A 60,948-nucleotide genomic window follows, 5' to 3' on the forward strand; every position below is an offset into this window, starting at 1 on the left:
TGACCTTGGATGAGATGACTCGTGTTCCATCCCGATGAACAGAGCATGACATCACTTCCTGTGCTCCACGTTATGAAGCCACGGCGATGGCTACGGCGAGCGCGATGGGCTCTTTTATTGGAGAGACTAAACGCCGAAGTAAATGTAATGTAAACGGAGCGGAGGATTAGACTCCTCCTAAATCAAACAGAGTGTCTCTGCAGCAGATATTTCCGTCCTCGGTTGGCTTCGCACAGCGGACGCAAATAGACGCAGCGCAGCGGGCGGCGCGGCGGGATACCTTCAACCCGGCCGCAGCACCACACACACTCACCTCCCCCAGCGGCTACCAGCGAGGGGGGGCGCGACATCGGTGTCACCTCGGAAGAGTTGACTGTGGCTGGGGGGGATTACCATAATCACGCTGGCAGCCTCTGCAACACACCAAGGTCACCCTGCCTCCTCCTCAGTGCTCCAGGGGAGTAAATCAGAGCCACCGGACCAGGCTCTGTACGCAGCATCGGGGTCGGCTAGAGGGACAGAAGTCTGAGTCTCCTGAGGATGCTGCTCCTCACAGCAACAACACACGCCCCCACGGCCTTCAGAGAGCCAACGAGTGATAACTGGTATTCAGGCAGCAACAGCAACACAATGACAAATACACAGCTCCAACGTCCAGAAACAAAAGAAAGGCCTCCCGCTGTCCACAAACCGCCACAGGTTCACCTCGAGTCAGAGCCGGTCGATATCTGGACAGCAGCGTCGGGGAGGGAGCGGCTGATGTGTGTGACGATGCTTCCTCTCTCCATTCCGCCCTCACTGAGCAGCGTCGACGTATCCGACAGAACTTTGCTGCAACGTAAACTCCCATTCCCAAAAAAATCCAAACGTCTGCTCAGAGAGAGAAACTTCAAAAAGGATTCTGTACACTCATGGTGTATTTATTTATAATCTTCCTTCTTCATCACAAAAGCAAATGAGAAGAGGACAAATAATCCAGAAGCAACAGTGAATCAAACATATGAAGCCAATCTGTCACCATGTAGTCAAGCTATATTGTTTCCATGACTTCATTTCATTTATTGATTTTAATCTTGTGGAAATCTGTATTTTTTAGGCTTTTGGGTTTTCCGTAAAATAGACATACTTGCAGCTTGTGTGCTTCGACCAAACATCCAACATCAAACATCCAACATCAGCAACGATGGAGGATGGAGCGCGTGTCTTGTTCACGGGCATGTCATTACATTTACCTGCATAAATATGTGCAGTGCGTCTTTAAGAAAAGAAGAAGCCCCAGTCAGTTGTATAGCAGGAACGTGGAGATGGTCGTGTACCAGGCAACAAATAATCCGTCCAGTCATTCAGAGACAGAATGAGCTTTCATTAGCTTGAGCGGACATAGAATCCCCCATGTGGCCACCAGGACCCACGGGGACGCCTCATGGCCGCCGCCGTCCTCCCTGAGAACAACGCAGGAGGAGTGAACATGTAACTTGGGATGGCGCCTTTAAGTAATGACAACATCCCTTCGCTTGCAACAATGAGGCTGTACTGACATGCAGCCATTAATCACATTTCCATTACAATTCCCCAACAGGCCACAAACAACATCGGGCATATGCCTCTTCCCTCTCTGGGCTGAGGACCGCCATGAGGAGAGCTCGGGCTCGTCAGCTGATGACGGTAACCGGTGCATTCAGGCTCCTGCACACGAGGGGGAGAACACACTCCTGCATAATTCAGACCATAGACTCGGCTCTATAGGTCAGCCAGGCGACAGGTTCTCCAGGTTCTCGGTGAAACCGTGTGATGTTTTATTTACCCAGGGATAGTGGTGGAGGGAGTATTATAATAACTTAAGTAGTAAAGTAGATCATCACCTATATGCTTATAATCAATTCATCATTTCAGACATTTTAGAAGCAAACATTGTGAAAAAACCCTGTCTCTGCTTCTAGCTTTTTAAGTGAGAGGATGTGCAGCGTGTCATCAGAGATCATGTTAAGCTGAAGATCTTTGGCTTTTGGACTTTGTGTTGGTCGAAATAATAAGACCCGCTCCTTGGGCTATGAGTAGGTGTGATCATTTAAAAAAGATTTCCCAGACAAAAAACAATTCCTCCATAATGAAACTGATCCTCAGTTGCAGCCGTAACTAGGAAGTGTCTCAAGCATCAAAAGGAAACAATGATTATTTTCCACCTCTGTCCAGATAAGAATCTGAGAGTTTTCTTATTTGTAGTCGAGCTGCTTCCTCAGATACTTTCACTCTCCTCCTGGAATCCACCCAGAACAACCACGCTCCCACGGGCTTCATCATTTGGATGATTTAAAATCTGAATTGAAATAATCTCCAATATTATATATTAATTATAGATACAATAATCAGGTATATAGTGCGGGGACAGGGGATTTTTAAAATCTTCTTCCTTATTTTTTATTTGATGTCTGCATATATATATTATAGCAGTTTTATTGCACTTTTTATTCTACTATGTATGCATTTGTTTTTCTAAAAAACATCTGGGGACCAACATTGCACATTGAATGCTATGATTTTTGGCATTGTTTATTGTTCGCACACACACCGACACACCAGCACACACGCAGACGCCGTAATGAGATGCTGCTGGAGGATGTGGATCGGTCCACACGGTGTCAGAGCCGTACGCAGCCGGGGCTCACATGGCCACGAGAGCACCCGTGTGTTTGAGATCCTGAAGCACACGAGGAGGCTGGAGGAGCGTGAGGCTCGAAGGAAGGAGAGCAGAGGAGAGAACAGAGATAGGAGCTGCTGGTCTCTGCTGACCGGTTGAATACGACTCAACGCTTTACATTCCTCTCGTCTGGATTTGTGACTAAACACGACGTCCGAGCGGAGAGGACCCGGTCTGAAAGGAGTAACGACAGAATGTTCCTCCGTCAGCACCCAGAGACAACATGGAGTCACACTTTGTTTTCAGTACTACGTCACATGACCTGTGCAAAATCCAAGGTGTACAAACGCGTACATGTAAACACCGTCTGACAAACACGAATGAAAACCTTCCCTCAAGAGACTGATTTAGTCTGATCGTCTTCAGCATAAAGACCTCAGTGAGATGATCAAACCTTCACCACATTGCTCCAATGTCCACTCAATCCACCAACTATTATGATTATTATGATGCTGCTTCAGGTCGCTCATCGTTTCGGAGGAATTCAGTCATCATGTTGTGTTCCTAAATTCACCTCAGTGAAAATGAACCGATAAAACTGGAGATGAATTATTGTTATTGCTCTCCACAGTAATCAGATAATGGTTCGCGAGAGCTTAAAGACATGCCTGGTTTCCAGTGAGGATGAAAGGGGAACAGGTTTTTGAGCAGTGTTGATGTGACTTCTATCGCATGAGCAGCTTTAACAGCAGTGACTCAACACATCAGCTGGATGTAAATCCTCCACCGGCTTGAAGGAGGATGAAGGTTCATGAGGTGAGTGCTGCCGGCCTCTGGGCACCAGGCATCACTCCGCTCAGTTAGTCTGGAGACCGGTTGGTTCAGAGGTCTGGACCACCAGCTGGGCCTTATCAGAACCATGGAACAGGCCCCTCGGCTCGAGGACAAGATGCAAACAACGTCAGGCTCACTGGAGGAGAGGAAAGTAATTACTTGCTCAAAGTAATTTTTGTTTTTTGCACAGCAAATATGAGGTCCAATACAAGCTCTTAAAAAGGTAACTTCAGTATTTTACTCCCTTTCTGTCTAAATGACTAATGGGTACAACAGTGTTTTAAAGGAACTCCTCACCGGCCAATCAGAGGGCTGGTTTTCTTGCCACGAGGCTCAACAGAGAAGAAACACTGATTTTAAAAAGACACTCACCGGCCAGCACTCCTGCCATGTAGAGCAGACTTATGCGTAAGATGCCGTGGACCATCTCCAAAGGAACACCGATCATCAGCTGCAGCAACGCGTTGAAGCCCAGCTGCTCCAACCTGAGGACGGAGCGCAGGAGGAGAACGTTCACACCACAGCGTCTCATCACGTGTCCTCCGGCAGCGCGTCGGCCTCAGGCGTGCACGTACCCGACGTGCATGAACATGTAGCTGAAGAAGCGCCACACTTGCGCCCGGTGGCCCGGGTGGTAGACCAGGGGGCTCTTCATGAAGTCGGGCTGGTAGGTCTGCAGCACCCACTTGTTGAGCATGATGCCGTAGCACATGAACACGATGATCTGCAATACAGACGGCGCCACACGGTCAGTCTGGGACTGCAGTGCGAGAGGAAAGGCCATTGTGCTTTGGAAAGACGCATGACGGGCTCTTCTCTTTCTGGATCCCTCGGCTGAATCTTATGAGACTCGTGGAGACGATGAAGAAAAGAAAGAAAAGCTCATCGGGTTCAATTCCATTCATTTCCTTTCATGGAATAATGACTCGTCGTCTCTGTGAATTCAAACTAATGTGAACGTTAGAATCACGACCTCGTTGTCATCACTGGAGGCCAGAAGAGCACGTGGCTTTCTTTCCCGTGGATTACGATGATTTCAGGGGAAATTAGGAAGTTTTGTGAAGAAATTGTATGTTATTTGTCGTTTAATCCTTAAACATTTAACAGTTGTCTGTGAGGACTTCTATGTCAGGTTTTTTTTTTTTTTAACAAATGAACATAAGTGAACATCCAATGTCACTGTGATGGCCCCGGTTCTTAAGAACCTGGTTTCCAAGTCCCAACATCAGTGTTCAAAAGAAAGACAAAGAAAGACCCTTGCCTGTGCCAGAGGGCTTAAATGCACCACCCGGCCCGCAGCTCACAGTGAAGGCCTGAGATCAGAGGCAGAACTCTGAGGGCTGTGGGTCAGCAGCACAGGGACATGTTGCAGCACTTGTTGGGGGAGTCGTCTGTGTTCCCTGGCCGACATGTGGAGGACCTCACCTGGACGATGGTGACCACGGCGATGAAGACAGGTGGGGGACACAGGCGGTTCTGGTGGAAGTACCAGCGCCGGTCCGTCTCGCAGGGCAGGATCTCGTAAGCCACGTAGCGGACAAAGCGTTTGTACAGACCCAGGCCCGTCTCGTCCAGCAGGATCTCCCTCTGCAGCGTGCGGCGGCCATTTGCAATGGCCCGTCGGAAGCTGCTGGAGCGCTTACTGCTCATCTGAGGAAACATCTGTCGTTTAGAGATATATATATATATATATTAGGATATGTTCTCAGGAGCTCGTGGAGTTTCCTGTGGGCGACGGTTTCCATTCAAAGGAAACTTGATAGAAATGCTTTTACAAATAAAACGGATGGACATCTGTCTACTTACTTCTACCAAGACATATTTTCATTTTATTCATGACATTATGATTTCAATATAAAACAAATTATTTAAAAGGAAAACATTTTGCAAAAATGTGCCTATTTCCTTTCTCGCTGAGGGTTTGATGAGAAGGTCAATACCACTGTGTCTACCACCAGCCATCTATTCATTTATTTATTTGTTATGCTTTGACTTTTGTTCAGATAACATGTGACATTTAGTGAGCGTCAGAGGTGGAGTATGACCTTCAGACAGCCGTAGCCCGATGCTTCACAGACAGATATGTCTCAATCTTCTAACCCGGAGTAAGAAAGCAAATAAGCGTATTTCTAGATCTTTAAAAAAGTAGAACAGTGGACATTTTATTCAACCGACCTTTTTCCCATATACTGCATCTTAGCAGCAAAGCTGAGACGTCATAACAAAAGAGACGTCGGGGGGATTTTGCCTTTGAAAAGCACATTTTTGTCAAGAGGGACTATTCCATGGAAAGTGTGTGTGTGTTTGTGTGTGTGTGTGTGTGTGTGTGTGTGTGTCATGTTGTCACGGACTCCAGGTGTTCTTGGTGAGCAGGAGCTCTGCAGCAGCTGTAACAACTCTTGATCAGTTCGTATAGAGTACGAGGATGAAGCTGTCCTCATGTTGACAGCTGATCTGTCTAACTCACAGCTCAGAGGGTCTTTTCCACCAGAGTTGCCACTGAAACACTGAACCAGCAGGACCTCCAGCGGGGATCGCTCACTGTGCTTCAAGTTCACTTCAAGGCTGATCCTCGGTGGCAGACGCCTGAAGTCTCCTGTGTGGCTACAGCAAAAGCTCCTTCGAGGACAACTGGCTTAATCATCCTTCAACTAAAATATGTCCGACAATGTGATGCCACACTTTAAGATTTTTTTTCTGTTCGGGAAATACACTGGAGCAGAAAAAAGGGCGTATGTGGGCAGCGGTGTATGGCGCATGGTGACAGAATAATCCACGAGAGCTCGTGTATAGGTTTGTAATAATAGTAACCGTAGACAACACGGTCGCCTCATATGACGTGTTGCCCTCCAGAGGGGGCCTGCAGGATTCTGGAGGACAAAGGCAGTATAAATAAACAAAGAAGTGATGAACAGACTGCTCCACAAACAGAGCGGCCTATGTCTTGTGGTAACAGCGGGTCATCATGACGAGTGGAGAGAGGGAGCAGGACCTGCTGGACGATGAGAACCAGAGCCATGTGGAGCAGGACCTGCTGGACGATGAGAACCAGAGCCATGTGGAGCAGGACCTGCTGGACGATGAGAACCAGAGCCATGTGGAGCAGGACCTGCTGGACGATGAGAACCAGAGCCATGTGGAGCAGGACCTGCTGGACGATGAGAACCAGAGCCATGTGGAGCAGGACCTGCTGGACGATGAGAACCAGAGCCATGTGGAGCAGGACCTGCTGGACGATGAGAACCAGAGCCATGTGGAGCAGGACCTGCTGGACGATGAGAACCAGAGCCATGTGGAGCAGGACCTGCTGGACGATGAGAACCAGAGCCATGTGGAGCAGGACCTGCTGGACGATGAGAACCAGAGCCATGTGGAGCAGGGCTGCTGGACGATGAGAACCAGAGCCATGTGGAGCAGGACCTGCTGGACGATGAGAACCAGAGCCATGTGGAGCAGGGCTGCTGGACGATGAGAACCAGAGCCATGTGGAGCAGGACCTGCTGGACGATGAGAACCAGAGCCATGTGGAGCAGGACCTGCTGGACGATGAGAACCAGAGCCATGTGGAGCAGGGCTGCTGGCGCTCCCGCGGATGGAGGGATGCTGATTTACTAGGAAGGCCTGGAAAATGATATTGTACGATACTTGAGGCAGGGAGTGAAAAAGAAGAGAAGAAGAGGGACGTGAGAATTGAAGACGGGAAGATGAGACGCCTGCCTGCGGGAGCTGGATCCTCAGATCCGTGTGCCACTAACGGACATTGAGATGAGACTTCTCCTTCCTCATTTGAAATATCCTCACAATAGAAAAAGGAGGTGGAATAGAGAGAGGGTAAAGGACGTAAATATAATGTGTTGTTTTCCTCAGTTGGCTTTCTTCTTGGAATCCCGTCTCTTTTCTCTGAGTTTATTTAACTGCGTTTGGCTCGGTGACAGCACCTGGCGCCGCCTCTCCACCTGGATTTTGACCTCTGACCTGTGCATCGGGAATGGATGTTTCCCTGACGAGGCAACGTCTGCCAGGGAATAACTGATGCTGAAAGCACAAAGATAACGATAGTATTCCCCTTCAGGGACCGCTGAACGGGCCAGACTGACAGAGAGAGTGCGTGTGTGTGTGCGTATGTGTGTGTGTGTGTGTATGTGTGTGTGCGTGTGTGTATGTGTGTGTGTGCGTATGCATGTGTGTGTGCGTGTGTGCATATGTGTGTGTGTGTGCGTATGCGTGTGTGTGTGTATGTGTGTGTGTGTGCGTATGTGCGTGTGTGTGTGTGTGCGTATGTGTGTGTGTGTGTGCATGTGTGTGTGCGTGTGTGCGTGTGTGCGTATGTCAGCACGAATCCCTCTCAGTGGCTGCATGCTGCCTCCTGTACCTGCTGCTCTCAGCTGTAGTCACATGGTCCTTGATGGATTCATGAGGTCAATGCAGCAGCTCAATACTAATTAGTAATAACAATTTAAAAAAAACATGCTTTAAAGGCCATTCGGGCATCTGCACTACAGTTATTTATTTTTAAAGAATCAGATAAATATATATTCATTTTGCTCAGTCTATGTTTGTGGCCATCTTTCACTCACGTTGGTTGACACACGTGATTAATCATTTATTGTTAAGATTAGAAAGTCTCTCTCTGTGTCTCTCTCTCTGTCTCTGTGTGTGTGTGTGTGTGTGTGTGTGTGTGTGTGTGTGTGTGTGTGTGTGTGTGTGTGGAATCTAAGTCATGTGGATCTCAGCCTCTCTGATTCTACCCTGACCCACATACTCAGCTTCTTTCTTGCCCAACCCCTTTTGAGGTGAGGCTCCGCCTCTTCCCCCTCTGCAGCCTCGGCCTCATTTAGGTGCTGAAACTCAAACAAACCGTCACTCCGGACTGAAGCAGAGCGCATCACTTTCAGTCAGCAATCCATCTAAAACAGAAAGGAAGCCTTCGCTGGAGTTTGGTGTGATGTTGCTGTAGCATCCCTGGAGACAGATGCATTGTGGGAATTTCATGACACTTCAAATGACCTAACACTTTTTTAAAACTGTATATAAACTACAGAGTGTCTCTCACATGCGGCTGGAACTGAAGTTAAGGGATTTCTATCTTACAATACTACTTCAAATGTGACAAAAGACTCATCCAGCCAAACTCAATGAAGCATGAATCTAACCCGATGTCTTTGGAGGAGCGGAAACGTTTTAACAGATTTAAAATCAAAGATAATCCTAATCTCTACAATACACCCTCGAGCCATCAAATTAAAACATGGCAGCCATTTTGGATCTTCGTGGAACATTAGCTAAATTACACGTGACACTTCTTCATGAACACAGCTGCTGCGTGACAGCATCGGGTCAGCTTACAGAAACCAATCCGTGTTTCACCCAGAGGAATGCACAGCGCTTCAGGTTCAGTCCATCCACAGAGTCGTCACCTTAAAGCCCCAACATGAGGGCCCCCTTTCGTGTTTAATCTTTCACCTCAACATATGCTATGTAGATTGAAAGAGAAGGAAATGAGATCTGGGGGTTTAGAGGAGGCAGTAAAAAAGAAAAAGGGGTTAAGATGAGATGCACTGAAAGAATGGGGAGGAAGATATGTGCACATCCCAGAGAGGGGGCGGCGTAAAGAGGCTGCACCTCAACACACGCTTCAAATGTGATCTTTGTGTGGCCCTCATTACAAACCAGAGGTGGCACAACACAAGAGAGAGGGAGATCAAAAAGAAAGAGACAAATAAGCAGAGAGAGAAAGCAATAGAGGAGAAGTGAGCGAGAGGGAGTGAAGATATGCCAGGAACTGCATTTAATGAATCCCGCTGCTGCGAGCAGAAGGTGGTCGCTGACGTGTTCGGGGAGAGTCAGTCTGTCACTACAGACGTATAAGAGTTCTCATAAACCATTTTAAACACACATAGGTGAAGAAGAGGGGATGAAGATCAAGAAGAGGTACATCATAAAGGACCGAGTCAAAGCAGAGGCAAAAGACGTTGCCTCTGAACGAGGCATCCCAAGAGGATATGAGGGTCACAGACGGTTCACACGTCAGGACATAGAACATAAAACAGATGTCTTCAGGCATTTTGCCGTTTCACTGTTTAATATATGACTTGTGTTTGGATTTATGAGTCATGATTTTTGATTCTGTGGACCCGAGGTTCAGTGTCTGGACCACAGACCACGAACAGCAGGTTGATCCTCTCTGCAGGACGGCGACCCGAACGCTGGCTCGATGTCCGGCACCGCGGAGCGATACGGCTCCGTGGATCCACCGTGAAACCGTCCTGAACCGGGGCGCATGTCGGAGTGTGCGTCTGTACTGCAGGCCCTTAAATCCCTCTGTGTCCGTACTATGTGTGTCTGTACTATGTGTGTCTGTACTATGTGTGTCTGTGTCCGTACTGTGTGTGTCTGTACTATGTGTGTCTGTACTATGTGTGTCTGTGTCTGTACTATGTGTGTCTGTAGTGTGTGTCTGTGTCTGCGTGGCGGTCTCCTCTCACCAGCTCGAGGAGCTCCTGGTAGCACACCTGTCCGTCCTCGTTGCTGTGGACCAGCGCCAGCAGCATGTCCAGCTTGGACGGGTCCAGCTGCAGCTCATGGTGCTGCACCAGGCGGCTGAAGTTCTCCACTGCGATGAAGCCGGTGTTGTCTGGGTCCAGCTGGAAGAACAACAGAACCACCATCACACCTTTGGAGAACATCGATGCATCAGCTAGAGACATAATAAACAAGACTCAGGAAGAACAATGGAGCTACAGACTGAAGGAACGACTCAGACTCCAGAGTTCATGGAGCTGCTGCCTCCAGGAGAGGGATGTGACCTCAGGGAGAGAGATGTGACCTCAGGGAGAGAGATGTGACCTCAAGGAGAGAGATGTGACCTCAGGGAGAGAGATGTGACCTCAGGGAGAGAGATGTGACCTCAAGGAGAGAGATGTGACCTCAAGGAGAGAGATGTGACCTCAGGGAGAGAGATGTGACCTCAGGGAGAGAGATGTGACCTCAAGGAGAGAGATGTGACCTCAAGGAGAGATGTGACCTCAGGGAGAGAGATGTGACCTCAGGGAGAGAGATGTGACCTCAAGGAGAGAGATGTGACCTCAAGGAGAGAGATGTGACCTCAAGGAGAGAGATGTGACCTCAGGGAGAGAGATGTGACCTCAAGGAGAGAGATGTGACCTCAGGGAGAGAGATGTGACCTCAAGGAGAGAGATGTGACCTCAGGGAGAGAGATGTGACCTCAAGGAGAGAGATGTGACCTCAGGGAGAGAGATGTGACCTCAAGGAGAGAGATGTGACCTCAGGGAGAGAGATGTGACCCCTCATCACAGAGCAGTCAGAGCACAGAGGGGTGGCTGATGATGGGGTTTATGGTGTTGTTGTTGATGTTGTTGATGTTGTTGTTGATGGTGGGAGCAACGAGGGAGATACACTCGTATCTCGTATGGTGGGCGTGGCTTGGAGGTTGCGACCTGCAGTTTCTTCAAAAACTAAAATCCCTCAGAGTTAAATGGACTTGTAGACGTCTGGTTCTGATGCTGCATGTGTGTGTGTGTCTGTGAGTGTGTGTCTGTGTGTGTCTGTCTGTGAGTGTGTGAGTGTCTGTGTGTGTGTCTGTGTGTGTGTGTGTGTTGAACAAGAGCAACTTTAAATCCGAATGAATGTGATTCCTCGTGTTCCCCTGAGGAGGAGCCGGTGGTTTCTGACTCTTGCCTCGTGAAGCGTTCATATTCCACATTCCTGACACCAACATGACTCGACAGCAGAACCTGTAAAAACCAAGATTCTCTCCACACATCCATTGTTTCCCCTGAGACCGATGACACCATCCGTCCTCTGGGTCCGTGCCCCTCACACATCTGAGTATAATCTCAACCCTCCTGAGTCGAGCGGTGTTCAACGAGCACAAATTCACCCGGTTGAAAAAGAAAACAGGCCCAGCTCTATTTTGAGATAATCCCTTAACGTGTGTTCCATGGCGGTGTGTTCACACACAGGCGGTGACGTGAGAGGAGATCGATGGATGAAATAAAATAAATGTACAATGAATATAGGTTGAGGGAACAGGAGGAGGAGGAGGAGGAGGAGGAGGAAGAGAGAGACGAGAAGAACTGAGACACGACCTCCCACTGCCTGTTACTGCGTCTGCCCTCAGCAGCCGGCTCGTCTGTCCTGGAAGGTGACACTCCACGGCACGTCTGAGATGAGGTTCACTCAGAGGAGACGAGGTTCACTGAGAGGAGACGAGGTTCACTGAGAGGAGACGAGGTTCACTGAGAGGAGACGAGGTTCACTCAGAGGAGACGAGGTTCACTGAGAGGAGACGAGGTTCACTGAGAGGAGACGAGGTTCACTCAGAGGAGACGAGGTTCACTGAGAGGAGACGAGGTTCACTCAGAGGAGACGAGGTTCACTGAGAGGAGACGAGGTTCACTCAGAGGAGACGAGGTTCACTCAGAGGAGACGAGGTTCACTCAGAGGAGACGAGGTTCACTCAGAGGAGTGAGTGTTGGGCGCTGAGAGGAAAGCGGTTATTGAAGCGATCCAACACTGTGAGGGTGATACTTTGACAAACTGCATACGTTGCCATGGTTACCAGTCGCCCGTGTTTCCTCCCTTTCTTGCATTCCCCCCCATTTCCCTCCTTCCCTTGACATATTTGCCGTTCTAGAGGCAGACGAAAGACACAAATGGGGGAGAGAAAGAGATGACAAAGGAAAAGGATAAAGAGCGGAAGGAAAACTAGAAAACAGATGGATGGGAGGAGACCAATGAGATGAGAATCAGGCGGTAATAAAACAAAAGCAGGGTTGAGTGAGGCAGGGCGAGAGATTATGGATGGAAGGTGGAGGTGTTGGTCAGAGAGAGACATGAGGAAGAGGAGTAGAATGCTGACTGCAGGTGAAGGATCTCACCGTTGACCCCGGGCCTCTGTTACCTCAGACTGAGCCCAGCCCGTCAGTCTGTTCCTCAGGGCTCAACATGGACGTCCAGCCGGGTGGCGACCCAGAGCCGCCATGGAGGACCTCTGGTCATCGGGCTGAAGCTCATGTTAGGGAGACGTGACTCACAGGACGAGGCCCTCGGCTGGAGGGCTGTCATCATGAGGCAGAGGAGATGCTCGGATCCCCGTGGTTACGCTCGGCATGCTTCCCCCTATCAGCGAGCGCACGATGTCGCCGCGGCCCGAGTCTCTTCCTGCTTTCCTTCTGGGAGGAGGTCATCTTACGGGAGCTACATTGTAGTTGCACAAAATTAATTGGCAACATTTTTTATATCTGATTGTTTATATAAATATTGCAAATTTAATTTCTTGTATCGGACTCTATAAAAAACAATTATTTGAGATTTATAAATGAAAGTATTTTGCTATGTGTGATTTTCAACCTTGTTTTTAAGATTTTTTAACTCCATTAATTATTTGATTTCAAAATGCTTGAAAGGTTGATGAATGAGCAACATCAACTGATCCCTTCCACCAGGTGGTCCTCACTACCTGACCCTGCGGCCCGGAGCACGACGCTGGATCAGGCTGTGCTTTGCAGAGGGAGCCGCCTGGTGAACCTGGTGATGGTCTCTGACTGGTGTTCACCAACTGGGCCACCCACTCTGTAACGATCACAATGTACGTCCGCCCTCCTGAACCGTCACCACGCTCACATGTGACCCCTGTGGCTGTGCAATGGGAGGCCATGAGATCCACTGCCCCTCCAGTGGACGACTGTAAAGAGACATCTAGAGGATTTCCCTTGATGCAAACAACCATCCAACGACATGTCCTGACATCCAGACACACACAGAGGCGTCTGCAAACACAGCGACTGTCAATCAGAGGAGGAGGAAAGGGGATGTAGCCTTATTCTCTACTTGGCATAAATATGTCTAAATATGTAGAGCCCAAAGTCCTTTTGGGAGATGTATAAATACGCCAAATAAAAACTGAATGACGCATGGAGAGACATTTACCAATCGTGGTGTCCTTAGTGCTGCAACAGAACGAGTATCAGAGGAACTGCGTGCTGATGATGAGCATATGTGAGCCTGCATGGGCCACGAATAGCCTGAGCTCAACCTCCTGCAGACAAAGATTAATAACAAGAAACTCACTGGTGTTGCTCCTGTTCTCCTTCTGTCCCCCTGCAGCATGTGTGTGTGTGTGTGTGTGTGTGTGTATTAGACCAGCCTGTAAACCCCCTCTGCTTTATACCTGCAGTGCACGGATACATTAAGCACGCCCCATTTTCTTTTGGAGCAAAACATCCTAAAAACTGAAGTTTGTGTAAATGTCGAGCAGCGGGAGCTTAAATCTCAATGTCTATAAAGAAAATGTGATGCTGCAGGTTTAACACCCTAGATAACTGAAATACTAAGCAGTGACTGAATAATGTTTTGCTTTTGGATGAATCTAAGAGGCCCTCAAGCAGAGCACTTGACCTCCAGGTGCTCTTAGGGTTTGCTTCGAGGCCGGACTCTGTGGTCTCCAATGGGACGATTTAAATCTGGTGGACAGAACTCCCCAAAAATAAAAAAAGTGGCATACTCAGCTAAATCTTTTTTTTCCGGATAAAGATGAGCACAAATTGCCCAAAGTTCAGACCGGCAGCACACGTTGTAGTTTAATTAAAGTTTCCAAATCGAAGGCCTGCGCATGGATTCCTCAAGGTGGGAAAGGATGTTCGTCATCCAGTGAGGGGTCTGGTCTCGACCTGATCGTCAAAGGAACCACAGTGACTCTCTGACCACACTGCTGCAGGCAGAGAGCCCCACAACCAATACAACCAGCAGGCGTTGACAGCGTGGAGGGACTGGTCTCGTGTTCCGCTGAGGTCTGAAGAGTTGTGATCGCTGGAGTGTTTACACAGAACATGACCCACAGGGTGGCCACCGCATCACTCGCCACCACGGGCTCCCTCCACTTATTACACACACACACACACACACACACACACACACACACACACACACACACACACACACACACACACACACACACACACACACACACACACACACACACACACACACACCTCCCTAAATGCTGCCGAGCGTGTGGATCAATGTGCTGCTGATGGGCCACTCGTGAAGCCTCACCCAGCAGCAGGTAATTGATTCCTCCCGGGCGGACACACCGATTGGCCGACCTCTCTGTCAATCAGCCCCCATTGATCAAAGACACCAGACAGAGTGCAAGATTGCATTAAACGCAAGACTGAAAATGAGCTGGCCACACTTTAGATATTGCTTTCCTCCATACCGGCCTGTTCATTCTGGAGACGGACTAAACCTGAACTCAATCCCCTGACTGGACAGTCAAAGCAGCTGTTTGGGTTTAGAGGACTCCAGATGTCAAGCAAAATGTTTTCAATGGCCTGAATATGAGCAGAAGCACCGTGTCTCAACAGCAGGGCTGAAAGGAATGTGTAACAACAAATAACAGATTATCGTCTAGAAGAAAGCACGACCTGGTCCTCAGGACCGCCTCGTTGCTCGACCCCTTGGAATGAAGACAATGGAGGAAAAAATCGTGCAATTTTTGGTTCTGGTGACCCGGAGATGATACGAGATGATACGATGGTGATGTGGTCGACAGAAAGAAACATGAAAATACACAAGGAAACACACGCACACACACACACACACATGCCAATGCAGCAGTTGTAATGGACCACTAATGATTTGTGTCATCCCTCAAATGGAGAATGCTCCAATGAATCCATCCATCCATCATACCCATGCCCCCCCCCCATGATCTGACCTCACATCCTCGGGGCCCACATGGCTCCATGATGCTTGCGTCCGTCTTGTTGCCTCAAGCTCTCATTCTGCCCGCGCTATCAATCTCAACATCAGCTCTCATCGCGGCCTCCACGTCTCAATCCCTGGAGAGACGACGAGGTGGCCGGCAGCCCGTAACCATAGAAACCTCCGCCGCTGCCTGCTCACTCGCTTACCTGCTCTTGTATGAGCTGAACCAGGGAGCTTCTCTCCATACACTGGCCAGGGAGGTGAGAGGAGCCGCCGAGGACAAGGGCATAGGGAGGAGCGCGGCGCTAAGGAAGGTGGTGGAGGGAGCAGCTGATGCCCAGATCCTACCGCCAGGCCCCTTCGTAGCTGCTGCCCCCCCCTTGGTGATGGAGGCAGCCCGGTGAGCCCTGTCCTTGGCGTGTCTCCGTGCTGCTGAGTCAGAGCCGTGCAGTGCGGCTCCGTGTTGCTGTCGGAGCTGCAGATGGGCCGTGACTCTGTGGCGGCGCGGCGGGAAGAACCAGACAACCAGGAAACCCAGAACCCAGAACGACAGGCAGATCCAGCAGCTCTCGTTCGCTCTCCTCTATCCCATCACACTGACTGCTACCTCGCTCTCTCTCTCCTCTCACACACACACACACACACACACACACACACACACACACTGCGCTGCTGCATACCAATGAGGCAGGGGAGGGAGGTGGCCTCTCTCTTCCAATTGGAAAAGAGGAGGGAGTGGCCATGGGCTGCGGCTCCTCTCTTCACTCCAAGCCAGGCGTCTCAGGGGATGGGCTCCACTGCGGCTTTGTGCTTACGACAGGCACAGACCCCCCCCCCCCCCCCCCCTCTCCACACACACACACAGACCCACACACTGTAAACAAGACAACAGCTCGATGAGACACAGGCATCTGGTGAAATCCAGACCATGTGTTACTTTAAAGGAGATGAACGGCACAGAGCCAATATGAACCGTGAAGTCAACGACACTGCTGGTCCCCAAAGACAACGACCGGCTGCTTTACATCTCGGTGCTAATTATAACCGGCCCGATAGCGCTGCACCATCAAGCTAACGGCCCAACACACAAACACAACGTAGACGCTCCAACGAGCTCAAATGAAGACCTCTAAACAATAACACAAGGCCACGGTCCTCAACCCAATACTTCACAACAAGTCAAGAGAGAAAGGGCTGTGATGTTGATCTGATGCACGATGAAGAGGGAGCCGAGCAAGAGGCTGAGGATGTAGGAACGGCTATAGGGACCTTGCTCCTGCTCATGTGGGCTGCAGGCAAGTGTTGTGTCGGATTTCACTGGAATCCCCTCCAGAAGGTGTTTTCCTTCTGCACAAATCCGTCTCACGTCTGTGGAAGGAGTCCTTCCGACTCGTCTTGTGCTTCATGAGCTCGTGTTGAGGCTGAGCCACGGGTGACTGCTACAGTGGCTTGAATAAGATCAATCTAATTATAAGAATTTGCAAACTGCCATAAGTGAGACGACTGAAAGAGCAGCGAAAAGGAAGTGAAACTGGATGCAACAGTTGCCTTGGTAACCTCACGACTCCCCTCACAAAACGATAGACTAAAGCATGAACTAAAGAAAAGAATCCAGTGCAGTGAGAAAATAAAGCAGAACACCTCTAAAGAAGCAACACCCAGGCACCAAGAGGGACGCTCAGGTAGCACCAGCACGACACCGCCGGGCTGCGTGAGAAAGAAATATGAATACAGCCCTATTCAACCACACAATAGTGGAATTACTCACAAATGAAAATGCACACATGTCCAGTTTCATGCATCAGAAGCCAATCGGCTCGCGGCCCCATGGCGGCTCACACCAGCACCCAGCGTCCTTGTCTCCATTAAACTGATACCAGATGCCATCATGCACACGACAGCAGGAGCGAGATACGCCTCTGGTGACAAGCGGCCCACTGAAGAGCCTTCATGTTGCCTTCAGCCTGCTGGGTGCAGACGGACTCGGCAGCTCGCTCCTCTTTCACGAGGCCGGAGACCAGCAGACAGAACACGGCCCACAGCTTCTGAGAGGGGAACGCGGTCCGTCATGGGGCAGGAAAGTCATTCATTAGACCCCCGATCTGCACTCTTCCAGCTTAATGAGCTCCAGCTCCATAAGGCAGGCGTTCATCTCGAAGTGTATGTGTGCGGTTAGTTGTGTTTCAGTAAGTGAAGCGGCGCTATACGTGCCCTTTAAAGTGAGTTCAGTCTTCATTATACACCGGCTTGACCAGGTGTTTAGCACGAGGGCTCATCGATACAGGAGTCGCCTCATGTGATTAAAACATCCTGCATGGATGCAAACTGTAGGGATGTGTTTATGTGCACAACAAGCTCCTCTTTATAGTCTAGACTCTAGAGGATGGGTTGCACACTAAACTTTCCACCAGGATTTAATGGCTGTTGCTCGTACATTCTGATGGCTCGGAGGTGTTTTAAGAGTCGCTGTCACATTTGCTTTACTGTAAATTCTTTTTTTTAAACTGGTAACTATCGTACTTAATCAAAGTTAAAAACTAGACGGTCTAAGTCTAGATTTGTTAACCTCCCAACAGATACTGTGCTATTAAATCCATATCTTGTAAGAGGCAACATTTTATAATGACAGATAATAATTTGTATGCAACTTTAATAATATCTCAACTTTAATAATATCTCCCAGCAGGTATACTTTAAACACTCTGCTTGTTAATTAAGAGCTGACACCTTATCCCTGTGATGGAGCTGGTGCTGAGGAGGAATTACCTGTGTTCCATTGCCAGGTATATCCACCTAACAAGTCTGCTGGTTGAGAAAAACAAGTTATATAAGCATGATTTATTTGGGTTGTCTCAAGTTTTCTTTTCAGGGAATATATTTAGTTTTTAAAGAAAATGCACAGGAGCTAAGATATGAGAATAAGTAAAGGAGGATAAGAGATGTTTTACTTTTGAATGTGTGGAATGCTCTGTCACGAGATCATCTTGGGTGTTTTTGTTGTTCGGAGACTTATACTATTAAGAACACAATATCTCACACATTTAGTCACAGACTGGCCTTTTGCTTCAATAAAATATGTGATTGTATACTTTACTGAAGCGTAAACTCAGCCAAAGGAATACACAGGGAACGGAAAGTATTCAGACCCTTACATATTCAGTTTCATTGCAGCCATTTGCTCAAATAAAAAAAAGTTCATTTTATTTCTCACTAATGTTCACTCAGCACCCCATCTTGACAGAAAAAAACAGAAATGTAGAATGTTTTACAAATTTATTAAAAAAGAAAAACTGAAATATTCAGAAAAAACAGAAATGAATATTTCAGTTTATCTTTTTTAATAAATTAGCAAAAATGTCTACATTTCAGTTTTTATCTGTCAAGATGGGGTGCTGAGTGAACATTAATGAGAAATAAAATGAGCTTTTTCTATTTTAGCAAATGGCTGCAATGAAACAGAGTGAACATTTGAAAGCGGTCGGGATACGTTCCCGCTGCATGTTGTGCTAGAGAAATCAATATCAATAAATGACCTCATGAGCGCTCCTTTAACGGGTTGTTGGACCGACGGGAAACAGCCGCACGTGTTTATCAGGATGTTTCCGAGTTGACGTCCAAGGAAGGAGGAAAGCTGTCCAGGGTAAGATGATAAATCTTCCCGCCATCCTCCAGCCTGAAGAACACAGGGATGGGAAGCAATGCATAAATAATAACTGCAGAAGAGAAGAGTGAAGAGTTGCAGTCTGAGATAGAACTCCCACAAGAAGGTGAGTTAAGAGATGTTAACACTCATAAAGACGAGTCTTACAAATGCAATCAGCACTCAGAGTGCAGCCACTGTGCAACCGGCGCGCCACAGGTGTGCTCTACTACTCTGCTACCTGACCGTAACTTTATAGATTAAGAAGACACGTGTCTGGAACCCGGTAACATCAAATTGAAATAGATGGTGCATCACACTGGAGTCGCCAGGCAGTCGTGATTATGCAACCGAGGGAATCACACGCACGATGAGGAACGGCAGAACAATGAAAGATCAGGTGAGTGATGAACAGTTTTAGTCCAAAAGGCTCCACTCAGAAGATCTCCATGGGGACGGAACGGAAGCAGCGAGTTAGAGGAAGGAGGTTGAACAGGTGAAATATTTAAGAGTGGAAAGGGAACGCCAAGGCAGAAGTGTAAATAATGAAGGGTGCGTTAACATGACTGTAAAACGGTGATGATTTCTATTCAAGGGAAGCCAACATCTCGTACGGGAGTCTGCTTCCAAAACATCAACTCATCCATAATACCTGTCTGACTGCGTTGCCCCAGGGCCTGGAGAGAGGAGTGGAGGCTGACCTCTGGTGTCTGACGGTGAGATGCATCCCACAGGGAGGCCCTGCTGGCCCACTGCAGCAACAACAAGCCGCCGGGCCAAAGAAGTGCCGACCCGCTGGGAGGTCCCACCAGAGCTCACCTGAAATAATCACAACTCATCACTTCAATAAAGAGCATATTCAATAAAGACCCGCAGACCAGAGACACCAACAGACTCACTGGGGAGGGAGGCTCCATCATCGGCTGTGAACAGGACCAGAACAGGACCAGAACAGGACTAGAACAGGACTAGAACAGGACTAGAACTAGACCAGAACCAGAACAGGAGGTGGAGAGGCGGACACCGAAGAAAGGATGGTCCATAGAGGAGAACCCGGACCACCCTCGTATTGGAGAACCCGGACCACCCTCGTATTGGAGAACCCGGACCACCCTCGTATTGGAGAACACGGACCACCCTCGTATTGGAGAACCCGGACCACCCTCGTATTGGAGAACCCGGACCACCCTCGTATTGGAGAACACGGACCACCCTCGTATAGGAGAACCCGGACCACCCTCGTATTGGAGAACCCGGACCACCCTCGTATTGGAGAACCCGGACCACCCTCGTATTGGTGAACCGAGACCACCCTCGTATAGGAGAACCCGGACCACCCTCGTATAGGAGAACCCGGACCACCCTCGTATTGGAGAACCCGGACCACCCTCGTATAGGAGAACCCGGACCACCCTCGTATTGGAGAACCCGGACCACCCTCGTATAGGAGAACCCGGACCACCCTCGTATTGGAGAACCCAGACCACCCTCGTATAGGAGAACCCGGACCACCCTCGTATTGGAGAACCCGGACCACCCTCGTATTGGAGAACCCGGACCACCCTCTCCACTGCAGGTTCTCCGACAGGCTGCTTCAGATCCAGGAGAACATTCATGCCAACGGGGTTTATACTTTATAATGAATCAGCTCTGTTCAGATCCATCGGCTAACATCTGTAACCCTTGCATCACTTCCACTGGACATAGCTTATAGAGATTACACACCTTACATTTTCATTTTCTTTTATTAAATTAATGTTATTGTATTTATTGTGCTTTTTGTTCATATTTAATATGAATATGTTAACTCTGTAACCTTGTTGGTTGCTGCTACTGGGGATGAATAGAGTATATATATATATCTATATCTATAACTCAGTGGTCTTCACTGTATGTTAGTGAATAACATAATTAATTAGAAGTCATTCTTTGTATTAAAGCTGCTCCGCTTTCTGTTGGTAAACGCGGCTGATCAGAAGTACCCAACATGCAGTAGGAGGGGCAACATATTCCTCACTGCTCCATACATTTGGGAAATGGTGTACATTAAAGTATAAAGAGAGCATTAGAACCATCAAAAAACTATATAAATCATTGTTTACTACTTTTTGTGCACAGCTTTCACGCAAAAACACAAAGTTAAGAAAGAAATTAGAAGCTCATGAAATCCGAATTTCTCATTGTGTCCATAAAAGTTGTTTAAATATGTCTAAAAAAATAAATGTCACACTTCTCCACAGAATGCATGTGGTTGAGTGGCAGCTGTTGCGTCAGCATGCGTCACTCCTCCATCACCAAGTATTAAAGAGGCAGGGCGAAGGTCAGGGCGAAGTGAAGCATCCTGGTTTGAGTCTCATCACTCGTATCAACGTCATAACTTCATCATCTTCAGGAGAAACGCTGAGTCATCGCCGCTGACTGACGGACCACAGGTGCTCTCAGACCGCCTGTCCTCTGAGGGGGTCTGACAGCTGACGTGATGGAACAAGTTACCTGTTGTACATAATGAGATGGGTGGGGGGGGCGTTAGAGCCAAGACATCCACAAAGAGATTCGGGAGGGCCACACTGACGGCCTTCATCAGGCTGAGCAGCCGTTGGCCTCTGACACCTGTTCACACACACACACACACACACACACACACACACACACACACACACACACACACACACACACACACACACACACACACACACACACACACACACACACACACACACACACACACACACACACACACACACACACACACACACGTAGATGACATCTACCTATTCGAAACTATGATTACAGGATTTCTGCTGTTTGGATTTGGCGTTGCCCTGGTTTATCGGAAATTAAGGAAACGGTGACAGCCGTTAAAAGCCCCCTAAGGCTGCCCGACGAAATTGGATCGATTTGAAAAATGGGAGGAAAGTGGTGGAATAGTAGGTGCGCAAATTGGATGTAGCTGCTGGAAGACCAAACAATCCCAATCTTATCTGCTTTCGGCTCCCTCAACCAGAACGGGCCTTGGCCAAGGCCGTTACTGGAACAACAACTCCCCTGAAGATCGCTGAAGTGAGAACCTCTCTCATTCCCTTCCCCCTATCCACAGACACCTGTGGTTGTTTTCTCCAGGACCTTTCAAGGCTATCTCCATGGCAACGACCATCTTGCGGACTGTGAACTCTGTCTGTTGTGGCCTGGGGGAGGACGACATACCAGACCACGCACACACAAACTTTCAATATACTGATTTGCATTCACTACCCCCCTCCCCCCATCCCACGCCTTCGCCTGCTTCTTACCCCCAGTGTGACCGGACGGGGCTGTGGCTGGCGCTGCTGTGATGGCGCCGGACCGGCTGGCTGCTTGTCGGTGCTGGTTACCTTCTGCCCCCAATGGATGGGCTTAGATCACCCAGTTGTTGGATTACCTCCCCCCTTCCTACTCGTTGCAAGTCATGTCTAAAATGTATGTGCTTATGTGCTAAGGTGTTTTTTTCATGCTCCCACACTGTACCCCTCTCGGGGCATAGTCGGGGGGTTGGTGTTTTTTTCTCGCCTTCTTCCCTCATGTTATGCTGTAATCTTTCATCCACCCTTTCTTGCAATTTCGATGCTTTTGTACCTGTACTCTGGCAAACGACAAATAAATATATCTATCTATCTATCTACACACACACACACCTTAAGCTGTTGGTTCAGAGCGAGTTGACTGCAGCGGCGGCAGCTGAACTCAACGATGTCCGGCTGGCAGCTGCTGACAGACGACATGCAGGACAGACGGTCACTTCATGAGAGGAAAACACACGGCTCCTGTTCACTTGTGCTGATAAACGACATTAAGCATGTTGTTATGTTTTTGTTGGAGTTTTGACTGAAAGCCCTTTGCTCGAGGGGAACAGTTCCACGTCACGAGCACGGCGGCAGAAACCAGGAGGTGAAAACACATTTAGTTTCCATGTTAGAAAAGTTATGCAACAACATGAAATATAGCAATACACCAAATGAGAGTGACAGATCTACATTCTACTTCTCATAATCCCAAATGATGATATGAAGGATGTTCTATGGAGTGATTGATGGAGTGAGACTTGAATTTGGAAGCATATTCAGTTCATTAGAAAGCTATAAACTCTAAACCATATGTGTAGAAATAAAATACATATAGAGAATAAGTTAGTAAATGAGTTTGTGAGATGAAATTCTAAAGGTGTAAAGAAACCCTGAAACAGGAGAAAGATAAACGATCTCATCTCCAGACCATCTTCCCACATTTAATTTGAGCGTCTCTGATTTTCAAAAGGACCAAACAGGCCTCAGATTAAACTCAGGAAGAATGCTTCTCCACAATGTGCTCCTGTTGGCCCGTTGGGACCGACCCACGGCCGACATGGAGCACAACGAGGCCCTCGGTCGGGGAATTGTGGGTGATGTTACCCAGAATGCTTTGCGCCACACTGGATTTGAAAAGGTTTTCAGCTGAAGTTACGAACTGGCATCGGATAAATTTTGAGATGCAGCTAACACACTCCGGCGATGTCGCCGTCTTCTGCAAACACACACATACCTCCAGGGATGGATTAACCAACGGGCCTACCGAGCCTCCGCGCGTGACGTCGCTGTTATTAACATTGTATTGATATGAATATGATGATATGATACGATGCGCCGTAACCGGTATATGCTGGGCTTAAGTCATTCATGTCAGTAACAGGGCCCCAATAGTCCTACTGAGGGATAGATTACCGAACGAGCCTACCGGCACCAGGGGCCCCTGAGCTCAGGGGGCCCCTAAGCCAGAGCCTCTGCGTGAAGTCGCTGTTATTAACTTTGTATTGATATGATGATATGACACGATGCGCCATAGCCGGTATATGCTAGGCTTAAGTCATTCATGTCATGGTCATATAATTCTGCTCAGCTCCGGTATCGTTGTTCCATACGGACTGTTTTGTTAGCAATGTTTAATTTTTTTTGATTTATTTTAAATTTAATTTTTTTACATTTGTTGGTATTTTTTTAACGTTTTTTTGCGGGGGGGGCGGGGTTTCTTAATCCGTCCATGCATACCTCCCACTCGACTCCCTCCAACTTGTGATGAGTAAAGCAGCACTGGGTTCAGCATCGTGGAAGTTAAACGATATTACAAGCCGACTTCGGCTGCAACGCCAAATATTCAAACGTTCAGCTCGACGTCGTGCTGGCAGCAGTGGTGAAGGACTGAATGCACAAACACATGAAATACAGGGATTTATGTCAATTAACTAATGCATTCATGAACTAATCTTATAAACTCTCCCACTCCAGAGAAACGATAACACAGCAGCAGGTTTAGGCCTCTAATGACGTCAGGGACATCCAACCAATCACTGAACAACGAGCCATCATGTCTGGTTATTAGTCTCCTGTGAAACATGCAACAATGCACCGGCCATGAAGCGACGTGTTATTACTGTGATGATGACTTCCCAAAGGGCAGGCCGGCTGTCCCATAAGGGGCGTGGCCTAACCGGGCTGTTTAAGCCACGCTTCCGAAACGGGGAAGAGGCCGGAGAGCAGAACGCATCGCTGCGGACAACCGGGACAAACACAACGGGCTGCTGTCCTCAGAGCCAACACACACACGGACCCCGCGAGACACGCAGCAGACATGCGGCCCCCCGTGGAGCGACCTGCGGGGTGCAGCTCCGCGCCGCGCGCTCTCGTGGCGCTCCTCGTCACGCGCGTTCACTCCATCCACGACGCGCTGGGCTCACGTCGTCATCCCTCCGCCCTCCTCTACGGACCCCTCCCACTTTAATGCACTTGTGCACAACTCACCCTGTCATCTACTCCTCCCCTGAGCCTCGAGGAGGAGGAGGGGGGGGGGGCACTAATTCACTCACTCCTTCCTCGCTCCCTCGCTCCTCGTTGTTCACTCCCTGCTCGCCCACTAACCCACTCACCCTCAGGGCTCTCAAGTGTCACGCATTGAGCGTGAGACTCACGCATTTCGGTCTTAAGTCACGCACTCCCGCCACACATCGTATTTCTCACGCTGAAAAAAACTCTCGGCTATTTAATGTTTTAATGTGCCGCAGCGCGTCAACATGAGCCGGGCTGCTCTCACCGTGGAGGAATCAAGCGCTCCCCTGGAGTTCTGCTGTGAGGAGCCACTTATCAGCCAATCACAATAGCCAATCAGAAAAAAAACCGTATCTATTGAATCTGGGTAAGATTTAATCCAGCAACCAATGAAAATAAAGCATCCTGGAATTGCGCGCGACTGACTGATATAACACACTGAGGATGATGAGCACGAGGAGAGAATTGTGTTTAAAATAAAAAACAAAAGATAATAGTCAATAAGTCAGATAACCATGCCACAACAATCATCGGCTGTGACTTTAGGAATCAAAATGACGTTGCAGGAGGGACATCCAGACCTCATCATAAGAGATACCACAGGAGGACAGTTCTATCAAAGTGTTTCATGTGGGAGCCTGTCGGTTGTTTCGGGTTCGGGCTCCACAGAACCTCGTGACCCCGACCAGAGTCCCACAGCTGGTCCCACAGCTGGTCCCACAGCTGGTCCCACAGCTGGTCCCACAGCTGGTCCCACACCTGGTCCCACACCTGGTCCCACACCTGGTCCCACACCTGGTCCCACACCTGGTCCCACACCTGGTCCCACACCTGGTCCCACAGCAGCCACTTAGACCACTATCCGAAATATGGTGATCCATGTGTGGCTCCGGTATCAGTTCCTGATCGTTGGAGGTGTTGGCAGCTCTCCTGCCCGGTGGCGCTGCCGCCATCGTGACAGTGAGAAGCTTCTGTCGGAATAAACCGTCAGACACATAAAGTCCCGCCGCGTGTTCCCGCGCTCTGGACCCACGCCCTGGTCCCGAGAGTCACCTGCAGCTGCGACACCGTGACATCTCATTTATAGGAGGTTTAACGGCAAATAATCTCGACCGCGTCATTCAAAGTCAATGGCCGGACTGTGTTAGTTGGGGAAACGTTTCGATGAATAAAAAGCAAAAACGAAACGGGAATCCGACCGACGCGCGTGCGTCCGCTTCAGCAGAGACGTCGTTTGGTTCTGCATGCTGTGGTTTGGCGCCAGGTTCCGTCGGTTCGGGTCAATTTAACGCGAATTGTGCAAATGTGTGCACAGGGCGCATTACTTCCAGCGGGTTTTCCCGGAATAAAAGTTGTTCTTCGGCGCGGGCACGAGACACAAAGCGTGTCCACGTGAAGCTCAACGTCCCTGCTACCGGCCGATGCCGTTCTGTGGATCAGAACCGAGCCGTAGCTTTTCTATTTGTCCGGAGTTGGAGGACGAAGAAACACAAACGGGCCGGCGCCAGTTCCACGGAGTCCGCTAGATCAGCTGCTGGCAGTTGGTGTTCTCAATCACGTCCGCAGATCGGCTTCATAGGCTCGCCGAGGCGCCTGTGGAATAAGACTCTTACGGTATCCGGTGCACCGACGCGTCACCTCGCGAGGATCATCGTGTTTTATTGTTACGGTGGCATTGTTTGCCAACCCGGACTTTCAGGGGAAAACGTTATTCTGTTTATTTCCGTTTCTGACGCCGAGGAGAGGGAATTACATCGGACTTGTTTTTGGTGGTTTTTTTGTTTGTCAACTAACTCCAGAAAAAGGAAAGTCGCCATGGCAGAGACGTCGGCAGCTCCGGCCAAAGCCAAGAAGGCGGCCATGCCCAAGAAACCCGCTTCTCACCCCAAATACTCTGAGATGATCCGAGCGGCCATCGCGCACGACGCCAGCCGGAGCGGCGCGTCGCGCCAGTCCATCCAGAAGTTCGTGAGGAAGAGCTACAAGGTGGGCGAGAACGCCGACGTGCAGATTAAATTGGCCCTGAAGAGGATGGTGGCGGACGGGAGCCTGCGCCACACCAGAGGCAACGGCGCCTCCGGATCCTTCAGGTGGGCCAAACCGGACGACTCCAAGAAGTCCGCCAAGCCACCGCCACCGCCACCGGCACCGGCCAAGCCGAAGAAGGCGGCGAAGCCCTCCAAACCCAAGAAGGTGGTGAAGCCCAAGAAAGTTGCCAAGACGCCGGAAAAACCCAAGAAGGCAGCTGCGAAGAAAGTGAAGAAGGTCGTGAAGAAGGCGTCCCCGGTGAAAGCCAAGAAGTCCCCCGCGAAAAAAGCAGCCAAGGTGGCGAAGCCCAAAGCCGCGCGGAGGGTCCCCAAGCCCAAAGGGAAGACCCCCAAGAAGGCAGCCAAGCCAGCCAAGAAGAAGTAGAAGGACATGAAGACAGTCACTGTACATACTTAAGGAAATGTTTTCGTATATGTATTATTTTTGTACGCTCTCATGCAAACTTATGCTATTTTGACCAGTAGTTTCTCTCTATTGAACTATAGCTTCTAGATGCTGTAGCAATATTTGTGAGCGTTTTTTTATTTGGCGTTGATAATATTAATTTATATCCGATCCTTGGACATATACTGGCTAGACTAGTCTTAATAAGGAAAACACATGTACATACAGTTGGACTTGGGACGAGTCATCGTTGATGCAGGGGGTCAAACCGAAGATATCGTGAGACAATGGAGAGCATTGCTCTTTACAATGCGCCACAGGTAGCTGCTGCTCTCTGGATCCAGGCTCCATTCCGTGGATGTCCAGACGACTCGTCTCCAGATGTCACGTGGTGTTCAGTCACCTTTAAAGACTGTTTACTGCAACCCAATAAACCTGTCATCTTCTACTAAATGTGTCGGGTCAACTTATTGCGCGCATTTTACGCGTGCGTAATCTACTGGGTGAAGTAGTCGGAGGGATTTCTGTCCCTTTTGAAAGAATAATAGGTTTTACATAATCTGCTTCATAGCCAAATGACATTGTCCCTATGCATTCGACACGTGGACACATGAAGCGCCCTGCATGAAGATGAAGCCTCTGAGAACCAGGCAGACACAGCCCCATGGAAGCTCCACTGAGGAAGAGGCTGTGAGAGGCTGACGCGCATCGACAACACTGTCCCTCAAAGCCCGTGGAGATATGACCAGGACAAATTAAAGTGACATGGCGGAGATACGGGGTTACATTGTATGTAAAGAACAGACCACATTGTGTGTAGTCAAAAACTTCACGAAATACACACCAGTGAGCACAAGCAGCAGTTACTCTCCTCACCGTTTATTCTCGTCACTGCGCTCCCGCTCCCTGGCCTCACCGGGCGTGCAACACCGCCACCTGGCGGTGTCTTTGAGAATCGCGTTGGGACTGAGACGGCAGCAGCAGACTGGAGACAAACTGAAAGTCACACATTTACCATCTATACACTGTGTTTCATCCATCCATCCATTATCAATACCGCTTCATCCTCATTAGGGTCGCGGGGCGCTGGAGCCGATCCCAGCTGACAGGGCGAAGGCGGGGACACCCTGGACAGGCCGCCAGTCCATCTCAGGGCTCACATAGAGACAGACAACCACTCACTCTCACATTCACACCTATGGGCAATTTAGAGATCAATTAACCTGACTGCATGTCTTTGGACTGTGGGAGGAAGCCGGAGAACCCGGAGGGAACCCACGCTGCCACGGGGAGAACATGCAAACTCCACACAGAAGGACCGCCCCGACCGGGAATTGAACCCACGGCCCTCTTGCTGTGAGGCGACAGTGCTAGCCACTACACCACCGTGCAGCCTGTATTTCATTATCTTTAAATCATCTAACTAACCGAGTGAAACGGCTCTAAAAAAAATAAAATAAATGCAAAGATTCCACAAGGTAAATACTGAAAACTCAGCTGAGACATATTAAAAAAAGCACAATATTCGTCTTTCATCCATAACGTATTTTGGGCAAAAGCTCCCCATCCAGTCACGTCTTTTATTAAGCAGTGAAATCAGTTCAATTCCTTCAATAAAAACAGCCATGTTTTAAAAGTCACAGAAGTGTATTCTGCAGAAACAGCAGGTCCCCGGCAACAAAGCAACACACAACCTGACGAGTCATGTTGGAAAACAATGCAATGGCAGATCATGTAAGAAGGTATATGAATATATGAAGAGAGCATTCACACATCATCAATCCATTTGTCTAAATCAAAAGTCAATGAGTTCCATTTCGTGAACAGAAAGAAACGGATTAATTCGACCAGATATTTAAGGTTTACCGGATAAAATATTTTCAGACTTTTGGCAGATGCAAAAAAAACAACGAACCACCTTTCTTCTTCATGCACATCTCACACCCACAGCAGATGAGTGGAGGACGGCCTCGCTGATCAACACCACATCAGGGGCAAATCACATGCGCCGACGACTCATTGAAGCTATAGTTATTTGGCAAATCAGATAAGAATATCTCGTAACTGAGGTGGCATGGCCAGAAGGTCCTTGGAGATATTCAGTAGCAGTCGGGATGTTTGTTAAAAATGAACCCTGTGCTGAACTTTGGTTCTTCAGTCGAGCCAATTTGGCATTTTTCTACATTTTGCTAAAGAAACACAGTATAGTTTCTAAAAACTCCCCAAGCTCACGCAACCCGACACATTATTGAAAACAGATCAGACGGAAAGAACTTGCTGCATTTCCAACCCTTTGATAAAGCACCGGTTTGGATGAGAACAGTTCTTGGTGCACCGAGACTGTCTAACTCCGACTTAACCCGGTCGGACAACGTAAGGCCGAACCAGCGCAGCAGCGCGGGGAACAACGGGACCGGCAGCTTCCAGCCGCCTGTCAGCCGACTCAGAGCGAGAGACAAAGTGAAGCGGGGCGAAGATATTATGAAGAATTCCTTGGAGCCTTGTTTTGGGAGGGGGGGGGTGGTAAAACAAATCTGGTCTCTGATGGTGCGTCTTCAATGACGGAGCGCCAGCTGAAAGAAAAACAGACGCTCCGCTGCTTGTTGATCACTTCAGTCTGACGGCGGCTCTGAAGACGGCAAAGCCGAGAACGGCAACCACGGCCGAGCCCAACGCCACTCTGAGCCAGAACGACGAGCTGCTCACGCTGGAACCATTCAGGTGTCTGGAGGGGACACACACATCGTTCAGCCACAGATACAAGCTGATCAGCTGAGCTGCTCTCGAGAGGTTCCATGTTCTCGGTGATTAGAGGTCAGTCGGATACGTACGGGTACACCGCTGCCCAGGCCAGCCGGCTGTAGACGCCCCCGCCGGTGGAGTCGGGGAACAGGCCGGAGAAGGGCAGAGGTGGAGGCAGTCGGTGTTTATAACAGAACTCTGCTGGAGTCATCCCGTGAGACTGCTTGACCTCAGGAAGGTCCACCTTGGAGGCGACCAGCACACATGGGATGTTGCTCTCCATGAAGTGTTGCTGAGCAAGACATGGGGACAAAGAGTGAAAACTTCAGTTGAGAGGAAAGAGAATCTACTTTGTTTGTCGGTCAGAAGGAAATTCAGGTAAACTTTATTGTAAGACACGATAACTGGAATCAAACCGAAGCAACGGATGAATCACTCTGATCCCAACTCGTACAGGAACACAGATCTTATGCAACTCAAAACAACAGAGGGTCCATTCTGCTTCCTGTTCACACGCATGCACCGCGTCCGTGAACCGACATTGGTTTTCAGGACGATATGGACGGGAAACTATTCCGTTAACGCTGTGGACAGAAATGTTTTTATTTGAAAAGAAGATGGAGTCGTGTGGATGTAGGCTGAGAGTAGAGACAGTAATGCATACCTGTTAACATCGGGCCTTTAACTCCACCAATAATCAGAATAGTGAATAAATTCATTGAGGAATAATAACTAAAGTAGAGAGAATCATTTGATCATATGTAAATATATCTATTGAATATGGGCCATGCTCAACTCTTCTTAAAGTAGTGAATTGTGAGGTGGAAACTGCTCCAGGCAATAAAGGGAACCACCACATTCTCAACTTGGTTGACTGAATGCCGACATCAGCACAAACTGGAGCGGGCCCTCGACGGCTCAAACGAAGAGAGACAATCAATGAAATGCTTCTGCAGCCGGGCCGGTACGGACCTTGTAGATACTGGCACAATAGTCAAAGGAATGCGAGTCACTGGCGTCGTACATCAGACAAGCAACATCACAGCTGGCGTCTGACGCCTTCAGGAAGTCCACCTCCACATCCACTTCATTGAGCTGCAGGGAGCAGAAGAGTGCGCCCGTGGTTTTAATGGGGTCAGAGGTTAAGCGTGGACATTAAGATCAGGATGGGAAGCGCTTACGATGAGGTACTTCTCCTGGTTGCTGACCTGGACGGTGTTTATGGCGTAAGGGGAAAAGGCACTGCTGGAATGTCTTTTATTCTAGAAAGCAGAAGAGGAGAAAACATGGAGACAGGAAAAGAACGACAACGTGGTGATAATGAGACGTGAAGAAGTTCACGGCTCCAGGCGAGCAGCCGGCGCCGTACCCCAACGTTGCAGCCCACAAAGCTCTGCAGGAAGGTGGTCTTGCCGGTCCCCCGCGGCCCGATCACCTTGCAGAGGAACACCGAGCGCTGCGTCTGGCGTTTCTCCAGCTCCACCTCTTTCTCCTGAGTTACTGGACACACGCAGAAACACGCCGTGTGAACCCCGCTCACAGGCCAGGGTCTGAACAGATGTCACATGGATGTGTTGGATAACCCAACGGCCTGACAGAGCGAGGTGCTAGCACCACGACAAATACATTAACCACCATCACCGACACTTCTGAATTACAAGGTTCATTCAGCACAACACACAGCAGGTGGGCTCATGCTACAACCAGTGACTCGTCCCCTTGTTAAAAGATCCGGGTTAATCTCCGAGGCTTACGGGCCTGGCAGCGACAGCAGGGTCACCTGAAAGGTCCTCTCCTCTGAGACGGAGGATGAAGGAGTGATGAGCAGACACAGATTACATCACTTTCCAAGCGTTTGACAACTGGCCTCCCACTGTCGTTCAGACACAGAGACACCAGACAAGCGCAGCCACAGAGAGGCTCCTCATACGGGCTCAATCAATCACAAATCATCATTACTGTCAGTAACACTGTATGCATATGTGGGGACGCTACATGCGCCACACGACACATGCAAGGGGAAGCGTGTCGCCTGTTCCTTCTCACCTCAAGGACAAATACAAGTATATAACTGTTGGGCTGCAGTGGACCGGATTAGGACGAGGATGTACAGCATGTCCCAGGTGTGCTCCATAGGGACGTGGTCTGCACCTTTCTGATTTACTGGCTGTTTTCAGGGTCAGTCACACAAACACACCTGTGATGGCGGCAGTCTGTGACTCCTGCTCAGTGAGGATGGAGTAGCCCAGGTAGCCCAGGTGCTCCAGGCAACGGTGGATGTCAAAGTACGCAGAGAGCCTGCAGGTGAAGGGATCGATGCACACGTGACACAAAGGGCCAAAGCACCACATGGTGGACCAGCGGGGAGAGACTCACGTCCACTGGCAGCGGTAGCCGCGGTTAGAGATGTAGCCCTGGTCCGAGGTGGGGACCGTCAGGTAGACCTCGGCCCCCCACGGCGGGTACGGACACACGAGGAACAGGTTGCCGAGCTCCGCCGGCGACAGAGCCGAGTCCTTGTCCTGAGGGAGCAGAGGGAGCCGCTTATTGACGGGACATGGAGGGAGACAGCGTTACCGTTTGAATGTGTTTCACTTGGCAGCCATTGGAATACTTTAATGTATTCCATACATCATCGTAATGCTTCGATCACATTTCTCACAGCATCAACGGTCCAGTGGGACATTTGCTACTCACTTCATCGTACTTGTCAAACAGCCGCTGGAGGAACTGGTGACCCGAGTGACTCAACTCGGTGGTGCAGCCGGCAGAAACTCGGAGTCTGACAACATAAAAAATACAATTAGATATTTAGACACCCGGCATTCCCAGATAGTGCTACACACAAAACAAAGACGAACCCAATGGAAACTGAGGAGACATACGGCAAATAGGAGATCGATGGTAATGCAGAACCCATGCACAGCGGCCTTTACTCCCCAAGACTGTTGCAATGCCGCCTGTTGTCGTTATCAGCAGAATAAACATTCACATCCAGGTTGAGGTGAAGTACAATAGTGCCACGGACTTACTCGGGGTAGAGGTAATCATCGGTCAGCTCCAGGTTGTCGTCATAACCAAACTTCCGGAGGATAGTCCACGTGGTTTCATGCCGGCCCCTCTGGATGAATAACGTATTCAGGAACAGGAAACCTGAAAAAGAAGACGCGCACAACGTGGCGATGAGTTGATTGTGTTGCAACGCCTCCGTTTACAAAGCATGTTGTCATCCAGGAGCGCCGGTTACCGCTCAGGGTCAGGCCGTTGTCCTGCACGCCGTCATTGGTGTTCTTCCAGACTACTGTCTTCACATCTTCCAAGGCTTGAGGTGCCAGAGGATTCCCAAAACAAGATTTCTACACATAAATATAGATTCATTTCGTTATACAGCAGACGCATGGCTTTTGAGCAAAGAGAGCATTATGGGAAGTGATTTTAACTGTTACCTGAAAGCGGTTGAGTTCAGCGTCACTGAGGATACGGTCATTGTCCTGGTCGGAAATGTAAAATATCCTGCTGAGGGCGCGGACACACAGCTGTTTCAGCTGGGGACAAATATTGGAGGACAAAAATCTTATTAGTATAAAAACAATCGTTTTCCTACAGATATAAATAAGTGGATTAAGAGAGGGACTTCAAGGTGACTAGTATGTGACCTGTTTGTCCTCGGGGTCGTAGAGAGGGGCAGTGGGGTGGAGGACGGCCTTCTGTGCGTAGTAGAACAGCTCCGAAATGTTTTTCAAGTTCTTTGCAGAACACTTGAAAGAGAAAAACAGCAGAACAAATGAATACAATGATCCAAGATATGTAAAGGTTAGATAAAGGGTGCATTTCTAAATATTTGCGTGACCCGGCAACCGTGTGTATTTCAATGCTCCGATGAGCAGGTGTGTATGCAGGACGCGTCTCACCTCAACACACGTCTCGATCTCAGAGAACTGATTCATTATGGGAAGAATGGTTTCCATTGAGCTTCCACAGCGCAGATCAGACTTGTTTCCCACGAGGATGATGGGAACTCTGACAAACACACGGCGGCAGGTCAACTCACGATAGCACACCATCGTGGTTCATTGTTTGAAGACAGGTATTCCTGCAATACACATCAGTTGCCATTCCAACGGAGCGAGTGCAGTGGACCTCCACTAGTCCCAGAGCCTCGGCTCTCCTCCTGATGCTCACGAGTCTGTTTCTGGACCGTTTAGCACCAAATACTCAGATTACCACATTTGCTAACATTGTTTGCAAACAGCAGGGAAGAGCGCACGGTGCACCGGCACCGAGGCCCTCAGGTAACACAGCAGACACATGAACGTACTTGTTCCCCTTCTCTGCGTCGCCGTTCACCAACGGGATCCATTTAGTTTTGATCTGGAACAGAAGAGGCAGAAACACGTGTAATGTGTGTTTGAGGTGCATTTAGTCGTTTAATAAACATTCAGTGGAAAGCTTTGACGGGACAACACATCAAGCAGCAGGTACCTTGTCTATAGTCTCCTCGTTGGTGACGTCATACACCACACACACCACATTAGCCTGTGTGGGTCAGAGACACAACAGCTGTGAGGGACTTTAGGCCCCAACTGAAACAATCCAATCCTTTAGTTTGACATTTGGTTTTGATCTCATTTGTTAAACCAGGTGTTCAGCTCACTGAAGGTGGATTTACCTTGATGATCTCTTTCCTGAGGACTTCATCCGTCTGCTCTTTTTCTGTTAGGACATAAATAAATGGATATCAACGCCACGATACTCAGACTTTTATTTGTCAACCACACCCACAAGTCAGCGGACTAACGTTGGCCCCGCCTTCAGGTGATGTTACCTGAGTAGTCCACTATGTGTGTGGGAACCTTCTCTGGAGTCACGTCAGCGGGGATGGTGATCTCTTCAGCTCTGGGGGGAACCTTTGAGAGAAAGAGACAACATGTCAACCATCACGCCGTCAGGCGTCTACTTCCCACGACAGACGGCGTGTTGCTGTCCTGGCTCCTCAGTGGGGGGCGAGCTCCCCGCCGACAGCAGGAAGTCTCTACACCTGCCACCGGAAACTAAGAACACATCTTTTCTGACTGTGGGTCAGAGGTCAGCAGGTCCGTCTTTCATTCAGGGGGTTGGCGGTTCAATCCCCGCCCTAGTGGATGTGTCCTTGAGCAAGACACTTCATCCTGAGTGTCTCCCTGTAGCTGCTCTACAGTGTCTGAGTGCAACAGGGTTGAAGTTGCTTTGGATAAAAGCGTCAGCTACATTATCAGTTTATTAGTAGAGCCCATTTTCACAAATTCCCCTCAGAGTGCTTTACAATCTGTAACCATAGACATCCCTGACCTTTGACCTCACATGGGATCAGGAACAACTCCCAAACAACCCTTCAGGGGAAAAGGTCAGAACCCTTGAGGAGAGAACAGAGGAGGATCCCTCTCCAGGATGGACAGGTGTCATAGATGTCATGTGAGAATACGTCCTCTTCTTACTCAGAAGGCGGCGCAGGTTCTGATCCAGGCTCTGGTCATTTCACGCCTCGACTACTGCAACTCCCTCCTGGCTGGTCTACCTGCTAAGGCCATCCGACCCCTGCAGCTCATCCAGAATGCAGCAGCTCGACTGGTCTTCAGCCTCCCGAAATTCACCCACACCACTCCGCTCCTCCGCTCTCTCCACTGGTTACCGGTGGCTGCTCGCATCCGCTTCAAAACACTGGTCCTGGCGTACCGTGCTCTAGACGGATCGGGCCCGTCTACATCCGGGATATGGTCACACCGTACACCCCGGCACGTTCGCTCCGCTCTGCAACAGCCAATCGACTTGTGACTACTGCACCTCGAGCTAATCACTCTACATCCAGACTGTTTGCTGTCCTGGCTCCTCAGTGGTGGAACGGGCTCCCCACTGACATCAGGACAGCAGAAAGTCTCTACATCTTCCGTCGGAGACTGAAAACACACCTTTTCCGACTATATCTGGATTAAAACACAGATTAGCACTTCAGTGGCACTTAGATAGCACTTACTTATGGTACTTTTGTAGTTCGACTATGTTGAGGAAATGTTACTTCCTGTATTCTTGTTGTTCTTAGTTTGTACTCTAGGTTGAAATGCACTTATTGTAAGTCGCTTTGGATAAAAGCGTCTGCTAAATGACATGTAATGTAATGTAATGTCATATATCTGGATTAAAACACAGATTAGCACTTCAGTGGCTCTTAAATGTCTCTTACTTATTTACTTGTGGTACTTTTGTAGTTCGACTTTCTTGAAGAAATGTTACTTTCTGTATTCTTGTAGTTCTGAGTTTGTACTCTGGGTTGATTCACTTATTGTAAGTCTCTCTGGATAAAAGCGTCTGCTACCTGACATGTGATGAAACATGTTTTAGTCATTATACCAGACGTATGATATAGAACATGTTGGTGTTCCTACAATCGTATACATTTGCCAGCAAGTTTACCTTATCTAAGAGTAGCTAAAAGTCCCAGAGAAACACTAAACTATACTGATCCTGGAATATGCCGACTACCAACTACGCCATGGCCCTGCTGAAGCCCCGCCCACTGCTGAGACTCCGCCCACTCCTCCTCTCCACCTCCATCTGATGGATGGTGGAGGTCTGGATGGTGGAATATGCCGACTACCAACTCTTCATCCACTGTCATCTTCATTGTGTTGTTCCTGTGTTTTAATTAGTGTGTAATGATTCCTTCTGGTCACATGACATCTATTACACCTGTCCATCCTGGAGAGGGATCCTCCTCTGTTCTCTCCTCAAGGGGTCTGACCTTTTACCCTGAAGGGTTGTTTGGGAGTTGTTCCTGATCCCATGTGAGGTCAAAGGTCAAAGGTCAGGGATGTCTATGTGTAGATTGTAAAGCACTCTGAGGGGAGTTTGTAATTTGTGAAAATGGGCTCTACAAATAAACTGAATTTAAATGAACTGAATTCTCCTGGCCGCATGGCGCAGGTTGGTGTCAACATGTCGTCTCAGTCCAGCGTGACGCGTCAACACAGGTGAGGTCCTCTGAGCCGTACCTCCTCGGGGAACTCCTCTCCCACCAGAGACATGATGAGGGACGTCTTCCCCACCTTGGCTGCAGAAAGAGACACGAAGAGAGATGAGCTGCCAGGGAAAGACTCGTGTGATGACGTCATAGCCCTTCCTGTAAAAGTGCATCAGCTGCTAGCCAGCTAACTGTTGGTTAGCATGTCGCTAGTGCACTGAAGGTGCTGCTCGTTGGGTAGCCGACCCTGTAGTTATTATTATTATTATATGACACTCTAGTGTAGAGTCACATGCATCATCCACACGGAACGTTATCCATGCAATTAAGCGAGCTCATGGGGAAAGGGCCACTTTCAAAGAAGCCTGGTCATATTAGAGTGTAGATATGTAGTTAATGTTAGTCAGGTTAACGTTAACTACCCGCAGGTTAACGTTAACTAACCGCTCCATCAGCGTTGAGCTAGTTTAGGAAGCAACGGTGAAGTTAATGTTGTCTTTTAGTTTGCTAACATGTCAATGCGCCGACTCGCATAACTTTTTTAATAAGATAATTCAATACGTGTCTTTACGTTTAAGTTGAAAAAAAATGGTAACTTTTGTTCAGCAGATTAAGTTAACGTTCACCAAGTTAACGTTACCTAAGTTACTAGCTAGATAACTAGCTGCCGGTTACCGTTCACAACTTAAAACCAGAGTTACTGTGAGCTAAGTTAGCAGACATGTTTATAAAGTGTCCGCTGCGGAGGAAACACAAAGGAGAGCCGACACTCCGTTAGCGACAGAAGCTAATGTTAGCTAACGCTAGTGCGTTAGCTTGTGGGCAGACGTCAGTGACTCACGCTCCCCCAGCAACAGGATCCTGACGTCCTGCTTCATGTTGATCCTGTTGGACGAACAGTCAGACGCGCTGCAGTCCTACAGTGACACGGATCGTTCATTTGAAAGCTAAATTACAAGCTATAGTAAAACGTGTGCCTTTCCACAGAGCCGTGCACCCAAGGTGAAACCACTCCGGTTCACAGAGGAGACCGTGAGAACACGCTCCCTGCTGGCCGAACACGCTCCCTGCTGGCCGAACACGCGCCCTGCTGGCCGAACACGCGCCCTGCTGGCCGAACACGCGCCCTGCTGGCCGAACACGCTCCCTGCTGGCCGAACACGCGCCCTGCTGGCCGAACACGCGCCCTGCTGGCCGAACACGCGCCCTGCTGGCCGAACACGCGCCCTGCTGGCCGAACACGCTCCCTGCTGGCCGAACACGCTCCCTGCTGGCCGAACACGCCCCCTGCTGGCCGAACACGCTCCCTGCTGGCCCAACACGCCCACTGGTGGCCCAACACGCTCCCTGCACACGCGCGTCTCCGGCTGTCGCTGTAACAGTGAAAGTCCAAAAAACAAGCTCATGGAGGCATAAAGTCTCACAAGAGATGACGCTTTACCTCAACGGCATAGTACGCCCAGGGCCATTTATATTTAATAAACATTACTGAATGGAGCAAGATATTAATTGACAGCGACTGTTTCTGTAAGTGTGCACTTGATAACTTTAAACATGTACAGTACAGCTATTTAGTAATTGTTCTTTTTTGCTTTCTACCTCTGCCCCAAAAGTGTGCCCCATTAATAACGAACCACAATATAACCTTTTTCTTTTAACGCAACCAATTCAGATGAATTATATTGATATCTATATTGATATTAAATGTGAGCACTTTTGAAATAAGTCAGGGTCTCATTTCCTTAACTATTATTATTACATGTCTTTTAGCAGACAATTTTGTCCAAAGCGACTTACAATAAGTGCATACAGACTGTTATTGCTCATGCTGCTTTTTATTGAAACCCCATCCAATCCCACAGCAGCCTACAAACCATGATGTTATCTACCACTAAAAAACAGTGGACATGACAGCAATGATCTGTAACTAATTGTTCATACACATTCCAACCAACTGTTAGAAAATCTCAAATTAGAGGTGACTGGCCTCACAACAACAAATGTCTTCAACAATGTATCCTAAAACCATACACATGAAAGATAAAACTCTAAAAGTTAACACAAAGCTTCTCTACAAAATTAATACTTCTCTAAAATATATAATGAATACAAAAATGTACATGTAACATTACAATTACAAAAAACTTAAAAAAGTAAACCAGGACCCAATGAACCCAGATGAACAGCGGTGCGGCCGTCAGAGTCCCTGCACCTCCCACAACAGGATCTCATTGAAAGAGACAGTGAACAGAAGTGCGCCCGACGGAGAGAAGTGACACGTCTGCACGGAGTCGCTGTGCGGCAGGAAGTCCTGGAACCGGCCGCTGGTCGACTTGATCAGCTTCAACACTCGCTCTGATAACACATGAGAGTGAGAGGAATGGTTCACACACATGCTCTAAACTACGGAAATATAATGGAAAACAAGGCCCGAGTTTACCTTTTGATCCCACCGCTATGAGTTGACTCTTACAGGAGAGGCTGAAGCATGTGGCCCAGTCGGACAGAGCAATCTTTTTTACTATCTGTAATTTAAAAAAAGATATTATGTGAGATTACACACACATCTGTGGGCATTTAGGCAGCAACATCGGCTCTGTACAAGTCCAGGGAAAAGCACAACACTGTGGAGGAGGAGACAAGCAGGGGGGCTGCTGTACCTGTTTTTTAGTCAGGCTGTAGAAGGACAGCTCCTTCTCGACTCCATAGCCAGTGTAGACCACCAGGCTGGGGTCTGCAGGGCAGAAAGCAGCCAGGCTGGGAGGGGGGCTGTCATCCTAAAGCACACAAGGTTTATTCAATATTACATGTGCAAAGGTTCGACGTGGACAAAGAGTTTTATTTGTTTGCAGATTTCCTAAACAGGTTGCAACAATATGCTGAAATGTGCCAATAACACTTTTATTTAGAATAAAACGGCCTGAATATCTGTTAAGTATTAGGAGCTCAGACGGTGGTTCTCCTGACCACACAGTGACCTGTGATTCAATCAGGTTATAGAAACACGTGATTGAACAAAGACAGTCCTGAGCATCATGTGGCTGAAGGCTTCGGGTTAACTCTCAGCCTCATCGTTAAATGTGGCTCAGAGGTTAGCAGCGCCGTCTTTCAATCAGAGGATCGGCGGTTCGATCCCCGCTCACTGCCCTGGTCGATGTGTCCTTGAGCAAGACACTTGCTCCCCATGTTCTACGGTGTACGACTCTACGTCGCTTTGGATAAAAGTCACTTACATGACATGAAAATGTTAAATGTATGCCGATATTTCTTTACTTGACAAAAAGGCGAGATTGAATATCTGTAAGACTTTAAAAGAGATAAACAGCAACACTCGAGTGACATTTATAGTCAATATTACTACGACTTAAAATACAGAAGGTACCCCGGAATAGGGCGGAGCCGGAAATGTCAGCCAGTCCATCAGATCGCATTTGTCCTTCGACCAATCGGCCGCCCACACACTGACGCGTCTGTCAGCACTGGCAGCCAACCACGTCTCGTTGCATTCCAGTCCCACATTCTCACGCTGAGGATGAGAAGATAAACAGCTTCAGATACTGGAGGGGAAAAAATTTCATCAAATGTCAAAAGAACGAAAAAAGTGAATATCAGCGATCTCTTCCTCCTCGTGTGTAAATGGCATCCCGTGCGACCCTTGACCTCTTCTGGTGTCGCTGCCGAGCGCAGATGAAAGGAAATGTCAGGAAACTCATCGTATGAGGAGCCAGAGAGTCCATCACGGCCACACGGCGAGGCCAAGAGCGGCACACTTTACACCAGGTGGAACGTGAAGCTCAATGAAAACGATAATTTCAAAACCAAATATGCGTAAAACTATTCAGAGCCCTTGAAATAGAGAAATTAGGTTGCTATTGTTTTATTATTCTGCCTGATATCTAAAAATATTTAAGTTATTAACCAACTTTTTATGTTTATTTTATGTGGCTTTTTAAGATGAAGTTTTTAAATGTTTTGATGGCACTTAAAACAAAATCCACATTTGTACGTATGTGGACGACATCTTCATATAAATACATTTGAATGTTGCCATTTTCTATTTCTTTTTAATTAAAAGTGATTATTAATAATAAACCAGGTCATTGAAGAAGTTACATTGGCAGTATTGGGTAAGTGGTCCATGTCTCTGGTCAGGCGGTGTGTTATCTAGTGTTCACCAGCACAAACACAAGCTTCAAGTGCATCTAAGAGGAACATTCAAACTTCCTGGGGAATCAATCTCAAGGGGATATCCTCCGGAGTCCAGAGTGTTTGAGAAGTGATGGCTGCTGCACAGAGGCCTCAGCGGGGCTGTACGTTGTCGTCAAGAACTGCGATTATTGCTCAGCGGCTATTTTAACCTCCGCCATTATTTCCATTGTGCCGCCCCGTGACGCTCGGGCTGTGATCCGACCCGGGAGCTGACCTGTGAATTCACACACTGGATGGAGGTAACCGCTGCTCCTCTGTGGTCCTTGATGACGCGCATCGTGGCTCCGGTCACCGGGCTGCTGACAGCGACCAGACCGCTGCTCCCCGCGGAGAGGATCACGTGACCTGCAGGGCCAAGAGGAGTTATGAGCGCCACAGGTCACTCGCTGCGACACACGGGACGACTCGAGCGTCTTCGACTCTCCGGACCACTCGACCCGGCCGCCGGGCGTTTATACATCGTTCCATTAGCGTTGGACCACTCCAACCTGTTGGCTCACGGCTCTTCTGGAGGTTGTTCAAAGACATGAAACGATCACAAACAGAAGTAGGCGGAGCCAAGGAAGACTGGGCGAAGTGGAGCGGCCATAGCAACACGTTCACGATGAAGGAGAAGTCGTCGGTCGTCAGGCTCCTGCGGTCCTCACCGGCAGCAGAGAACTGCAGCGCAGTGACGGCCGCCTGGTGGGGCTGCAGCTTCATCTCCATCTCGGAAGAGGAGAGACGGAAGATTCTCAGGGTCCCGTCGCTGTATCCTGCCGCGACACACGCTCTCTCCTGATTGGACGAAGGGCTCCAGCATACGCAGCCGCAGGCCTGACCCACAGATGGAGAAACAGAGGGGGGGATTATGCTAAATGACATGTAATATTATCTCCAGGGCGTATGCTGTATGCCATACACATGTTCATTTCACCACAACATTTAAATGTGCTCGGAATGGAAACACTAAGAGATCGCGATTAGTTTAATTCATACACGTTAAACAAGTTGGACACATTATTTGACATTTGTGTCATTTGTTAAAATCCCTGATATACATATAAATGACAAAGAGCCAGTAATGTTGGAGTGGTGTTTGCATGTTCATCAATGGACAAGTGTGGATCGACTGAACTCCAGAAACCAAATCTGAAGTTCATTATTTTTTTAGGTCCATTTAATTTCCAGTATGTTGTCCATTAAAAAAAATCAGGTTTCCTTTCTGTCTGCAGAGCGGTTTGAATGCGTCTGAAACACGTCTAAACCACTCAAAGTGACGCCTCAGGGCTTCATGGTGCTTCAGGTTATGTCATATGACCTCGGTGGAACTCCTCAGAGCAGCAGCAGAACAACGATGCACCTCGCGATGAGACTTGGGGTCTAACAGACGGTCCCTGGTATCGGCTGCGGTCGGGTCAGGGTCACCTTGAGCCAACCGCAGTAAACCAGGTGACATGTTCTCCAACAAGCCATCTGATTGGTTAAAAGCTCTGATGGGAGGGGCTACATTTACAAATATGTGCTGAATATTCTAGAAAGACGGATTTGTTGAAGTAGTTGCATGTTGCCGTGTTCTCATTCAAACACTTCACCAGATCAGCGTCTCTGCTCTTCATGCAGTTAGAGCATGAAGTGTCCTCCTCACCTGGCTGAGCACCTGGAACTGCACCTCCAGCTCGTTGCTCGGGGCGGACCACACCCTCACGCTGCCGTCTTCGCTGCAGGTGGCAAAATGTCTCTCGTCGGCGCTAAACACCACGCCGTTCACCTGGGCGGCACACGAGGACACGCAGAGAGTCAGTGCAGCTCGTGATGAGCGGCATGACCTTCACACAGAACACACACAAGGTCATCTTCATCCGTCTCATCCGGCCTTTTGTGTGCGGCAACAATCTCCTGCCGAGTTCATAGTTTTCTTTTTCTGTAAAGCTTTACCTGTTGCCACAATCAGCCATCATTGCTCCTTCAATGAGAAAGCTTCAGAAACAGTTATCGTGATTAATTAAACTCAGACACATTAATGCAAACTACAACGAATTGGAAATTCTTTAATTTCAACCCTCTTATTCATTACCCCCATTACAAGATGGGTCACTAGAAAGGTTCTGGTATTAACACATATATAAGTAGATTAATACATATTACTTTATGTGGTATCATTATATCTGGACTAGGTCACGCTTTAGTCACGTTTTGTTCTCCAGCTCATAAGTCCCAATAATATTCAAAAAACGTTCTACTTCAGTGTTTAAACTTCTGTTTCTGAATGCCAGCAGCCTGACAGTGACTGACTGCTGAGGAACGAAACCTTTGAGAAGAGGCACGTCCTCCAACAGCTTTCTCTGGGTCTGCCTCGGAGGCGTTGGAGGCCAACGGAGTAGAATGACCATGGGTGTTAATCCTAAATGTCATGGCAACGCATCTCGTTTGTTGTTGAGATATTTCAGTCTGGACCAATCAATTCACATTTCCATTCACAGAGCTAAAAAAAGATTTTTCACAGTAAAAAAAATAAATCTAAGCAGCAACTGCTTTAAAATGAGGAAGACATGAAATATTGAGCCGAGCAGCAGCAGCTGGTGTCGGCCGCAGTAACGGAGCAGGGTTCATACACATGTGGACCGTGACCTTTCCATGACCTTTCCATAACTTCAAACCAAATTTCCATGACCAAATATTTGTGAAATCTCAGTGTATATTACATTATTACATTACATGTCATTTAGCAGACGCTTTTATCCAAAGCGACTTACAATAAGTGCATTTCAACCTAGAGTACAAACTAAGAACAACAAGAATACAGGAAGTAACATTTCCTCAACATAGTCGAACTACAAAAGTACCATAAGTAAGTGCTATCTAAGTGCCACTGAAGTACATGAGTATATAGCTTAGATGACACAAATTAGACAATAGTTTGATTAAAAGAATAACTATATATAAAAATCATTATTCTTTTAATCAAACGGTGTTAATTAACATATGAATATAAAACATTTCCATGACTTCCAAAAGTTTTGGAGTTTCAGTTTTTTTCAAGGACTTTTCCAGGCCTGGAAATAACCATTTAAAAACTCCATGACTTTTCCAGGTTTTCCATGACCGTAAGAACCCTGCAGGTGAGTTTTCCAAATAGAGTGAATTAGTACAGCGATCGCCTTTTCCCATTCTAGCCACGAGTCGCATGCACCCAGGTGGCCCATCAACCCACCGTCCCTCTGCTCAACAACACACTCCCAGTTACAGGTTGTGTGTTGCGGCTGGAGACACAGGGTGTGCAGATGGTTATTTGAAATTTCCCAAAGCTCACGCTGGTACCTTGGCCTTGTGGCCGCTGACCAGCCGGATGCTGCTGTTGTCTGACCAGTTGATGTACCACAGGGTTCCCGCCGCGGTGCCAACGACGCCCATGTCCATCGTGTTATCGAATGCTGCGCTGACCGTCGTCCCATCCAGCATGATCTCCTGCCCCAGCACCACCGTGGTCCCCCTGAGGAGCAGACAGAACAATGAACCCCTCAGGAAACACGACCACTTCATGAGCTCCTTTTATACACCAGGGCTCATCTCTCGACGACTCAGGCCTGGCAGAAATGAAAAGGCTCCACAAAACTACATTAAAACATAATTGTAGTGCCAGCAAGTAGCAATCACCACATCAAGTACACTGACATTTAAATTAACAGCTATACAAATCGTTCTCAAGATTGTCTTAAGAGGTCTCTAGTGGTGAAGTACAAGGGAAGGTAAAGCGTAAACATAGATATATGCAGTTCCACCGAAAGTTCATGCCTCTATGCCGAATCTGATAGAAACTGTAATGAAACACAGGTGACACTAACTGACTGCAGGCATTCGTCACATGAGATAAAGCAAAGAGGCCACTGCTCAGATAACAGGAATGATCAACAGAATCTGAAGAGCGTAATACACACACACACACACACACCCGTCCTCCACATTGCGGTTCTTCCCCCGAGGCGTCACACCCTCTAAAGCGTCGACCTCCCACAGTCGCAGCCAGCGGGTGTTGCTGCCTGTCAGAAGACGGTTCCCTCGACACTGCAGCACTCCTAAACCGAGAAACCAGATCAATCCAAGCTCTTTGTAGGAACCCAGCACCAGAATACATGCAATGGTACATTTGGCAAAGGCAATTTCACCAAGTATAATACAAGGCATCACAATCAAAGTAAAAAGGACAGAATAATGCGGTTGTATATATTGTTTTCTTTGAGAAGTATAAAGAGTATTAAGCCAAATGAGCTGGTTAGGATCTACAGAGGGTCCAGATTCGTACCGATCTCCCCCTCATCAGCGCTCCAGGTCATGAGGCAGCGCTGCGTGTTCACGTCCCAGACGCACACCTGTCCTCCACTGGTGGCGGTGAACAGAACGGAGTCCATGTGGTAGCACAGAGCCGTCAGCTCCACATCCCCCACCTCCACCGGCGCCTTCACCTCCTGGGCCTACAGGGTGAACGAGAGGCTGATTCCCACGGACCAAAGACAACTCCACCAGATCGGACCGACCAAGGACTTGAGAAGACTTACGCTAACATCGGGAATCAGGGGCGAGGGTTTAGTCAACCACACTAACATCCTCTCCTAAATTAACAAGCGGGGTTTTCTGTGGTCGTTTACCTTGAGGTCGACATCCAAGCCATGCGTGTGGATGAGGCAGAAATAAACCCCGAGGCTGCCCACACAGGCCAGCTGGCTGGCAGCCGAGGGGCTGAAGGCCGCGGCGTGAATCGGTCCCGACACCCTCAGGCTGGACAGCAGCTTGAAGGTCCTGCTGCTCCACAGAGCCACCTCTGGGTCAGAGAAGTCTCCTATGGGGCGATGGAAAGAATCAGTGGTCAGTCGTAGCAGAGGACCGTGACTGGACCTTTTCTTTATTTGAATCAACTATAGTCACCGGACATTAAACACCAAGTTAAAATGCTAATCTAATCTATATTTTACTGACCAGCAGAGAGAAAGAAGCGATCGTCCCTGGAGAAAGAGAGACTCTGCACCGCCCCCACGTGGTGGGAGATGGTATTGCGACAAGTTCCATTCTGGACGTCCCAAATGCAGATGAGGCTCCGGCTCCCGTTCCCGCCGCCAGCTGCTGATGCCACCATCTACACAGGAAGAAACACACGCAGAGCAGCTCCATTTCGTATCTACGAGTCCAAAAGGCACGGGAGCGACAGGACGCCGAACATGGGAACGTCCTGGATTTCTTTCCAGTCCGATCTATATTTCCTCATTCGGTTTGTGTCCAGCCCCACATGCCATCTGTTGAGTCCATGAACAATACCTTTGCATCATGTGTGACTGCAAGACAAGAGATCTCCTCGCTGTGGCCTTGCAGGTGTCTCTGACTTCCTGTGTGAAGGTACTCCAGCACCACCACACAGCCGCACGAGTACGCCAACAAACCTAAAACAGAAATCGATGGCTGGGTAGAACAAAACAATAACCACGAAGCAATTTGTGTATTTTTGGAATAAAACAATCAAAGATTATTTCTGAAACGGTGATAGAACGCTTGTGTGCACAGAGATTGATGCATTCTCTTGCATACTAGAGATTCTTGTATTAGTGTGGATGTAGCCTAAATCCTCCGGTATAATATTTCTACTCGTTTTTTGTTTTACTTTCCCGCTCATCATGTTATAATAACCTTGGTCAGGGCTCCACACCATGTTGCCACGCCCATTTCCATTGTAGCCGATGACTGCTTTCAGCTCGATGCCCTCTCCTCCGGGTCGGGCAGCCCAAGCGGCCTGGGTCAGAAACATTTAGACTAACACACCAATACACCCAGTGACTCCATCAGAACATAACGTCAACAGTCTTTACCTGCTGAAGACGGGAGGCCTTGAAACGTGGGATGAAGTGGCTGTAACAATCAGGACGTGCTGCCTTCTTCTCAGTCAACTCAACTAAACGACAAAATGGAAGAAGAAATGGAAGACAAAAGGACAACAGAAAGCCGCTTCCCCGTCAACGCAGGACAACGCAGTGGGGCACGTACCAGCATTCATACGACCTCTGTTCACGGGAGACGTGTCGAGCATCTCTGTGACTTGGAGGAAGGAGGCGGCAGGTCTCGGGTCAGAAGGACCAGTGACCGCGGCCGAGGCGGTCGGGACGGACGTGTCGTCGCAAATCGACAAAGAGCCCAAAGCTGCAGGAGGGGAGAATATCACAATAAACCACAAACCTCTGGTTTAGCAACACATACAGTCTTGATACACGTCTTAAGCGTGAACTCTGCTGTTGCTAAGCAACTTCTAAAAGGTCGTTGAAACCTACCTCACAAAAGGTTGGTAAACACAAGCCGTCTTGTGTGTGTAAATAAAATGAACAAGGCCAAGAAATACTCGGGTAAACATCTTTAGCAATGAACAGAACGCCTGAACAGTGTCGAGAAATCACGACAAATACTGTGGAAAAAGCCTCTTTCGGTTAAATAGTAATTACATTGATAAATCAAACGGTAAGTCTGTTTCCACAATGCAATAATATTTATTACATGGTATGGAATCTCTCTTAATTGCACTGCTCAAAAGTACAATTCTGTCAATATGTTTTCTACTTTCTAAATCTAACTACTATTGGACGAGTCAATCGCTTATCAATTGAAATGCTGAGGGAGCAAGATTTAGTTAGAGAACGTCTTTGATGTGAACTCAAGACTTTAAGTTCTGAAAACAAGGCAGATTTGTGTCAATAAATCATATTTTTCATATGCAACTTGAAATTGGTCAAAATTGAGTCAGACATCAGCTTCACATGTGACCATCACACAGTCGTAAAGAGGGGCTGCTGGGTAATTTAAAAAGTGGAGCAGAGAACTCACCCTCCTGTTCCACTGGGTCCAGGGTGCTGATGTCCAGTGGTGGCGGCGGTGAGGAGGGGAGGGGGGCTGTCTGTCGAGGCATCCCATTGGACCACTGAACTCCACTAACATCTGCTTGAAATGTGACATGGAAACACAAGTCCAACAATTATTTATTTTAATTAGTAAGAACATTTTAAATCAGGTTTATCTTATTATATTAAATTAATTAATTTAAATTAAGTTACCTGATTTAGGAGCTGAGATGTAGCGTGATCGTAGAGGGGAACTGAGTAAGGAGAGAAAAAAAGAAAACTTAAAAAGTGTAACACGCACATTATTAAAAAGATTCAAACATGCAACACGATGATTACCGCCGGTCCGTCACGGAGTCAACAGGAAGCGCCAGGAAGTCCCACAGGAAGATGGCGTCTCCCACTGAGACCACGCCCAGCTGGTCGGGGGTGAAGCTCACCTGGCGGATGGGCTGACTGTGGCCGATGAACATCTGGCACAGAACCAGGTTCTGGTTACGAGTGACACGCACAACCAACTCACACGCCTACTGTCGCCGTCAATGAAGACAACACACGCTCTATGGCAGTGAGGCTGCAACCTTTTACAACTATGGGAACTGAGCTCATGACTTCATTATTTGCACAGAAATGTGAAAATATCTGACCTCCGATGGCGTAATCACAGAATACACTTCAAGATGTTCTCGTTCCACCGTAACGTTTCGGCGTTTTACTAAAGAAACTTTTTGCTTCTCATATGTGAATATTTATGTGAATTAATATTTAATAATATAATATTTAATATTTAAGTGAATTAAATATTTTAATACTTATAATGCGTTTTGGACGACATGTCAACGTCTCAAATTGCACCTCTGGAGAAAAAAAAATTATATATATATATATCATCTCTTGCATATTTTATAGACAAACAATTAATGAATTAAACAGGAAAATAATCTACAGATTAATCGTGAATGAGAATCTTTTGTTAATTACTGCCTTTGTTTGTTTTTTAAAGGATGTTTAAATTGTAAATGTGTATGCTCCAACTGACAGGTTGAAATTAGTAAATTCAGATTAACAACTAGTTGCTTATTTGTCATATACTATCAAATATAAATCAGAAAGTAGTATTTCACATGCAAGTTAATAAAACTCATTCTAAAAGATTAAAACATCCTTAATTGTTTTCTACCTGTGAGCTGGTATTGAGCTCCATGCTGTAGTCCCACACTTTCACAGCATGGTGTCCCGCTGTCAGCAGGAAGCGACAGTCCTCGCTCACAGCCAGGGACGAGCACTGGTGTCTGTGCACATCACACACCTGTCACGAAGACAAGAATACACAATATGATAAAAAAAAGAGAACAATGAATGTGTCCAGGAGGGCTGGACAAAAACAAAAGTACAAGCTTTTAGTGTACAGAGACATTTTACCCCAAAAATGTTACGTTTCAAGTAAATGCTGAACCATGGACCCTCAACAGGTCCTGTAGTTCTCAAGGAGCTGATGAACAGCTCAGCAGTTTTACCTCTCGGAGCAGACGGCCCGTCTTGGTGCTGACCCAGAGGATCTTGTTGGCCGATGTGGCGACCAACAGGTGCTCAGTGGAGGCCGGGGAGAAGCACACCCTCAGTGCAGAATCAAGGCGGGGGCTTTGTACATCCAAGATACTCACATCCACACGGAGCAACTAGACACAGAAGGAGCAGCTCAACGTGGACACATATTAATCATATGAATAAGAACGTTTTAATAGGAACCGTTGGCCATCTCGGGTACATCGGCTGCATGGTGTTCTATGTTGGGGAATGGGGGATGCTGCCTCACCTCTCCTTCATAACTGTGACATGAAATCCATTTACTATGACCAACAGCATGGTACCGGCAGTGTGCGAGATACCTCGTCCAGAGACTGCGCGTCCGCGATGGTGACGATGAACTCCGAGGGGCCGATGAAAGCCAGACAGCGGCTGTCACTGCTGACCGCGAGAGCGTCTGGAGCGCGCTCGGTGCCTCGGGCCAACACGTTGCCTAGAAGGGGACGGAGGGAGTCAAACAACACTGGTGGTAAACGTGGCTGCAACATTCTACTTACTGAAGTTTAGGGGCGCTTGTGCAATAGCTTGTGTGTGTGGGTACATACACACAACTCTGATCACATCGTGGTCGTCCTCAGAAGCGTTGTAAAGTGCCAACGAGCCCTGAGAGTCCGCACTGTACATGAACTCCCCATCCGGAGAGAAGGCAAGACCCACCACGTCGCCTCTGTGCTGCCTATAATATATAAATACATATAGATATACATGTTCAGGCAAATATAAACAAACAGAAACCAGCGCACACATGTAGTCGTTACCATCAGTGCCTAAGTTCACTATTCCAGTCACCTTATAGTGCGTTTCGGACCGTGTAAATCATACAATAGCATATTCTAATTGTCCCCGAGCAAGCGTTTGGAATCCAAACTTAAGAACTGTAGTCACAGGTGGAGCAGGAGCCTCCACTGACATGGAGACGTACCTGTGTTCAGCCAGCACCTTGGCACTGGAGATGTCAAAGACTCTGACGACGCCGGAGCTGAAGCCACAGGAGAAGAGCTGCTCGCTGGGATGGAAGGCCACGGAACAAGGGCTGTCCTCCGCCACAAAGTCATACAGCTGAGCACAGGAGACAACAGTTAGAGAGTAAAGCAGCCAATGGTAACAGAGGGAGTCAGTAACTTTAGAGGAAAGATATACTCAGTACTCATTAGTGGAGCATCTTTAAATCGATAGAAATACTTTGGATTTGGTCAATTAAATGTTACTCCCAATGATTTGTTTTGGGCTTTGCCCCCAGGAAGTCGGGACTGTATGGTAAAAATAATGACGTCATTAAAATTCATCAAAACAGGGAGTTGGGGGGGGGGGGGGGGGGGGGATGCCAACAAATGCAGACAACTTTACACATTTCCCTTTTTCCGAGAGCATGAAACACCTGACAGGTCATCGCTTCCACTCTTAGTCCGGTTCAACACATTGAAACACATGGAGAATATGCATTAACAAAATAGTCCAAGAGTAGAATCTGATAATAAAGAGTTGAATGAAAGTTGCTGAAAACACATGAATGTGGTATTGATTGATTGACCTGATGCAGGGAATCCATATTCCAAATGCGCAGCGTGCCATCGGCCGAGGCGGTGGTGAGATGCCGATGGACTCCATCAACGCTGAAGCCGAGCACCGTGTCCGTGTGGGACCTCATCAGCGTGTCGTAACCACGGCTGCTCACGTCCAGGAAGCCCAGGGTACCGGTGGAGGTGGCCGCCAGGACCCGAAGGCCGTCCGAGGAGACGGACGCCAGGCTCACGGGGCCCTCGTGCTCTAGAACACAATGAGTCATCGTCTGTGAGGATGGAGCACGGACACATCTCGTATTCAGGATTTAAATACGGGACACAATGTGAAGCAAAGAGCAAAACACAGACGACAGGTCTGTCTGATGTTCTCTTTTCTAAAATTGCAAATACTAATTGCCTGGGCTGCACAACATGTGTCTGCTGCTACAGCTGGACGGTCTGCCTCCGGGAGCCTACCAGCCTCCAGGAAGATGCTCGAGAAATCAAGGGGCCAGAGACGCAGGAAGCCATCTTCAGAGCCCGTGCAGCAGAATGAGGAGGACACACTGATGCTGTTGATGGCAATGCCTGGACCTGGGACACACACACACACAATGACCCACTCATTCTGAGAAAGGTGTCGCCCCTCTACTCCTGCTTTAACCTCCTAAATAACACACCTGTGTTGAAAGTCGTTTTCTCCCTGCGGTGCGCATGCTGCTGCTGTGCAGGCAACAGCCTCCTGACATTTCTAATAGCAACTCTGCTGTAGTCGATCTCAAAGATAAAGCCACTGCGACTGCTGGCATATCTATGGGAAGACAATCACAAAAGGAAAGTATTCATCTTTTAATAATAATGTTTCCAGTGGTTTTGGATGAGGCTCATACTTCTGCCTCCGTCATGTCTGCGTTCCTCACTCACAGTGTTCGCTCATCAAGATGTTGGTTGGAGGAATTTCCCTCCTCAAAGGCCACATCAGTGAAGTCCAGCGAGTGGTAATCACCCAGGTTGACTGGGCAGGAGCGCAGCGTCCCCTTCCTCACTCGCCACAGGCGAATATTGTCACGACCACATGACACCATCCTGAAACCAGCACACTCACAGATGAAGAGATCAGGAGTCGGCAGAAGGCCGTTTCCATTGCTGCTCCTGAAGCGAGAACCTTTCCACGTCTCCCACTCGCTCCCTGAAGGCCTGGGAACCAGAAGTAAGAGGACCCACTTTGCAGAACTCCCAATTCCATCAGGATTACGTGTGAAATAAATGCCAATCCAATATTTGCAGCAAATCTATGGACTCTTAGGTAGATAAAACAATCAAATACAACACATCCCTCCCACCCTCATCCCCGTCCACTGGCTCCCGGTCAAGTCCTGCATCACCTACACAATCCTCCTCCTCACCTACAAATCCCTCAGTGCCCTCGCTCCTCAGTATTTATCTAACCTCCTCCACCCTGACACACAGCCCCGGAACCGTCGATCCTCAGGCACGGGTCAGCTCTCCATCCCTCACACAACAATGAGACCTTTTGGGGACAGAGCCTTCAGTGTGACAGCCCCCACCCTTTGGAACTCTCCCCCACAGAGCATCTCTGGACACCTTCACAAGACTCCTCAAAGCCCAGCTCTGCACCAAGGCCCACAGCTTCTGTTACAGGTGTTGTGTTTATTTATGTCTTTGTTAAGCGTCCTTGGGTTTCATGAAAGGCGCTATATAAATCCAAGCTATTATTATGATGAGAGAAGTGAGGGTACCTTGTATCATCAAAGGCGGCAACCTTCATGGTGAGGATGTCCACATCCGTGTGTGCTTTGGCTAAAATGGTCACCTCTCCACCTTTACTGACGTTAGAAGTGTTCCACACGACCACCATCTATGAAAGATGGAATAAGCACGACAAACCAGGGGAACTCATGTAGAGCATGCCATCTAAAATGATATCCGCCTCAGTAATGATGCAATGGGATCCTTAGCACTTTTTCATCTGGCTCTTATAATACCCACGGCTCTCGCTACAGAGCAGCTTGTGCTGATTATCTTTATTCAGAAATTAGAAAAGAAATGAGAAGAAAAGCCATTGAATTTTCATGTGGGAAAATGATCATTGGTGTCACTTGCCGTTTTACTGTGAGAGTCTTTCCCCACGCCACAGAGGATACCGCCGCCGGAGGAGAAGCTTCCAACGGAACGAGAGGAAACAAGATGTGTGTGAATGAGCAGTGATCAATGTCAGCTCATAGAAGATGTGTATACTCTGTTATCTTGAGAGGGCTGAGTGTGCATGTGCATATATAGTTGGTTACCTAAGAGAGGATAATGAATGAGCATGAACCCTAAACATGGCCACACAGTTCCCTTTGTGGTAGTCCCACACTCGAACGACGCTGTGCTTGCCAGTTTGAGCCGAGGCCAGCAGTGTTGTGTTGCCATTGAAAGTCAGTGCAGAAACCTAGAGGACACACAGACAGAAGATGCTAAATGTTTTGTTTTGAACGCAGAAGAAAATACTTGCTCCCCGCTGCTGGTTGATGCAGTGCCTATCATTAGAGTTGAGTCCCCAGAGATGAAGGCCAGCAGCTCCTTGAGAAGATGTCTCTGTCTCCCCTGCAGCCTGAGCAGTGCTGCTCTGTGTGGCACCAGCAACACTCTGCAGCTCGACGTCAGTGGCACGCTTTCCATTACAGAGATCCAGAAAAGGCATTTTTACGCAATCCAGGTTCAAACAGGCAGGAAATGGAGAGCAGAAAAAGCCCTTTAGACAGCGGAGTCACGGCTGAGCCTAGAACAGGCCGGCATAGGCTTCTTCCCCCGGGACCAGGGACCACAACGTCCAGGGAAAACTAGAAGCCACATCAGGACTGAGTGGAAGCTTTCCTGGAGGAGGCAGGAGCCAGCAGGTCAGGAGCACGGCACATTTGGCACGCAGACTTCCGTCTCCTTGGGTTCTCAGTCCATGCGGTCTCCCATGTCCTACCAGGTCCAGCAAACCTTCACATCTGGGACAGAAGTGAGACTTCTTCTATGCAGCTGCTCAAAAGCCCTTGAGACGGCGCTAGAATCATCGGTCAAGAACAGCTCTGCGCCTGTCGACTCACTAAGCCGAGGGCGGCCTCTGCAGTCGGTGTTGTTGCGCAATAACAGCCCCACTTCAGCATCTTCTACATTCACTCGGATGCTTCCAGAATCACTGCCAGCCAACACATTTGAAGACATTGCACTACGGAGGTTCACATCACGGCTCACTTACCTTGTCCGTGTGGCCGATGAAGAACCTCTGCTGGTTGGACGATATTTGCAAAGAGACGATAATTGCATGACACGGGTACACCACCGCGTCACCGGATCTGCTCCACAGGGCCTAGAGCGATAAAGTAAAACACGTCTTTAGACTATATCTGGATTAAAACACAGATTAGCACTTCAGTGGCTCTTACTTAATACTTATGGTACTTTTGTAGTTCGACTTTCTTGAAGAAATGTTACTTTCTGTATTCTTGTTTTGTATTAGAGTTTTTACTGTTGGTTGATTCACTTATTGTCGCTTTGGTTAAAAGCGTCTGCTAAATGACATGTAATGTAATAATGTAATAAAGTACAGCTCTTAGACCTCTAATAGTCTTTCATTTAAATGCAATATATTTGTGACCCTCAAAATCACAAAGTCTGTGAAGCCAGCCTGATAATCATCTGACTCCGCATGAACATACACATTTGGTCGTGGCTCCTCCGAAGCCGATGATTCGATTGAGCCTGAGAATCGGGTCTGGAAGCAGCTTCTAACAAGGAGAGGAGAACAATAATTGCAATGAGTTCTCAAACAAATGCTGTGCAGCAGCTGGTCTCATTGCACTCTGCTGTCCTCATCACCTCCTGTCTGGGTCCTTTGGACAACGGGAGATGGACGGGATGTGGAGCTGCAGTGCAAACAAACTGAGAATATAACGAGATCAATAGGGTTTCCAATGCTGCCTCACAATTGTACACAAATAATACTACAGTCAAGGAACTGCACCGTTTTGAATCTCAATCCATAAGAAGCTTCACCTGTTCTTCACTTTCATCCCCGTGTTGGCTGGAGCCGTCCTCAGGATGGACATGCACATGAACTCCCCCGTCAGCGGCCGCCCCGAGACACCGGGATGTGACCTTCTGTGAACTGGAGCAAGTTGAGTCCTGCTGGTCATCGCTATGGAGGAGCCAGGCATCATTCTGTTGAGTGGAAACTACGCCCAGCTCCGGCCTGTCGGTCACCGCGGGGGTTTGATTCCTCAGGCGCTGCGGAGACAGAAGGAGAAAACTGACTTTTCACAGACAAAATTCCAGCTGATCGTGAATCAAAGAGAAAGGAAGTCTTACTGTTTGTGGAGCAGTGATCTGCTGGATGAGAGACACAGGGTCCTGGAAAGGTTTGCTGAGGTTTACACAGCGAGATGCTTCTCTAATATGGCTGCTTTGGTCCGAGGAACATTCTGAGAGAGAAAGGAATATGAAGGCTGTCATGTACATTCCTGAGAGAGAAACGTCTGTTTGTCCCAACAGCTCTGATTGTATGCAAAGTGAACAAAATGAATAAAGTATCTATGTATCTATTCAATTCAGTTTATTTGTAGAGCCCATTTTCACAAATTAGAAATTTGTCTCAGAGTGCTTTACAATCTGTACACATATCTATCTATGTATCTCTCCACCCTCCATCTATCTCTCTATCCATCCATCCATCCATCTATCTATCTCTCCATCCATCCATCCATCTATCTATCTATCCATCCATCCATCTATGCATTCACATACAAGGAATTTATCCGGTAATAGATAGAAGAAAAAAAATATTCTGTGAGGTGCAAAGCCCAAAAATATGTATTAGAATTTTTTGTTGAAGAATGTGGAACAAGTCAAACCCAACGAGTATGGCATGCAAGGGCAGTGAAAGCTGAACATGCTGTATGATGAGGATTATAAGCAGTGTGTCATTTCATGACTTACTGGCCTCGGGCTCCAGGTTTCCTTTTTGAATGGAGTCAAACGGTAACTTGGTTCCCTCGGAGGGAAACCTGTCTCAGAGAAGATGAGGGTCAAGTCACAACAGAACATCTATAGAACAAGTGACTCTGCTTGTCGTACACAATGACAGTGTCTCTGTAATATGGACAAATCCTTTTTCAATCTCTCTTAAAGGTGAATTGATGAAATTATCAATGCTGTGACTTAAAGTGTATTAAGTTTATTAGTTACCCAAATGGGGATAAAAACAACAAATGACTATCAAGCGATTTGGTCCCAGAAATGACTCAAAGTAGCACAGGGCAGATTGAGCGTTTAGTTCTGTTTTCGTGATGTGCATGGTACTCTGAGTGAGGTTACCTGATATAGTCATAGAGGTCATGCCAGGAGCCCCCCTTGGGAACGGGGTAGGACATGTCTCTGGGCATCGGGCCGGTTCCCCGAGAACAGGCCAGCCCCCTCGCCTTGGCTTCACTGAAGGAGATTCCTGTTGAAGAGACAATTACACGGGGAGAGCAGCAAAGTAAGAGACGTCATGTAAGAAGAGGACATTATAGACTCAACATCTGAGGATGCAGTCTGATACCAAATATGGTTCCTCTAAAAAAAGGATTTATTTTGTACTAAGAGATAAACTATTTTGGAATTTAGTGGTTTGAATATCAATGGGTTTAAGAATGACAGGGATCTTTAATACTTCAATAATGAGACTTATTTTTACCTAAAAACACAGTTGGCAATATATTTCCATCTAAGTGACATTTAAAAAAGATCACTTGGCATTATTCTTATTATGCACCTGACCTTTTCTCAAACTCGTAGATCACCAGTGATATGCACAGAAACAAATTCTACATATTCTAAAGTTGTTGTCTACCTAACATCTCGAAACGCAGCTGCTGTGTGTTTAGGTACGTTTGATGATATGTGGATGTATCTAATGTAATCATGCAGTGATTTATTATGTAATTATGTGAGGCTTTGTCAAGAGTGTGGCACACAATTCCTCACCTGGATCCAGCAGCAGGTCGCTGGTGAACATGTTCTTCACGGCCATATTGGCGCAGAGTTTAATGCTCTTTACTTGAGTGTAGCAGCTGTTGAGGTAGAAGGAGAGCGTGTGCTGCAGATCCAGCATCAAGCAGGTCCAACGCACTGAAGGGGGGGCCGGACCCACCAAACCTACAACGCATTGACATAAATACGGCTACTACCAAGGCATGGAAGAGTATCTAATCAAACCAAATGCATCGGGGAGCTCATCTCTACAGAAGTAGAGTTGCATGTCTCTACCGTGTCTTGCAGACTTGGCCGTGCTTTCATAGACGGAGTCCTTGGCAGCTCCGCACAGGAAAGGAAACTGCAGCGAGGTCGCGGTGGACTTGAACTCTTTGAACATGTTGGAGAAAGAGATGCGGACCACCTGGCCCTCCTGCACATCACAGAGAGGAGGAAGTATTCCTTCTTTTTATGAATTTCAATCATGATAGATAGATATATACTTTATTAATCCCCAAGGGGAAATTTGTCGTGACAGTAGCAGCAACACACAAGAATAAAAACAAAACACAAAATATAAGAAACAGGGATGAAAGATATAGAAGTATACAAGTAAAATAAAAGTAAAATACAAAGCTAAATATATATGTAAATAAATATACAACACTGACAGATCAAATACAAAAAATATTAAATATAGACAGAGTGCAAAAAGCAAAGTGTGTGTATGAGTGCAGAGCAAATGAAATGAAATGTGTGTGTATGTGTGTAGTGCAAACAAATGAGATGTGTGAAGTGCAGATCAACATAGTGTAAGTATTCAGTTATTGTTGTAGTTATTGCACTATGATCTGGCAAGAGGTGATCTGTTGTAGAGCCTCATAGCCGCCGGCAGTTATGTTCTCCTGTATCTGTCCTTGTGGCAGCGTGAGGAGACGTCTGGAGAAAGTACTCCTCTGTCCCTGTAGGAGGTGGTGGAGAGGGTGGTCCGGGTGGTCCGGGTGGTCCGGGTTGTCCAATATGGACACAAGTTTCTTCAACGTCCTCCTCTCCACCACCTGTTCCAGGTGCTCCAGCTGGCAGCCGATGATGGAGCCAGCCTTCCTAACCAGTTTGTTAAGACGGCTGGTGTCACCGGCTCGATGCTGCTCCCCCAGCAGACAATGGCAAAGTGCAGCACACTGGCCACAACCGACTGGTAGAATAACTCCAGCATCTTGCTGCACACGTTGAAGGATCGAAGCTTCCTCAGGAAAAAGAGTCGACTCCTCCCTTCTTGTACACAGCGTTGATGTTGGCCTTCCAGTTCAGTCGGCTGTCGATGGAGACGCCCAGGTACTGGTCCTCCTCCACCAGGTACTGGTCCTCCTCCACCAGGTACTGGTCCTCCTCCACCATGTCCACGTCCACTCCCAGGACACTCAGAGGGGGAGGAGCTCTTCCTCCTGAAGTCCACCACCATCTCTCTGGTCTTGGCCACGTTCAGCCGCAGGTGGTTCTCATCGGCCCACTTTACAAAGTCACTCACCACTGCCCTGTACTCCTCCTCCCGTCCATCCCTAATACACCCGACCACTGCAGAATCATCAGAGTACTTCTGCAGATGGCATGGCTCCGTGTTGTACTGGAAGTCACTGGTGTACAGGGTGAAGAGGAAGGCAGACAGAACAGTTCCCTGTGGGGCTCCAGCATCACTGACCCCCGTTCAGCACACGGCCCATTCTGACAAGCTGTGGTCTGCCTGTGAGGTAGTCAGTGATCCAGGAGATGGTGGACGCGTCCACACCGATCATCTTCACATGCATACATTTATAGGAAATACGGGTTGAATAGTTCACAGCAAAGTACCGGTAAGCTTCTGGGGTTTTCTTTTGAATTGTTCTAAGATGGCATCATCTACGGTTCAGATCTCCCACAATAGAAACAAAATGATAATAATAAAAAAGCAGAACATGTGGATTAGTCCCCTGAATAAATCAAAACAATCCCAGTCCTGTTGGGACAGCGTAGGTATATCAACACACTTGATTTCATCACACGTCCACATGCTCAGGACACTCGGTCCGGTCGGATACCTTCACAGAAACATCCAGGTGGACCACGAAGGACCTGCCCGGAGCCGGCCTGAAGAGCAGGTAGAAGTAGCGTCCTGCCAGCCCCAGAGACCGGCGGCTGCTCCTGGGCACCAGGATGAAGCTGCTGGCAGGAACAGGACCCCTGATCCTGAACACGGAGCACTTCAGACTCTTGTCCTGGGGTTTCAGCAGAAGTGGACATAAATTATTACATTACATTACATTACATTACATCACATCACATGTAGCAGACGCTTTTATCCAGAGAGACTTACAATAAGTGAATCAACCAAGAGTACAAACTCAGAACAACAAGAATACAGAAAGTAACATTTCTTCAAGAAAGTCAAACTACAAAAGTACCACAAGTAAATAAGTAAGAGACATTTAAGAGCCACTGAAGTGCTAATCTGTGTTTTAATCCAGATATAGTCAAACCAACTTTGGTCTGAAACCTGTTGATACTCCAAACTTCACCATCACCCTCCACCAGATGAGAGGATTATGTTTCAGGGCTTTACGTGGACGCCTCTCCACACTGAGCAGACGCTTTCTAGCCTCCAGCAGTTTGACATGCAACATAAGGTTCGTGGGTAAAGTAACACATCACGAGGAGGACAGTGGGTCGCCATGGTTACCGTGTGTGATGACACGTCCCCCTCTTTTGCAGACATCTTCCAGTCTTCCACTTTGACGTGTTTGAATATGTTGACGTAAGGATGCTGCCAACCTGTGACGTCACAACAGTAAAGTAACAGTCACTCACACTGGCGTGAACTTTCGTTACAGGCGATGGCTTGAAGTCTGAATACTGTGACGTCACTGCACGTAGCGACTTTACAGTTGTGTGTTTACCTGTCGAGGCCATCGGTACCGCGGGTGTGGGTCGGGGGAGCCACCTGCTGCTGGCTCAGCTCGCTCCGACTCGTTACCTCCAGCAGGTGAGCTTTCAGCTAAAGAAGCGGCTAACGGACCGGAAACGCTTCTTCTCCGGTTCCGGTCGAGCAGACCGAGAACGCACGTGCTTCACGTCCGGGCTGGTTCCGGTTCTCAAGGGTAACTTCACCGAGGAGAGAACAAGTCGGGATTTAACTTCGAGCAGCAGGTAACGCCATGTCTTCCCGCTCCAGCATCCGCCGTTACCAAGCACAGGACGACGCGTATGACGTCATTGCGTTCCCTGGCGCTTCTGGGTAATGTAGTTCTCAGTCGGAGCAAACAGGAAGAGAAAGAGAAACTAAGGCATTTTGGACGATATGATATATGATAATATGATCTGATAAGATATGATATATGATATAATATGATCTGATATAATATAATATGATATAAGACATATGATATGATATAATATAATATGATAAGATATGATCTGATATGATATGATATAATATGATATGATAAGATATGATCTGTTATGATATATGATATAATATGATATGATAAGATATGATATATCAGAGCCCATTCTCACAAATTACTAATTCCCCTCCGAGTGCTTTACAATCTGTACACATAGACATCCCTGACCTTTGACCTTTGACCTCACATGGGATCAGGAACAACTCCCAAACAACCCTTCAGGGTAAAAGGTCAGACCCCTTGAGGAGAGAACAGAGGAGGATCCCTCTCCAGGATGGACAGGTGTAATAGATGTCATGTGACCAGAAGGAATCATTACACACTAATTAAAACACAGGAACAACACAATGAAGATGACAGAGTGGATGAAGAGTTGGTAGTCGGCATATTCCACCATCCAGACCTCCACCATCCATGAGGCAGATCAAGTGTCTCTTATAACAAAGAATGTCTTCACAGTTTCAATATATTTGGTATGTTGTGGACTTATAGACTGAATACAAACTTAGGATTG

The 60,948-nt window shown here is 48.0% G+C and overlaps 4 protein-coding genes across 13 annotated transcripts in view; 1 reads left to right on the plus strand and 3 right to left on the minus strand.

Annotated features, from left to right (window-relative positions):
• rhbdl1 (rhomboid, veinlet-like 1 (Drosophila)) overlaps positions 1 to 19,650 on the minus strand; it is a 33,548-nt gene extending 13,898 nt beyond the window's left edge. Inside the window, exons 1-7 of one of the 6 annotated variants that reach the window (XM_056430502.1) lie at positions 19,495 to 19,569; positions 18,736 to 18,875; positions 12,396 to 12,691; positions 9,958 to 10,116; positions 4,898 to 5,122; positions 4,048 to 4,196; positions 3,845 to 3,957 (exon numbers count right to left, since the gene is read on the minus strand). In XM_056430502.1, the coding sequence (XP_056286477.1) occupies positions 3,845 to 3,957; positions 4,048 to 4,196; positions 4,898 to 5,122; positions 9,958 to 10,023 (553 nt within the window). In that variant the 5' untranslated portion in view covers positions 10,024 to 10,116; positions 12,396 to 12,691; positions 18,736 to 18,875; positions 19,495 to 19,569. Of the gene's footprint in view, positions 1 to 3,844; positions 3,958 to 4,047; positions 4,197 to 4,897; positions 5,123 to 9,957; positions 10,117 to 12,372; positions 14,299 to 15,212; positions 15,409 to 18,735; positions 18,876 to 19,494 lie in introns of those variants that run through there. The other 5 variants (XM_056430501.1, XM_056430497.1, XM_056430499.1 and 2 more) reach the window with 5 other exon arrangements.
• Positions 19,651 to 26,275: 6,625 nt separating this feature from the next.
• On the plus strand, positions 26,276 to 27,559 carry LOC130203548 (histone H1.0-B). The gene has a single exon (XM_056429837.1). The coding sequence runs from the start codon at positions 26,489 to 26,491 to the stop codon at positions 27,083 to 27,085; it is 597 nt and encodes a 198-aa protein (XP_056285812.1). The 5' UTR covers positions 26,276 to 26,488; the 3' UTR covers positions 27,086 to 27,559.
• Positions 27,560 to 28,630: 1,071 nt separating this feature from the next.
• Positions 28,631 to 37,862, minus strand: rhot2 (ras homolog family member T2). The gene is made up of 19 exons (XM_056430022.1): positions 37,684 to 37,862; positions 36,874 to 36,932; positions 34,674 to 34,755; positions 34,518 to 34,561; positions 34,331 to 34,384; positions 34,167 to 34,219; positions 33,760 to 33,868; positions 33,505 to 33,606; positions 33,295 to 33,393; positions 33,096 to 33,204; positions 32,881 to 33,001; positions 32,546 to 32,630; positions 32,225 to 32,370; positions 32,046 to 32,146; positions 31,218 to 31,348; positions 31,030 to 31,110; positions 30,821 to 30,943; positions 29,938 to 30,140; positions 28,631 to 29,831 (listed from the first exon to the last, which is right to left on the minus strand). Exons 1-19 carry the CDS (start codon positions 37,718 to 37,720, stop codon positions 29,714 to 29,716), a joined length of 1,857 nt encoding a protein of 618 aa, XP_056285997.1. The 5' UTR covers positions 37,721 to 37,862; the 3' UTR covers positions 28,631 to 29,713.
• A 794-nt stretch (positions 37,863 to 38,656) lies between these two features.
• wdr90 (WD repeat domain 90) lies at positions 38,657 to 60,188 on the minus strand. Of its 5 annotated transcripts, none has more exons than XM_056429515.1 (43): positions 59,928 to 60,188; positions 59,711 to 59,802; positions 59,073 to 59,249; positions 57,292 to 57,430; positions 57,010 to 57,180; positions 56,359 to 56,485; positions 55,981 to 56,048; positions 55,354 to 55,466; positions 55,042 to 55,272; positions 54,865 to 54,927; positions 54,705 to 54,770; positions 54,245 to 54,355; positions 53,301 to 53,446; positions 53,116 to 53,173; positions 52,752 to 52,870; positions 51,916 to 52,077; positions 51,672 to 51,802; positions 51,469 to 51,585; positions 51,021 to 51,256; positions 50,412 to 50,548; positions 50,035 to 50,165; positions 49,792 to 49,922; positions 49,420 to 49,581; positions 49,083 to 49,211; positions 48,242 to 48,375; positions 48,116 to 48,156; positions 47,889 to 48,002; positions 47,061 to 47,213; positions 46,886 to 46,968; positions 46,707 to 46,809; positions 46,341 to 46,462; positions 46,005 to 46,161; positions 45,677 to 45,867; positions 45,334 to 45,502; positions 44,983 to 45,106; positions 44,352 to 44,523; positions 42,679 to 42,801; positions 41,699 to 41,867; positions 41,266 to 41,396; positions 40,225 to 40,368; positions 39,503 to 39,619; positions 39,283 to 39,367; positions 38,657 to 39,197 (listed from the first exon to the last, which is right to left on the minus strand). In XM_056429515.1, the coding sequence occupies exons 1-43, from the start codon at positions 59,938 to 59,940 to the stop codon at positions 39,040 to 39,042; spliced, it is 5,520 nt and encodes a 1,839-aa protein (XP_056285490.1). In that variant the 5' UTR covers positions 59,941 to 60,188; the 3' UTR covers positions 38,657 to 39,039. The 5 variants fall into 5 exon arrangements, with proteins under 5 accessions (XP_056285490.1, XP_056285491.1, XP_056285489.1 ...); XM_056429516.1 differs by having other exon boundaries at positions 47,889 to 47,999; positions 54,705 to 54,773; XM_056429514.1 differs by having other exon boundaries at positions 54,705 to 54,773.
• Positions 60,189 to 60,948: the final 760 nt, after the last annotated feature.

Source organism: Pseudoliparis swirei, chromosome 13, assembly GCF_029220125.1.
Source record: "Pseudoliparis swirei isolate HS2019 ecotype Mariana Trench chromosome 13, NWPU_hadal_v1, whole genome shotgun sequence".
Classification (NCBI taxonomy): Eukaryota; Metazoa; Chordata; class Actinopteri; order Perciformes; family Liparidae; genus Pseudoliparis; species Pseudoliparis swirei.

Excerpts from the sequence above, each read along its gene's own strand:
- LOC130203548 (XM_056429837.1), top strand. The coding sequence starts at position 26,489 with ATGGCAGAGACGTCGGCAGCTCCGGCCAAAGCCAAGAAGGCGGCCATG.
- rhot2 (XM_056430022.1), bottom strand. The coding sequence starts at position 37,720 with ATGAAGCAGGACGTCAGGATCCTGTTGCTGGGGGAGC. Across the intron at positions 33,869-34,166 it reads GACGCAGAGAAGGGGAACAA|AGTTCCCATCATCCTCGTGG; the intron begins GTACGTTCATGT and ends TGTGTTTGTCAG. Across the intron at positions 32,631-32,880 it reads GATGATTACCTCTACCCCGA|ACTCCGAGTTTCTGCCGGCT; the intron begins GTAAGTCCGTGG and ends TTATGTTGTCAG.
- wdr90 (XM_056429514.1), bottom strand. Across the intron at positions 59,250-59,710 it reads GGGACGTGTCATCACACACG|GACAAGAGTCTGAAGTGCTC; the intron begins GTAACCATGGCG and ends CTGAAACCCCAG. Across the intron at positions 49,212-49,419 it reads CGGGCCGTCTGCTCCGAGAG|GTGTGTGATGTGCACAGACA; the intron begins GTAAAACTGCTG and ends TCTTCGTGACAG.